This window comes from Pongo abelii, chromosome 18 (assembly GCF_028885655.2).
Source record: "Pongo abelii isolate AG06213 chromosome 18, NHGRI_mPonAbe1-v2.0_pri, whole genome shotgun sequence".
In the NCBI taxonomy this organism is placed as follows: domain Eukaryota; kingdom Metazoa; phylum Chordata; class Mammalia; order Primates; family Hominidae; genus Pongo; species Pongo abelii.
This window is the reverse complement of record NC_072003.2, coordinates 60,734,283-60,806,371: the sequence shown is the minus strand read 5'-3', so window position 1 is coordinate 60,806,371 and position 72,089 is coordinate 60,734,283. Positions and strand designations below refer to the sequence as shown.

The following is a 72,089-nucleotide window of genomic DNA, read 5'->3' as shown; positions in this document are numbered from 1 at the left end:
TGGAGAATGAATATCTTTTCTTTTCTGTACTCCGCATGGGGCCATTTTGGAACCAATAATGCATTTAAGTGTTTGTAATTATTAAGTGTGTCCAGGGACAATTGCTATTTCACACAATTGCTCTCTTTATACTATCTTCTAAATGTTGCTAGTCTCATTCCTTTCATCATTTTTGAAATTGATTCCTAAATTTTACTATGAGGTAATTTAATTAATGATTCCATTGATAACTTTATAGTTGTTAAACATTTTTAAAGCAACCTTTCAGTTTTGGTAGATGGACCCTGGATTTGAACATTTTTGTTAATACTTATGAAATTTATACTCAGAATACAAGAATGATGCTTGGGAGATTTCCTGTTATTGTAAAGTAAATAACATTGAACGAACTCTAAGGATTGATCAAGTGAAACAGTTCTCCAGTGATTAAAGCATCAATGAAGATAATTCTCAATTCCTTCTCTGATGGGTAAAAAAGAGAGCAAAAATAATTACATTAAAAAGAGTGATTCTAACCATTAATTACTTTCCACAACTAAGTAGGTTTATATCTGACGGGGAGGAGACTATCAGCCATTGTTTTCTTTTTAAAGCAGGAATCTGATCATGTAACTCCTTTGCTTAAAATCTTTTAATGACTTGCCATTTCACCAAAGATAATGTTGAAAATACTTACTTACCTTATAAAACTCAGCCTATTCGAACCTCTGCATACCTCTCTACACTGATGCTCTCTCTGCTTTCTAGTTGCAGATTACTTCAGGCCCTATTCACAAGCACACTTCTTCCAGGGAAAGTATTTGGACTCATATTGCCTTTGCTTGGAAAGCACTGGCCTCCTGTTCTCAATAAATTAGTTTATTTATCTTCTCACAGGGAAACCAAACCATTCTTGACCATTCACATAATGCCAGAATTCCTTATTGTAAATCTCAGAGCACTATGCATACCACATGTGTAGTAATTAGAGTTATAACTTTACATTTATATGTGTGACTATTTGATTAAAGTATGCCTCTGCCAATAGATGTGAGCTTAAGTGAAAACAAAGATCATGTCTATTTGTACCCACCAGTGTGTTCCAGTAATTATAAAATGGAACATGGTGTGTTGTTTTTATTCAAAAGATTAATATGTATGTATGAATGAATGAACACATAGTAAGCTTTGGAACTTTCCAAGAATATTGTATAATGAATATAATCTGTTTTAATTGAAGGTTGATGCAACGTGTATGCTTTTGGGACATACGCAATTTTGTTAAGGTTAGCCCTCTCCAATTAAACTGGTCTCATTTATGTAGTGTGCATAAGAACATATGGGACAATTTTGATGATTAAATGAGTTAATTTTGTCATAGTACTTCAATCAAATTTAGCTAATTAATGAAGTGCTGTGAACCAGTGATTTACTGATTCATTAATCTAACAAATATTTATTGAGCACATATTATAGCATAACAGGATCTCTGCTATGGGTTTGAAAGCTGAACTCGTCAGAAGAAGTATTTCCTGCCTTTACAAATGTTTGGATCATATATGAACTGTAATATCACCACCTGCCACTAAAAGACTTAATAAATCCGCAATGAGCCACACTGATATCATAATGCAAACGGTAACACTTTAGATTAATATATATAAAGGGATGTTGCATATTATGCTTGTGTTTAATGTTAAAACTAGTGTCATGTTCTAAGTTTTGGCATTCTGAGCCTTTTTAACTTAAAATACACAAATTTGAGTGTGTTACTCTGACTCCAAAATTTCATCTTTGAATGACTCCTATTAGAAATTTATTTAGAAAGAACAGTGCTTTTCTTTTTTTAAATTTTACTTTAAGTTCTGGGACACGTGCAGAAGAACACGCAGGTTTGTTACATTGGTATACATATGGATGGTAGTTTGCGGCACCTATCAACCCGTCATCTAGGTTTTAAGCCACACACCCATTAGGTATTTGTCCTAATGCTCTCCTGCCCCTTGCCCCAAGGACATGAATGAAGTTGGAAGCCATCATTCTCAGCAAACAAAACAGGAACAGAAAACCAAACACTGCATGTTCTCACTCATAGGTGGGAGTTGAACAATCAGAACACATGGGCACAGGGAGGAGAACGGTGCTTTTCTTACTGTTTCTCTTGATTGAGGAACTATACTTGATTCAGTGATCATTTACTAAAAGAACTGAAAGATTGATGAGTAATGTGAATGATTTCCAACAGGCTACTGAAAAATAGAGTGACCAAGATTTACAGTACACAAATGGCAAACGACACATAGATTGGCAAATGTTCAGCTTGGAATCTAAAGTGGTTTATTTGCCTATAAGACGCTTTGGATAGTAGGAGAGACAGTCTATGTGCTGAGAGGGTCACTGAATTAGTAACTCACTATGCAAGCTAAACATTGTCCCTTTAGATGCAGATTAATTAAATGATTAATACTTCTCATTTCATTTTTGTAGATGTAAAATGATTCTGCCATGAATCTTACACTGTACTTTTGGAACAATATATATCTATATCTAGATCTATATCTAATCTATATAATCTGTGTCTATATCTAATCAGGCAAAGTACAAAGTGATATCTGAGTCTTTGAACATAGCATTTAAAATGAGATCAAGAAAAGGAATACTGGCTATTCAATTAATTGTTCCAGACACTTGATGTATGCAGACCCATTAACAAACATTATAAATGCTTATATTTTTATTTTATTGTTAAGGAAATTAAGACTCAAATATAATAAGTAACTTGCATAAATAGCATGGTTATTAAACTGTAAAACTAATAATTTGTTTATAATCTGCTCCTTTGTATTAGAATGACATTTCCATGGAGGCAGAAACCCTGTTTAAAACACTAGTAAATTGAGGAGGACATCAGTGAGATGTTCTAGTCCTCATTCTCTCACAGAAACTTTTTTTTAATAATTATATGTGGACCAAAATGCCTTTATGAAATATCCATAATCCAGTTAAAAAGTTTCAACATCCCATATGGGTATAAAACTGAAAACAGCAGCATTGATATGAATAAGAATAATAATTTCACTTTACCTGCTTCAGCTCATTCCCCAAGCTGGCAAAACTGAGAGCTGAGAGAGATCACCTTGACCCACGAATTCTCTCCCAGGGGATAAACAGCGTAGAGCATGTGTGCAACATCCACAGCTTTTTGGTGCACCAGATTCCGTCTTGACTCACATGGAGCACTGATGGAGCTGCCAAGTTCCAATTCCTGGGGATAGCTAAGAACAAAGAAGAGAGACAGGTGGCTTGTTCAGGCCTGCATGACTTGATGAGATTGGGAGAAGGTGCATAACTCAAGGCTTTTTCCTGGAAGTGGTGGCAGAGGAAAGGTGCTCTGCAGTGCAATAGACCATCAGGGAGCAAGAGATAATGGGCTCCTGGAAAAAAAAAAAAAAAAGAAAGAAAGAAATCAATAAATATTTCTAACTAGGAATCTACACAGACAAGTTCAGGCAAGATACACCTATAGAACAGAAATGAGAGGCTCTGAAAATTTGTAGATTGATTGGTGAAGGTCTTTTCTGGACAAAGTCAGTTAGTAAAGATTGACAGAAAATTTTTGTAAGAAAAAAATGCACAGATACTGACATGAAGCTACAGAAACACAAAGAATCAGGGAGACATGACTAAATGAAGTGAACAAAATGAATTTCCAATATCTGACCCTAAAGAAAGGGAAATCTATAATTCAACTGATAAAAAGACTTAAACCTGATGAATCACAAGAGAACTCAATTAGACAACTAAACCAAATTAGGAACACTATTCATGAACAAAATGAGAATATCAGCAAAGATATAGAAACTATAGATAAACAGCCAGGCTGGGAATGGTTTCTCATGCCTGTAATCCCAGCATTTTTGGGAAGTCTAGGCCAGGGGATTTGTTAAGACCAGAATTTGGCGAACAGCCAGGGAAACACAGTGAGACCTCTATACCAAAAAAATAAAAAGTACATATATATACATATATAAACACATACACACATATACATATATAATACATATGTATAGTATGTATATTATACAAAATATATGTATAGTATGTGTATTTTATATATTATATATTATATTATGTATATTATATATTATATAATGTTATATATGATATATTTGTGTATCGTATATAATATATATGTTTTAAGAGCCAAACAGAAATTCTGGAGCTAAAGAATGCAATAACTGAACTCTAAAATTTGCTAGACGATTTCAAAAGTACACATGATCAAGAAGAAACAATTAGTGAAGTCAAAGAAAGGCCATTTAAAATTATCCAGTTAGGGATGCAAAAATAAAACAATTTTAAAAAGTAAAAGAAACCTAAGTGATTACGAGATACCACCAAATTAAAAGAAATATGCATTATGGATGTTTCAAAAGGAGAGGATAGAGAAAGATGTAGAAAACATTTTTAAATGATGACTGAAAACTTCTGAAATCTGGAAGGAAAATGGACATCCAGATTCATGAAGCATAAGGGACCTAAATGGGATGAAGATAAATAAATCTACACTGAGAAACATTATAATCAAATTGTCAAATACAAAGACAAAAAGAGAAAAGAAACAACTTGTCATGTACAACCGAGCCCCTACAAAATTCTCAGCTTACTTCTCAGCAGAAACCTTGCAGGACAGAAGAGAGAGGGATGACATATTCAAAGTATAGGAATAAAAAGAAACTATCAACCAAGAATACTACACCAGACAAATCTGTCCTTCAAAAATGAAGGACAGAGAAAGACTTTTTTCTGAAGATGTAGCTCTGTTGTTGGTTGGGTAGGGCACTTTGGCTTTGATTCTAGGTGTGTGCAGTAGTGTGGTCTCTGATTTCTTCCACTGTAAACAGCATCAATGGTGTATGCGGTTTCCTCTGTAGCTTAGGGTGCAGTTTTTAGTGGAGGCTGCAGTAAAACTTTGCTGGGGACAGGGATTTCAGTTGAGACAGTCCTTAGGCTCCAGTGGTAGCCGAAGTGGGCTGAGCATACCTGTCTTTGTGTCCCATGCAGTATATGCTGGCATCAGTGTTAGTGGGTCCAGGTAAGCCAATTCTTGGGCCTCCAGGCATCTTGCTTGTGCCACCAGTGGCAGCAGTAGGTTTGATGAGTTGCTGACTCCTCAGATGACTTGGCAGCTGGTGTGGAGTGGGTGATCATAGTAGCAGTGGTTGAACAATCACCTGGCTCCCAAGCAGTCTACGCTGGTGTTGATGGTGTTTGCATGGGCTGAACAGGCTCATCCCCAGGTCTGCAGGTAGTACATACAGGTGGGTACCAGCTGTCTTGGGAGCTGCAGGTTGGATGAGCTGGTATTTAGGTTCCTGAATTAAGTGCTCAAGTGCCAATTTTGGTGAATAGTTCAAGGCAATCCCCTAACCCTGGGATCGCATACCCAGGCACTGAAGCGGGTATGGAGCTGGACCCCCTATTGTTGCATGCAGGTGTTGGCTGTGGTAGGCAGAGGAAGGTAAATCCCCAAGAATGCTCCAGTGGAAGCAGAAATGGTTGCCCCACGGCACTGCTGCAGGGAGGACAGGAATATTTTCAGTGAGAGAAACCATATACAGGCAGTTGAAGAGCATGTGCTTTAGCCCCAGGTGGTGATTGCAAGTGGGGGAGCATTTCCTCAGGGCTTTTATATATGTGTGGCAGTCCTGTTACTGGGGGCAGTGGGGTGGGTAACTGCCAATGTCTCATGCTTTGACCCTGGTGTCAGCAGCCAGCAAAGGCACCTAGTTGGGGGTGGATAAGGTCACTGAGCTCCAGGGATGTGGATATGCAAGGGTTGTTAGGCTCCAGGGCAAGATATAATCAGGTGGCCAACTGGGATCCCAAAATGACATCTTACTATAGCTGCTTATGATGGGGTAGGGGGACCCATTGTGTTTCCTCTCTGCAGCACCGCCATCATGTGGTCCCCAGGCAGCTGCCTATGCTCATCTCAGGCCCATGTTGGCCAACACATTCGCCAGTGGCTAGGATTCCAACAGTTAACAGTGGGAATGTAAACTGCTGAGGGTCATTCACTTATCCTTACCCCACATTAGGGAGTCTCTCAAGATTCCCAGCCGATTTCAGCTCCTTGAGCAGTTGGCCTGGCTTCCTTCCTTGTCTTAGGTGTTTCCTATCACTTCTCTGTTAAATTACAGCATTCTCTCTTAGGTGATCAGTTTGAATGGTAATTATTTAGTTACTACTTCTGTTCTCTTTTTTGGAGGAGGTACCAGTTGCCTGTAGTCAGCCATCTTGGCTACCTTCTGTTTTTCTTTTTTTTTGTATTTTTAAAAATCGATATATGTGAGTTAAACCAAAGTTGTTTTTCTAATTTCATAATTTGCAACTGTGTGAGCCTACTTGTAAAAAAAAATTGGTCTTTATACCTCTTCCTTATGTTTTTACTTTCTTCCACCTATAGATCTCATTATACTCATGCCAGAGTCACATTGATTTAAAAAATCTAGAAAAAAAGACGAATCTCACTGTGCCTTTCCCAGTGTTTAAGCAATGTTATGTGATAGTGGTTTCTTCCTACTTTCTAAATAGGTCTTTAGAGCATCAAAGTTATAATTATCTGTTCTGTAATGGGCCCTATTGCTGGTCTTTAGACCTATTATATTCATGTGTAATTTGTTTTGCAAGTCAGAAATTTAATAACAAAAAAAGTTAATCTAGATCGGGAAAGTAGGCTGGAGGAGATATAATCAGAAGCAAATCAAGCTAAGGTCCTGTAATAATTAGAGCATTTTTAAACAGTAAGACTATGCAATTAATAGTGGAGATCAATATAAACCAACATGGGTACACTAAGTGAAAGTCACTTTATACTAATTTTGTTAAATCATTTTCTACAGCATTTCTCTAATTAGCTCCTATAAGGATATCACTGGATATTATCAGGTAAGTCAGCTTGCTAAACCCAGGAACAAAGATGATTTGTGAGTTTGGCCTGTGCTGTGTTTGACAGAGTTGGATTAATATGCTTAAGGCAGACAGCAGTCATTTAGTGAATATGGTGAAGGATTATTTGAAACACTATAGGAGTATATCACTTATCTTTTTGTGTTAATACTGTTTAAATAACATGTGGTGTGCTTGCTTCAGCAGCACATGTAGTAAAACTGAATAACTTGTTGAATTTAGATTATCTTGTGTGCCAGGCACTGTACTAGCCATTGGTTGAATGCATGGGCTCAGAATAACGGAAGAAATAGTTTCGCTTAATCAGTGGCATGGTTCACGTTCTGTTCCCAGATCTTTAAGGTTTTTATAGCAATGCCTTAGCTCTCATGGGAGTCAAGACTGAGACCCCAAGGCGGGGCTCCCAATTCCACATTCTTCACCTTTCCAGGGCACTTAATTTTATCTATTTCATATAAAACTTGAAGTTAAATTAGGTGGCCTTAAAATGTTTTTTAAAAAACCGCACGAATAATCAAAATAATTTAGATGTGAAATGTTAATAATGTGAACCCTGGAGGATAAATCGCAATGATGGTTTCATGCATAAAGCAATTTCCTTCCAAATGTTTGTTAAGGTATTTCCATTGTTTTCGATGGAAATTTGGAGGCTCAGAGCCAGTTAATGACTTGACTGAGGGCACGGGTTATATGGCACAGAGAGCCTCAGGGCTCTTACTACTCACCAGGGGAATTTGAAAATTACTAAAAAATCTCTCTTTTGAGATCTACAAGTCTGAACGCCTTTAACAACAACGTCGGCTGAGATCAGATGGTCTTGATGCAAAGTGATTTAAAAGGGCATTTATGCCAATCCATTTTTCAAGTGAATAGTGTGAAGATTAATATAACTTGGAACACCTACAACAAATGTCTGAAGTGATGCTTAATAACATGTGCTTCTGAGTCAGAAGAGCTTGAATTTTGATTTTATTGTTTATAAATTTCATTAATTAAAAAAATTACTTCCCTTCCTGAGCCTCAGTCTCCTCACCTATAATATCTAAGTCATAACTACCTTATAAGGATGTTGCTAATGTTAAAACTTAATTAATAGGTAGCAGATTACTAGACTAGATGTCAGTTTTGTGATATCTACCTCCACTTTTGCTAACAGTTGATAATTTAGAAGCAATGTAGGAGTCTAACAGTACGAAAACATTTATGCATGTCATTATTCATTTTCCATATCGTCAAGATCTATCATGTCATTGTGATAGATATTCTATATCAAAAAATAATTCCCAAAACACAGTTTTATATCCATAATATAAAAAAATAGGCAAAAATTAACCTTGGATCTATGGCCTCTGTTAGAGTCCAGTAACATCAATCTGAGATGGCTCAGATTTTTTTTTATTATACTTTAAGTTCTGGGATACATGTGCAGAACGTCCAGGTTTGTTACACAGGTACACACGTGCTATGGTGGTTTGTGACACCCATCAATCCATCATCTACATTAGGTATTTCGCCTAATGCTGTTCCTCCTCTAGCCCCCTGCCCTCTGACAGGCCCCGGTGTGTGATGTTCTGCTTCCTGTGTCCATGTGTTCTCATTGTTCAACTCCCACTTATGAGTGAGAACATGTGGTGTTTGGTTTTCTGTTCCCGTGTTAGTTTGCTGAGAGTGATGGTTTCCAGTGTCATCCATGTCCCTGCAAAGGACAAGAACTCATCCTTTTTTATGGCTGCATAATATTCCATGGTTTATATGTGCCATATTTTCTTTATCCAGTCTGTTATTGATGGGCATTTGGGTTGATTCCAAGTCTTTGCTATTGTAAATAGTGCCACCATAAACAAACATGTGCATGTGTCTTCATAGTAGAATGATTTATAATCCTTTGGGTATATACCCAGTAATGGGATGGCTGGGTCAAATGGTATTTCTGGTTCTAGAACCATGAGGAATCGCCACACTGTCTTCCACAATGGTTGAACTAATTTACACTCCCACCAACTGTGTAAAAACATTCCTATTTCTCCACATCCTCTCCAGCATCAGTTGTTTCCTGACATTTTAATGATTGCCATTCTAACTGGTGTGAGATGGTATCTCATTGCAGTTTTGATTTGCATTTCTCTAATGACCAGTGATTATGAACTTTTTTTCATATGTTTGTTGGCTGCAAAAATGTCTTCTTTTGAAAAGTGTCTGTTCATATCCTTCACCCACTTTTTGATGGGGTTGTTGGTTTTTTTCCTGTAAATTTGTTAAGTTCTTTGTAGGTTCTGGATATTAGCCCTTTATCAGATGGATAGATTGCAAAAATTTTCTCCCATTCTATAGGCTGCCTGTTCACTCCGATAATAGTTTCTTTTGCTGTGCAGAAGCTCTTTAGTTTAATTAGATCACATTTGTCAATTTTGGCTTTTGTTGTCATTGTTTTTGATGTTTTAGTCATGAAGTCTTTGCCCATGCCTATGTCCTGAATGGTATTACCTAGGTTTTCTTCTAGGGTTTTTATGGTTTTAGGTTTAAGTCTTTAATCCATCTTGAGTTAATTTTGTATAAGGTATGAGGAAGGGATCCAGTTTCAGTTTTTGATGTATGGCTAGCCAGTTTTCCCAACACCATTTATTAAATAGGGAATCCTTTCCCCATTGCTTGTTTTTGTCAGGTTTGTCAAAGATCGGATTGTTGTAGATGTGTGGTGCTATTTCTGAGGCCTCTGTTCTGTTCCACTGGTCTGTATATCTGTTTTGGTACCAGTACCATGCTGTTTTGGTTACTGTAGCCTTGCAGTGTAGTTTGAAGTCAGGTAGCGTGATGTCTCCAGCTTTGTTCCTTTTACTTAGGATTGTCTTGGCTATACAGGCTCTTTTTTTGGATCCATATGAAATTTAAAGTAGTTTTCTTGGCCAGAGCAAATAACAGGATCAAGCCTAGAATCTGCATAGGAAGGCACAATACCAAAATGTGGCTGCACAGAGGATACAATGAGAGGATTTGTGACCATATTTGCAAACAAACCTTCAGTTAGAAAAGTTAATGATAATATTTATTTTACAGAGATTTGAGGATTAAGCAAAATAAATTCATAAAATGATGACAAGGGCAGGACATAACTTGGGGCTAACATTTATTAAACCCTTTTACTTAAGCTAATGTTGATAATGAGACACTGAAAATATTTTAATGAAAAAGAGAAGACAAGTAGGATAGAATTACCTTAACATGTTTAAATAATCACTTACGGCTGGGCATAGTGTCTCACCCCTGTAATCCCAGCACTTTGGGAGGCCGAGGTGGGTGGATCACGAGGTCAGGAGTTTGAGACCAGCTTGTCCAACATAGTGAAACCTTGTCTCTACCAAAAATACAAAAATTAGCCAGTCATGGTGGCATGAGCCTGTAGTCCCAGTTACTCGGGAGGCTAAGGCAGGAGAATAGCTTGAACCTAGGAGGCAGAGGTTGTGGTGAGCTAAGATCACGCCACTGCACTCCGGCCTGGGCAACAGAGCAAGACTCCATCTCAAAATAAATAAATAAATAAATAAATAAATAAATATAAAATCACTTGTAAATGTCATAACCTTCCAATTTTCTAGTTTTGGCACCTGAGAGTATTCAAAATAAAGAAGTGAATTTTCAATCAACATCACAAAATAAAGGCTATATGTATGGAAACATATGTGCTTGCTTTAATATGAATTATCTTATTGTTAAGACTATGGTGAAGGTCTAGAATGGAGACTGAGAACGTATTTAAAAACTCTAGAACTTATTTTCCCTGCTTGGATGTAACTTTGAGACAAATTAGAAAGTGACTTTGTTTACTGAGGACTACAACAAGGAAACCGTATTTGTTCAGAAGGAAGGGGAGATAATTTATAAAAGGAGGAACAGTTAAGACAAGTTGTACCAGACAAATGTGATCTCCTGTCTATTCCTTCTTGATCTATTTTACCCCTCCTCATCTAAGAAGCTACTTGGAAGCAAATGAATGGACTGGAAGTAGAATAAGGACTAATTCCTGATATTACTATCTAAGTGAGTTAGGAAAACAAGAATAATTTCTTATGAAAAAATAGGAAAAATGAGATTATTCCATAAGACTCAGGTGCCTTTTATCTTCAAATTTGGAGAAAAAGCAATAGAAGCGAGGATCTTGCTAGTTACTTAACTATACATGAATAAAGCTAATATGTTTCAATTTTTCTGTCTAGAAACTTGACAGATATGGTCAAATGCCAATATACAGCACTCTTTTCTGAACATGAGGCATCAAATTAAATATAAGTCCCCAGTCTGCAATGATAATATATTAACATCTGACTCAAACCTACAAAAACTGACCCATTGCCATGACTGACCTCATTATGTAATGCAGTTCATATATATGCATATATTAAGTTCTGAATTTTTTATTTTAAGAAGCTTATATGATCAATCCAGTGGTCTGCTTTCTCACGGCACTTTCACAGATTCGCTCTCCTTAAGTTATGTGTCCTAAATTGATGTTTTAAAGTTTTCTTACCTTTTCTAAGGAATTAAATCAATTATCTCTTTTAATGTTAACTGAATGAATTTTCCCTCAACAATGAAATAACTAATCACACAGAACTCCCTTGTAGTCTCCTAATAATGAATCATTTTTATTATGCCCTAGCTCTGTGATGTGTTTTCTTTGAGAAAAAAGAAACAAAACAGTATATGAATTTTGTACTTTGGGCTTGATAGGAAAGCCGTTGGTGGTGGTAGTGAAGGGGATTTGATGCCAGAAACAACTAAAATCATAATGTAGAATTCTTTATTAATTCCTATATGGGAAATAATATTATCTGTATTATTTAGGAATCATAGGTATTGCTATGCATTATACAATACCTAAAAAATATTTCTCTATGCAGAGCTCCATTAAAATTAATGATGCACGAAAGTAGTCTCATAAAATTATGTGCTGATATTCTCCTAAAAAGCAATGGCAATTGTGGTCATGTTTACCAGACAATTTCTAAGATATAATTTAAGATACTATATCTGTGGGGGATTTTTTCAGTGGAGGTCTCTACGCTATACCAGGATGCTAAAATTACTTTTTTTGTATATTAATGTTTCTCTTTATATCAACAAGCACCCTCCTTTTAACATGACATAAATATGACTTACACCAGTCTATAAACTCACAAAATAATTTAAAAGGTACATTTCAAATTGTTAATGAATGCTCGACCCTTACACACAGAATTAGTACAGATCCGAATCAGTGGATAACAACAAAAAAGACGCCTGACACTCCACTCCAGTATGAGATATTTTATCTCTCTTATCTAGAGAAAAATATGAAATAGAATTCTAGTGACTGGCTTATGTCACTAATGCCTCAAGAATTCATGTTTACATTCTCACCATTTATTAAATTTGTGATCTTGTGGAGGGGTAAGAGGGATTAATTCATTGCTGTCCACAGAAATAGATTTTAGTTTTAAATTTCTAATATGAGATTTAGTGATTTATAAACATTTTTTGGAAAAGTGGTCCTCTGGAAGAATCTATAAAGTCATCCTCCAGGACAAAGTGAAAATATGAAGGAGGAAAGGAAACTAATGAAATCATCTCTTCTGATCATTAAACTTAAGAGAAAAAAAAAAGGAAAAAGGAAATGATGCAACAACATCAAAAATGTCTTTCCTACAAACTCTTTAATTTGGTTCGATGTTACACAGTGAAACCCTGTCTCTACTAAAAATACAAAAAAAAAAAAATATATATATTAGCCAGGCGTGGTGGTGGGCGCCTGCAGTCTCAGCTACTCGGGAGGCTGAGGCAAGAGAATGGCGTGAATCCGGGAGGCGGAGCTTGCAGTGAGCCGAGATGGTGCCAATGCACTCCAGCCTGAGCGACAGAGCCAGACTCCGTCTCAAAAAAAAAAAAAAAAAAAAAAAAAAAAAAAAAAAAATTCCATTCCCACCAGATTCTAACGACCGGCTGTGATTAGAACAATTCAAATCAGGACAGCACATTTTATTTACAACTCACTGTGTACCAGTCCACACGTTAGTCAGTGAGAGTAACAAGAAGATGAAGTATTTCCTCCTTCACTAAGTAGCTTACATTCTCATAGGCATGCTTAGAGCAGTGTTCCCAAAGCCTTGTTCCATTGCTATTCCAGGACATGCATGTCTTATATTTGGTGTCACTTGTAATAATAACTGTAACTCAAGAGGGGTTCTAAATACAATCAGCATCCATGAATTCAACCAACCTTGGATCAAAAATATACAAAATGCAAAATAAAAAATGGCAATACAACAATAAAAATAATACCCATAATAATACAGTATAACAATTATTTATATAGCATTCACATTGTATTTAGGTTTTATAAGTAATCTAGAAATAGTTTAAAGCAGGGGTCCCCAATCCCTGGGCCAAGGACCAGTACCCACCTGTTAGGAACCGAGCTACACAGCAGGAGGTAAGGGGCTGGTGAATCAGTGAAGCTTCATCTGTTATTTACAGCCACTCCCCATCACTCACATTACCACCTCCGCTCCACCCTCCTGTCAGATGAGCCTCAGCATTAGATTCTCATAGGAGCACCATCCTATTATGAACTGCACATGTGAGGGATCTAGGTTGCATACCCCTTATGAGAATTTAATGTCTGATGATCTGTCACTGTCTCCCATCCCCCCCAGATGGGACCATCTAATTGCAGGAAAACAAGCTCAGGGTTCCCACTGATTCTACATTATGATGAGTTATATAATTATTTCATTATATTTTAAAATGTAGTAATAATAATAGAAATAAAGCACACAATAAATGTAATGCTCTTGAATCATCCAGAAATCATCTACTGCCACCTGGTCCGTGAAACTGGTCATTGGTGCCAAAAAGGTAGGGGACTGCTGGTTCAAAGTATACAATAGAATGTGCATAGGTTATGTGCAAATACTATGCCATTTTATATAAGGGACTTAAGCATACAAATACACATATTGTTATCTGCAGGTAACCGTAGAAATAGAACCCAGTGAATATAGAGAAACAACTGTATTCTGATTACACTTCGTGGATTTCAGATAAGTCTAGGTGGTGACTAAGAAAGGCATTCAGATAAATGAATACTAATCAATTTTCTTTTGTTCCTCTACCATAAAAGGGAGATAATTACTACCTCATAATGTTACTTATGTGATCGATATTAACATATACTATGGACCAAGCACTATGCTAGGTTCTAGAATGCACTAGTTATATAAAAGTAATATGGTTTCTGCCTCTCAAGATTATACTTACAGAGTATCCCTTGGTAAGTGGCAAATATTTTAGACACAAATAGACTTTGCTTCTTTTGTCTGCTTCTTCTTTTTTTTTTTTTTTTTTTTTTTTTTTTATTTTTTTTATTTTTTTTATTTTTTTTTTTTTTTCTTTTATTGTAATTATTATTATTATTATTATTATTATACTTTAGGTTTTATGGTACATGTGCCCAATGTGCAGGTAAGTTACATATGTATACATGTGCCATGCTGGTGCCCTGCACCCACCAACTCGTCATCTAGCATTAGGTATATCTCCCAATGTTATCCCTCCCCCCTCCCCCCAACCCACAACAGTCCCTGAAGTGTGATGTTCCCCTTCCTGTGTCCATGTGTTCTCATTGTTCAATTCCCACCTATGAGTGAGAATATGCGGTGTTTGGTTTTTTGTTCTTGCGATAGTTTACTGAGAATGATGATTTCCAATTTCATCCATGTCCCTACAAAGGACATGAACTCATCATTTCTTATGGCTGCATAGTATTCCATGGTGTAGATGTGCCACATTTTCTTAATCCAGTCTATCATTGTTGGACATTTGGGTTGGTTCCAAGTCTTTGCTATTGTGAATAATGCGGCAATAAACATACGTGTGCATGTGTCTTTATAGCAGCATGATTTATAGTCCTTTGGGTATATACCCAGTAATGGGATGGCTGGGTCGAATGGAATTTCTAGCTCTAGATCCCTGAGGAATCGCCACACTGACTTCCACAAGGGTTGAACTAGTTTACAGTCCCACCAACAGTGTAAAAGTGTTCCTATTTCTCCACATCCTCTCCAGCACCTGTTGTTTCCTGACTTTTTAATGATCGCCATTCTAACTGGTGTGAGATGGTATCTCATTGTGGTTTTGATTTGCATTTCTCTGATGGCCAGTGATGGTGAGCATTTTTTCATGTGTCTTTTGGCTGCATAAATGTCTTCTTTTGAGAAGTGTCTGTTCATGTCCTTCGCCCACTTTTTGATGGGGTTGTTTGTTTTTTTCTTGTAAATTTGTTGGAGTTCATTGTAGATTCTGGATATTAGCCCTTTGTCAGATGAGTAGGTTGCGAAAATTTTCTCCCATTTTGTAGGTTGCCTGTTCACTCTGATGGTAGTTTCCTTTGCTGTGCAGAAGCTCTTTAGTTTAATTAGATCCCATTTGTCAATTTTGGCTTTTGTTGCCATTGCTTTTGGTGTTTTAGACATGAAGTCCTTGCCCATGCCTATGTCCTGAATGGTATTGCCTAGGTTTTCTTCTAGGGTTTTTATGGTTTTGGGTCTAACATTTAAGTCTTTAATCCATCTTGAATTGATTTTTGTATAAGGTGTAAGGAAGGGATCCAGTTTCAGCTTTCTACATATGGCTAGCCAGTTTTCCCAGCACCATTTATTAAATAGGGAATCCTTTCCCCATTTCTTGTTTTTCTCAGGTTTGTCAAAGATCAGATGGTTGTAGATATGTGGCATTATTTCTGACGGCTCTGTTCTGTTCCATTGATCTATATCTCTGTTTTGGTACCAGTACCATGCTGTTTTGGTTACTGTAGCCTTGTAGTATAGTTTGAAGTCAGGTAGCGTGATGCCTCCAGCTTTGTTCTTTTGGCTTAGGATTGACTTGGCGATGCGGGCTCTTTTTTGGTTCCATATGAACTTTAAAGTAGTTTTTTCCAATTCTGTGAAGAAAGTCATTGGTAGCTTGATGGGGATGGCATTGAATCTGTAAATTACCTTGGGAAGGATGGCCATTTTCATGATATTGATTCTTCCTACCCATGAGCATGGAATGTTCTTCCATTTGTTTGCATCCTCTTTTATTTCCTTGAGCAGTGGTTTGTAGTTCTCCTTGAAGAGGTCTTTCACATCCCTTGTAAGTTGGATTCCTAGGTATTTTATTCTCTTTGAAGCAATTGTGAATGGGAGTTCACTCATGATTTGGCTCTCTGTTTGTCTGTTATTGATGTATAAGAATGCTTGTGATTTTTGCACATTGATTTTGTATCCTGAGACTTTGCTGAAGTTGCTTATCAGCTTAAGGAGATTTTGGGCTGAGACAATGGGGTTTTCTAGATACACTATCATGTCATCTGCAAACAGGGACAATTTGACTTCCTCTTTTCCTAATTGAATACCCTTGATTTCCTTCTCCTGCCTAATTGCCCTGGCCAGAACTTCCAACACTATGTTGAATAGAAGTGGCGAGAGAGGGCATCCCTGTCTTGTGCCAGTTTTCAAAGGGAATGCTTTCAGTTTTTGCCCATTCAGTATGATATTGGCTGTGGGTTTGTCATAAATAGCTCTTATTATTTTGAGATACGTGCCATCAATTCCTAATTTATTGAGAGTTTTTAGCATGAAGGGTTGTTGAATTTTGTCAAAGGCCTTTTCTGCATCTATTGAGATAATCATGTGGTTTTTGTCTTTGGTTCTGTTTATATGCTGGATTACATTTATTGATTTGCGTATATTGAACCAGCCTTGCATCCCAGGGATGAAGCCCACTTGATCATGGTGGATAAGCTTTTTGATGTGCTGCTGGATTCTGTTTGCCAGTATTTTATTGAGGATTTTTGCATCAATGTTCATCAAGGATATTGGTCTAAAATTCTCTTTTTTTGTTGTGTCTCTGCCAGGCTTTGGTATCAGGATGATGCTGGCCTCATAAAATGAGTTAGGGAGGATTCCCTCTTTTTCTATTGATTGGAATAGTTTCAGAAGGAATGGTACCAGCTCCTCCTTGTACCTCTGGTAGAATTCGGCTGTGAACCCATCTGGTCCTGGACTTTTTTTGGTTGGTAAGCTATTGATTATTGCCATAATTTCAGCTCCTGTTATTGGTCTATTCAGAGATTGAACTTCTTCTTGGTTTAGTCTTGGGAGGGTGTATGTGTTGAGGAATTTATCCATTTCTTCTAGATTTTCTAGTTTATTTGCATAGAGGTGTTTGTAATATTCTCTGATGGTAGTTTGTATTTCTGTGGGATCGGTGGTGATATCCCCTTTATCATTTTTTATTGCATCTATTTGATTCTTCTCTCTTTTTTTCTTTATTAATCTTGCTAGCGGTCTATCAATTTTGTTGATCCTTTCAAAAAACCAGCTCCTGGATTCATTTATTTTTTGAAGGGTTTTTTGTGTCTCTATTTCCTTCAGTTCTGCTCTGATTTTAGTTATTTCTTGCCTTCTGCTAGCTTTTGAATGTGTTTGCTCTTGCTTTTCTAGTTCTTTTAATTGTGATGTTAGGGTGTCAATTTTGGATCTTTCCTGCTTTCTCTTGTGGGCATTTAGTGCTATAAATTTCCCTCTACACACTGCTTTGAATGCATCCCAGAGATTCTGGTATGTTGTGTCTTGGTTCTCGTTGGTTTCAAAGAACATCTTTATTTCTGCCTTCATTTCGTTATGTACCCAGTAGTCATTCAGGAGCAGGTTGTTCAGTTTCCACGTAGTTGAGCGGTTTTGAGTGAGATTCTTAATCCTGAGTTCTAGCTTGATTGCACTGTGATCTGAGAGACAGTTTGTTACAATTTCTGTTCTTTTACATTTATTGAGGAGAGCTTTACTTCCAAGGATATGGTCAATTTTGGAATAGGTGTGGTGTGGTGCTGAAAAAAATGTATATTCTGTTGATTTGGGGTGGAGAGTTCTGTAGATGTCTATTAGGTCTGCTTGGTGCAGAGCTGAGTTCAATTCCTGGGTATCCTTGTTGACTTTCTGTCTCGTTGATCTGTCTAATGTTGACAGTGGGGTGTTAAAGTCTCCCATTATTAATGTGTGGGAGTCTAAGTCTCTTTGTAGGTCACTCAGGACTTGCTTTATGAATCTGGGTGCTCCTGTATTGGGTGCATATATATTTAGGATAGTTAGCTCTTCTTGTTGAATTAATCCCTTTACCATTATGTAATGGCCTTCTTTGTCTCTTTTGATCTTTGTTGGTTTAAAGTCTGTTTTATCAGAGACTAGGATTGCAACCCCTGCCTTTTTTTGTTTTCCATTTGCTTGGTAGATCTTCCTCCATCCTTTTATTTTGAACCTATGTGTGTCTCTGCACGTGAGATGGGTTTCCTGAATACAGCACACTGATGGGTCTTGAGTCTTTATCCAATTTGCCAGTCTGTGTCTTTTAATTGGAGCATTTAGTCCATTTACATTTAAAGTTAATATTGTTATGTGTGAATTTGATCCTGTCATTATGATGTTAGCTCGATGTTTTGCTCGTTAGTTGATGCAGTCTCTTCCTAGTCTCAATGGTCTTTACATTTCGGTATGATTTTGCAGTGGCTGGTACCGGTTGTGCCTTTCCATGTTTAGCGCTTCCTTCAAGAGCTCTTTTAGGGCAGGCCTGGTGGTGACAAAATCTCTCAGCATTTGCTTGTCTGTAAAGTATTTTATTTCTCCTTCACTTATGAAGCTTAGTTTGGCAGGATATGAAATTCTGGGTTGAAAATTCTTTTCTTTAAGAATGTTGAATATTGGCCCCCACTCTCTTCTGGCTTGTAGGGTTTCTGCCGAGAGATCCGCTGTTAGTCTGATGGGCTTCCCTTTGATGGTAACCCGTCCTTTCTCTCTGGCTGCCCTTAACATTTTTTCCTTCATTTCAACTTTGGTGAATCTGACAATTATGTGTCTTGGAGTTGCTCTTCTCGAAGAGTATCTTTGTGGCGTTCTCTGTATTTCCTGAATCTGAATGTTGGCCTGCCTTGCTAGATTGGGGAAGTTCTCCTGGATAATATCCTGCAGAGTGTTTTCCAACTTGTTTCCATTCTCCCCATCACTTTCAGGTACACCAATCAGACGTAGATTTGGTCTTTTCACATAATCCCACATTTCTTGGAGGCTTTGCTCGTTTCTTTTTGTTCTTTTTTCTCTAAACTTCCCTTCTCGCTTCATTTCATTCATTTCATCTTCCAGGGCTGATACCCTTTCTTCCATTTGATCGCATCGGCTCCTGAGGCTTCTGCATTCTTCACGTAGTTCTCGAGCCTTGGTTTTCAGCTCCATCAGCTCCTTTAAGCACTTCTCTGTATTGGTTATTCTAGTTATACATTCTTCTAAATTTTTTTCAAAGTTTTCAACTTCTTTGCCTTTGGATTGAATATCCTCCCGTAGCTCGGAGTAATTTGATCGTCTGAAGCCTTCTTCTCTCAGCTCGTCAAAGTCATTCTCCGTCCAGCTTTGTTCCGTTGCTGGTGAGGAACTGCGTTCCTTTGGAGGAGGAGAGGTACTCTGGTTTTTAGAGTTTCCAGTTTTTCTGCTCTGTTTTTTCCCCATCTTTGTGGTTTTATCTACTTTTGGTCTTTGATGATGGTGATGTACAGATGGGTTTTTGGTGTGGATGTCCTTTCTGTTAGTTTTCCTTCTAACAGACAGAACCCTCAGCTGCAGGTCTGTTGGAGTACCTGGCCGGCCGTGTGAGGTGTCAGTCTGCCCCTGCTGGGGAGTGCCTCCCAGTTAGGCTGCTCAGGGGTCAGGGGTCAGGGACCCACTTGAGGAGGCAGTCAGCCCGTTCTCAGATCTCCAGCTGCGTGCTGGGAGAACCACTGCTCTCCTCACAGCTGTCAGACAGGGACATTTAAGTCTGCAGAGGTTACTGCTGTCTTTTTGTTTGTCTGTGCCCTGCCCCCAGAGGTGGAGCCTACAGAGGCAGGCAGGCCTCCTTGAGCTGTGGTGGGCTCCACCCAGTTCAAGCTTCCAGGCTGCTTTGTTTACCTAAGCGAGCCTGGGCAATGGCGGGCGCCCCTCCCCCAGCCTCGCTGCCGACTTGCTGCTTGATCTCAGACTGCTGTGCTAGCAATCAGCAAGACTCCGTGGGCGTAGGACCCTCTGAGCCAGGTGCGGGCTATACTCTCCTGGGGCACCGTTTCCTAAGCCCGTCGGAAAAGCACAGTATTCGGGTGGGAGTGGCCCGATTTTCCAGGTGCCGTCTGTCACCCCTGGAAGGGGAACTCCCTGACCCCTTGCGCTTCCCGAGTGAGGCAATGCCTCGCCCCTGCTTCGGCTGGCGCACGGTGCGCTCACCCACTGACCTGCGCCCACTGTCTGGCACTCCCTAGTGAGATGAACACGGTACCTCAGATGGAAATGCAGAAATCACCCGTCTTCTGCGTCGCTCGCGCTGGGAGCTGTAGACCGGAGCTGTTCCTATTCGGCCATCTTGGCTCCTCCCCCTCTCTTGTCTGCTTCTTCTTAGAGAATAGGGGCTTCACCTGAATTAAAAAAAATTGTATGCCTCATTCTCCTTGTAGATACTTAGAGAATAACTTATTATATATTATATATGCTAGTCTTCTTTATATAATCCTTTCTCCCTTGCCCCATATTCCTTTTGACTTTTGGAATAATAAAAATTGATTTATGTCAAGTGGACCAGACCTCTAGTGTGGGCTTGGAATCAGAGAATAAATTTGTCATCTACTCTTTCCATGTAGCACAGGCCAGCTTGAAGCTTGCTGACCCCTGGCCTTCCTCTAGCTACTCATGTGAAGCTAGGAAGAGACATGGAAAAGGAACTGGTGAGACAGGGTAGAGTCAGGTCAAATGCAAGAGCATGTCATTCTGTTCAACTCTTATCATCTTATTGTGGTATTCTGGCCATTATCATCCTGTTTTGACCCAGCAACAGTATGCCACTGGCCCTGATCACCAGCTGCCTCAGCCTTTAAAAGCCCGGGCCTGACACCTTGCTCCCTATCACAAATATTTAGGAAGTAGAGACTAATATAAATTATCTTCAGAGGAAATTTCAACCTTCCCACCTTAAGAGTCTAGTCTTCTCATACACATAGAGATCCTCAGCCAATAGATGCTGAAATCACATTCTTCATCTCCAAAATCCTTGCTGTCTGGGCTCAGAAATCTAATTTTAAAGTGACTTAAGGGATTTTGATAATGAGTTGAGATTTGTTACTATATTTTTAATTAAAAAATAATGTCAAAGGATTTATGCTGAGTGAAAGAAGCCAATCTAAATAGGTTACATAATGGAGAATATATACATATATATATATATTCCACTCATTTACAAAATTACTTAGGCCAGCATCTTTTTTAACTGCTTCCTTTAGTGAGGTTTCTCATGTATTTTTAGTTCAATTAGATATTTTTGTTAAATTTTGCATTTTATTCTGCAGTTCTCTAACCTTGTAAATAATTTTTTTTAATTTGTATATATCAATGATCACGCTTTGTGATGTTAAGTTCTACAGGTTTTGATGAAAGCATATATATTTTCATCTTGAAATAACAAAATTACAGCCATGGAGAAGCAATGAATGATTTCCAGGGGTTGTGAATGTGGGAGGGGAGTGGGTGTGCCTAAAAAAGGGTAGCAGAAGGCTGGTGAGTGTGATGGAAGAGTTGCGTGTCTGGATTGTGCTCGTAGTTGCAGGAATCAACACATGCAATCAAATTCTGTAGAAATACACACCCAAACATGCAAGTGCATGTAAAACTGTTGAAATCTGAATAAATTCTTTGGATTATAAGAGTATAAAATTCCTGGTTTAGATATTCTACTATACCATTGCAAGATGTGTCCCCTAGGCAAAGGGTACCTAAGACCTCTCTGTATATTTTCTCAAATCTTTCTGTGAATCAATAGTTACTTCAAAGTAAAAAAAAAAAAAAAAAAAAAAAAGAAGACATAAATTACCAATTTTAAAAAGAGAGAAACAACAAAGAACTAACCAAAAATAAATTCTACTTGTTATTGGTAATTTCTTTGACTAGGTGACCAACTTAAATGATGACTACATACAATGTCCATATTTGACATAAACTAAATTATTTTATATATATATATATATATATATATATATATATATATATACACACACACACATATACCTATTCAGGCTATAATTTTGAAATTCCACAGTGCTGTTGACATATAGTAGAATTCATTTATTCAAGTCACAGTCTGTTAATAACTATTCAACTCGTACTAATGCTACAGAATAAAACTCTATGGAAATAAAAGTATGCAATTTATGACCCAGTCTTAGACAGACGGTCTGAATGATTATTCCCAAAAGGTTTAGCTCTCTGACAAGATCAATGGCTTTAGCAAATATATGTGGTGTTTCACACCTAACTCAGCTCTACTGTGCAGAAATTATAATGGAAAAACCATCCAATATTGAATATATCCCATGCTTGCCCCCATGATAAATGGATCTCAACGTTCAGTGATGGGGGTCTCTTCTCTGAATTCAGGAGGATAAAGAAAACTTAATTAATGGCACAAGAGTTGTGAAAATATTGCTGTGTGACAGGAAGCACATGGAGTTTTCAACTGTGCAACCAAAGAACTGGCAGAATTTTCCCACGCCCACTGCCAGCAGTTCTTTTCCTCTGTTCCTCCAGATTTTGCCAACTGGAAAGTGCAGGCTATGCTGTCCTTCTGCTTTCCCCAAGCGGTGAAACTGGCTGTGCTGTTAGCCACCCATACAAATTCACACAAATGAACCTCGCCTGGGTTCCAAGGGATTAATAATTCAGTGTGTTGAAAATGGTTAAAAGGAATATATAGAACTGAATCAATAGAAACTTTTTATTAATTTACTTGAACACCTTTCACTTGGTGGTTTTCTCACCTGGAAAGCCAACCTACTCAGCTGCCCTAAAGAAGAGTTTCATGATAGTAGCAGCTTTACTACTTGGTGTTAAATTTATCAATCATTTCTCTCATAGTATGTTAATTTTCCTTCAATATTCCATGCAGTGGTTTACCTCTTTCTTCTTGAAATGGTTTCTTATCTCTGCTTAGTGGCACAAGACTTCCTGGAATACATCTACTTTCATGAACTCTCTTAATCTCTCTCCCTGTCTTTATAAAATTGTTTTATTTTATAACACTTTTAGATTTACAGAAAGATTATGATAAGAGTTCCCATGTGCTTACAGTTCCCAGTTCCAACTGTAAGCAATATTTGCAATAATATACCACATTTGTCACAATTAATGAGTCAACATTAATGCATTATTATCAAATACTTCTTTCAGATCTACAAATTTTTACCCAATTTCCTTTTTTTGTTCCAGGATCTTACCCAGAATATGACATTAAATTTAGTTATCAAGTCTTCTTAGGCTTCTCTTGGATGTGACAGTTTCATAGATTTCTCTTGTTTTTGAAAACTTTGACAGTTTTAAGGAGTACTGATTAGGTATTTTTAATAACAGAAAGCGCCTTAATTGAAATTTGTCAGACGTTTTCCTCATGATGACACAGCGGTTATGGGTTTTGGGGAGGAAAACCAAAATAGTAATGTACATTCTCTTCACATCATGTCAGGGATACATTCTACCGCTTATCACTATTAATATTAGTGTTAACCTTGATCACCTGATTGAGGTAGTGCTGATCACATTTCTCCCCTGTAAAGTTAATCTCTTCCCCCCACTTTTCTATATTATACTCTTCAGAATAAATGTACTACGCACAGTCCGAACTGAAGGAGTAGAAATTGTGTTCCACCTCTCCAGTGTTAGCACATCTGCATACGTTGTTTGAAATTATTTTTCACAGGAGATTTTTCTCTTCTCCTCTATATTTTTATTCAATCTCTTATTTGTATTAGTGTGTTCTAAAGATTTTTTTTACATATATATAGACACATATGTTTACATATATACCTTTTATACTTTTATATGTTTGTTATAGATATTTAATACTTTAAATTATCTTGTATATTTTTGGGTTACAATCCAATAGCAATTTATATATTTTTATATATATATATATATTTTTTTTTTCTCAAATTGTTCCAGGTTTGGCTGTTGAGAGCTCTTTCAGTTGGCTCCTGTGTTCCTTTGACAAAACCCCATCATTGTTGGCATTTTGGAGTACTTCTTTCCTTCCGGCACTACAAGAACCTCCAGTCTCATTTGTATATTTCTGGCCCCAGACCTAAAGTAAGACATCTTTTCAAAAAGATTTAGTTTCTTTATGCAATAATGGTATCAGAAAACAAGTTCTGTGTGCTAGGTGTACTCATGCTACTGGGGCGTTATTATTTGTAGTCCTTCTCAGCTGACAGAGGAAGGAAATATATGTGTTAGTACTGATCTGATCGATACACTTATGTATAAATAGTTCTCCATGTAACCATCTGTATCTATAAGCTAAGCATGATGTCTCTAACTGTAACTCATTATAACATGGACCATGCCAGACTCCATTTCTTGCATATTTTCAACGTTGTAGTCCAACAGTAAAAAAACTTGGCTCCCACCGTCAGACATTAATTTACTTAATTGTTCAATTATAGCATATATGTATAGTGATTTCAGAATCGTTAACCCCTACTCCAATGGAAACAGCTATATCAACTCAAGTACAATGTTTTTGCACAGTTCTTCAGTTCCTTTGGCTTTAGTCTTACAGATCCCACTCACATAAAAAATCACTTAGGCCAGCACCTTTTCCAACCACTCACTTTAGTGAGGTTTCACATACATATTTCATTCAAGTAGACATTTTTGTCACATTCTGCATTTTACCTTACAATCCTCTGCCCACCTAAATGTTTTTTTTTGTTGTTTTTTTTGTTTTTTTTGTTTTTTTGACAGAGTCTTGCTCTGTCTCCCAGGCTGGAGTGTAGTGCGTGATCTCAGCTCACAGCAAGCTCTGCCTCCTGGGTTCATGCCATTCTTCTGCCTCAGCCTCCCAAGTGGCTGGAACTACAGGCACCCACCACCACGCCTGGCTAATTTTTTTGTATTTTTAGTAGAGACGGGGTTTCACTGTGTTAGCCAGGATGGTCTCGATCTCCTGACCTCGTGATCCGCCTGCGTTGGCCTCCCAAAGTGCTAGGATTACAGGCGTGAGCCACCGCGCCCGGCCTAAATGATTTTTTAAACTGTGTAGACATCGATGATCACCTTGTGTGATGTAAAGTTCTGTACCTTTTGATAAAAGCATTGTATCATGTTTTATTATTACAGTATCATATAAAATAGTTTCACCACACTACTAATCCCTTGTGCTTCACAAATTCAAAACCCTGCCCAAACCCCTGGCAAACGGTCCTATGTTTACTGTCTCTAAAGTGCTACTTTTTCTTGAATGTCATACAAATAGAATTTTACAGTGAATAGCCTGTCCAAACTGGCTTCTTTCAAAATAGCAATATGCAATTAAAATTCATCCACATTTTTGTAAGTTTTGATAACTCATTGCTTTTCATCATTGAGTGTTATCTTATTATAAAAATGCACCAAAAGTTGTTTATTTATTCACCTATTGGAAAATATCTTACTGCTTACAGTTTTTGGTGATTAGAGGAAAATATCCTATAAATATTTATAAGAAAGTTTTATGTGAACGTAACTTTTCAAATAACAGGGACAAAGATCTATGAGTGTGATTAATGGACTGTACAGAAAACCATACTTAATTTTGCAGGAAACTGTGAAACTATGCCCACAGTTGCCATGCCACTTTGCATTCTTACCATCAATGAGTGAGAGTTCCTATTGTTCGTATCCTCAAAAGCATGAGTACTGCCATTTGAATAAAGATAGCCATTCTAGTAAGTGTGCCGTAACGTCATTTTTAAAAATTTGCATTTCTCTGATGAACTATGATGTTGAAAGTCTTTTCATATGCTTATTTGCCATCTTTATATTTTCTTTGTTGAAGTGTTTCTTCAGATGTTTCCCAACTTTTAACTTAGGTGTTTGTTTTCTTATTGTTGAGTATTAAAAGTTCATTGTATTCATTTGAGCCCTTAACATTTTAAACATAGATATTTAAAATTTCGTCTCTGATATCTGCAACAACCGTATTATATCTGTGTATGGTTCTGTTGACGGCTTTGTCTCTTCAGACTGTTTTCTCTTGCCCTTGGCATGAATATTTTTTTGTTGAAAACTGCCATATTATATGCAGTAATAGGAACTGAGGAACACAGGCTTCTAGTATTTTTATCTTCATCTAGCTAAGAGTTGAGACAAGTATGACATTTGCTATAACTGTAGGCTCCAAAGCCTTCACATTCCTCTAATGATGTTTTTTGTTTCCTATTTGCTCTGCGCTTTCCTAAACACCCCTACTCAGAGAAAAATCAATTTCTTGCAGCTTTTTCATCTGCAATCCACTCTTAATGTACTGGGTCTCTGTTGTTGTGGTTGTAAGGTGACAAAGATGGGAAACATTATGTAATTGTCAAATTAAATCTCCATCTTTTAGTAGAACTGTCTTTCAGCTGTGACCTTAGCAAGTATCTCAACAATGATACAATTTGTTTTCTCCCATTCACTCCCTGGCTGTGGTGTTTCCCATTTTCTCTGTTGATGTTCTTACCCCTGTTGACTATGTTTTTCTTTTATCTCTTTGGTAAGATAGAAAAGGTAGTGGGTGATGAAATAGAAAAATTGAATTTCCTCTATCTTGGATAAGGTTGTGACAAAAGTACCTCCTGACCTCCTGGGCAATAGACCTTTAATATAAAGAAAGATCTGGGCGTATTCATAATTTCTCTTCCTCTTCCCACCCTCCACTCCTCCACCTCTCATTGTTGAAACCATGAAGGGGACCTTTCTCAGGTTTTTCACTGTGAGAAGCTGTTGAGGGTCCTGGAGGTAAAATCTACAGAAGGGTGGAAGTCAAGAATGTTGCCTCAGGAGGTTCTCACCCACAGGCTAATCCACACTCACCCTACAGAAATTCATCAAAATTTCCATTAAATTATACCTACCAGTTTATGGCTTCAGGGAGCTCTGCCCAAAGTAAGCAGATTTCAACTTTTTCTCTGGATCCACCTCTATCTCCAGATTTAGGGTTGGCAATTTGCCTTGCAACCTCAGATCTCTGAAGGGTACAAGAAAATTTGTTGATTTTTAGTTTATCCACGTTCCTCTTGTAAAGTTAGGAGTAATACCTACTGAGTTCTTGGTAGTTCTTGTTGAAGCTGAAACTAGAATCCTAGTTATAGTCTGGCTTTTCTACTCTACTCTGTAGAGTAGGTTATCATGCATCCTATCCATTCTAATAGCTTTACTTAACTAAACTGCCCAAGTGACTCCTCAATCTATATCTTTATTATTTTTCCACCACGTGTTCCAGTTTCTGATTATCTGTTTAAAGGTTACACATAAATGAAATCCTACAGATGTTTTTAAGTCTAATGTCAAAACTAGGTTAATCTCTTTGACTTCTTAAAATTATTGTTCTTTCCAACTTTATAATTTGTATTAAACAGAATGTATTTTGCTCCTGTGAGCTATGTTCTGATCTTCAGCATCATCATTGGATATGTGTCACAACATGGAGAAATGGCCCGATTTACAAACAAGTCATGTAAACCCGTATCATTGTTGCTACGATAATCTGCAGGTTATTATGGGTCCCCTATTTCTATTTCGAACTTTCTATTTTAACCACCCATGATCTTTAGTTTTTAACTTAGAATAGCCCCTAATTAGCCCTTCTGTCACTTCTATTTCTGTGGCTTTCATTGTCTCTTTATTCCAATCTGTTTTCAGACAACTTGTGTGTCTATGGAGACCACCAATGATTTAAAGTAGAAGAGTGAGTTGTCAGATTGAAAGTCGAAGAGTGAGTGGTCACAGCTTTGCAGTCAAAACTAGCATTTCATTATTCAGAGTTTCAATTTTTAAAGAAAATCTCCCTTCCCTTTGCTGCCCTTCAAGGATCTCATAACCCTAGGCACTTGATTCATATAAAACAAATGCTTTGATTATTCCCTTCTTTCCATCCTCCATCTCTTTTTATGTCTTTGCCTTTCACTTCATCTACATCAATTTCCCACCCATAGGCACAAACCCTACCTTTCTTTATGAGCAAGTTCAAATGGCTACCTACATGAGGACATTTCTGAGCATCCATTGAAGGAAATAATTTCTACCTCTTCAGATTTGTATATGTCTTAAAGCACATATTACTTTGTAAACATTTCAGTTACTAATCTTTCTTCTCCTTAGGAAGTAGGGCTTAGATGTTTCAGAGATCTGTGTGATACAAAGATCTGTCTCATATACTTGTAGCATCTTGAGTGCTAGCAAAGTTCCTTGCACATTACATATACTCAAAACAATTTTGAAGGATATATAAGTTGTAGAGTAAAATTTCACTTTTTCAAATTTAAAACTAAATTTGAAATCATATATGACAATCATTAAATACTGCATTTGAAATAAAGAAGCAATAATGAGAACAGAAACAAAATAAAACAAAACCCAGAGGATCTTCAATTGCCAAATTGCCTTCTAAATGTGCTAGTGGTGACCACGTGTCTTCATACAAAATCAAATGTTTGAGGATCTACATTTGTAGCAGCAGTGTTGCAGAAGAGAAAGAAAAAATATGTATTATTCCTGGAAATATATATATATATATATCCATAAACTGCAAAGATATCTTTTAAAATCTTCAAATACCCTCTCTTGTTATGAAAAATACATGCAATTCTAGGGAATTCTTGGAGGACAGCAGCAATCTTGCAAATATCCTACTATGACTAAGACAATGGTCTGTGATTTTCTCATTAACTTGCCTCAACAACATTAACTTTAGGAGGGAATATCAGTGAGGTGAGGACTCTTCCTTGCGCATTCTTCGACACAGAAGTCATAAACATTCGTGACAATATTCTCAAATAAATTTAAGAAGCTGCAGAGCCTTAATGTAGAGTCAGTTTTGAGTTATATTTATTCAAGTGAGGTTAACAAAACATGAAGATACTCATGGGTTTATTAAATGAGCACTTATAAGTAAGGCAACTGATTATTTTCAGTGAACTAGTCCATAGCTTTGAGGTTAGCACATGTCTTAAAACTTTTTATCCTGGTAAAATAAAATGGACTAATGAAATATAGTTAAGGAATAGAAATGGCATCATCTATACAAACTACTCTTTTTTAATGGAATTCTTCACATATAATTTAGTCCTAAAATTGTACAAAAGATAATTAGCTTGTCAAATGAATAAATGATTTTTTTCTAAAAGAAATACGTCCATATCAAAAAATTTTCATGTTTAAAAAATAGTATCTGAAAAATACGACCTTAATATTAAAAATTTAGGCAATCTTTCATAGAACAGAACCTTATAAAAGTTATATATGAAGGGCTCTCAAGGTACATCAGAATTATCTGAAGCGAGAAGTTGTGGGAACTATGGTATAAGTGGTTACAAGAGTAAACAAAGTTGAATATTCCTGTCCCCATGACTTAGGTATAAAAGATGACTTCTAGCTCAATGCAGGGAGTATCAAAGCCTGCCAAGGCGAATGCAGATATATGAGGTATTGTGAAATTGCACTCATATATTTTTCCATGCCTGTGATTATTTGCTGATTTACTGTAGTCAAACTCCAGTGCTCATTCATTTAATCACAAGTCCCTTCACAACATAATTTAAGGTGATCACTCATGAGAATCTGGGTTGTGCCAGGAGCCTGAGGAACCACAGTGAGTTAGTGCTCTTGCAGATTCCTTGAGGAGCAATGAATTTTACTCCTCAAATGGGTCCAACATAAAAATGAGGGTGGTAGCCATGCGTGCTTGCAGGTTTCCAAACACCGAGACACATTTTGGCAGAATAGATAGGATTTATTCTCAAGATGCTCCTGGAACTAGACTCAGCAGGTTCAATGAAAACCAAGACTAGAAAGGTTCTGTGGCCAGATTATTATCAGAGGCTATCCTTCTGCCATGTCAAGTGGCTTCATGCATCATATTCATCTGTACACAACCATGTTTTAAGAAGTATTTAAAATAGATTCACATTCCGAAAGAAAAACCCCAACTACCTGTGAGTTTAAATGGGAAACTCATCATATAAACTCAAAACAATTTTGAAGAATATATAAATTGTAGAATAAATTGTAGAATAAAGTGAGTGCCATTACACTCCAGCCTGGGCAACAAGAACGAAACTCCATCTCAAAACAAACAAAAGAAAGAAAGAAAAACAATACCCAAGAAGAAAGAATGAAATATGCTTAAAAAAAAAAAAAGAAATATGCTTAGGAAATACAGAACATTATTTGGGACTGTGTAAGAGTAAGTAAAATAAGCCACAACTTATTTTCTCCAGCTTAGTGGGCCATCAACTCATTAAATGAGATAAGATATGCAAAATTACTTAGTGCTCAATAATTGTTATTATTATATGATAACCTCCATATTTCTATCTTTTGCAAACATGTTTAATCATTCTGATTTCCTTGCACATAGCATAAAACATATACTCCTCAACTGTGGTTGAGCTCTGGCTGCCTCTTCACCATCATGCAGCTCCCTTCTCTTTCTGTCTTCTTGCTTTCATATTGCATTTCTTTATATCTCTACAACACATTCACTTCTTCCTGATTCAGCATCTTCACATTTCCTCTCCCTAGAGCAAGCCATCACCCCAGTTGTTTTCTTTGCTTAGTTAACTGCTATTTATACCTCCAATCTCAATTCATAGGCCTCTTTCTTCAGGAAGTTTTCCCTGAATCTCAAAATTTTACCACATGCTTTATGCACTTCTTCACGTCAACATTTCAGTAATTATGAAATAAGTAATTATTACATTATTATATATGTTTTTTTCCTTGCTAGCTCTGTAAGAAAAGATAAAATTGTGTTTTGTTTGTCACTATATTTTTAGAGTCATCATAATAACTGACAGAGTGGTTGCTTTGTAAACATTTGTTGCATTAATGAATGACTAAAAATAGAGGTAGGTTAACTAGTTAGCAAGAGTGCTCTAAAATAATTCTAAGCCCTGACTAGAGAGATCTAACCTCATAAATTCTCAAGGCCATTAGAGAGTTCTAAAGGCAATATTAAAAAACAAACACCGTCTATTTTGATAGAACAATTTCCCACTGTGACAATATTTAAGAGATGTTTTTGCATGGTAAATCCACTCAGAAGCTTTCATTTTAGCTCCATTGAAAATAATCTTGGTTCCCTGATAGGTACTTTTTCTAGCATTTTCAATGTTTGGCACCTTAACGGGCATCTGCCTGTATTTTGTCAGCTCTGCTTGTCAATTTGCAGACCAATTTTTGATATATTCCATACATTTTACCTCCATTAACATTTTTCAAGTGAATGGTCTCCTTCTTATTTGCGATGACTTTGACTTCTCATTTACTCTTTCAATTTTCTTGCATAAACACTCAGAGAAATATATATTTTCTATTTGACAATATATTTTATCCATTTAGATAAAAATACCTTTCTATGTCTCCCAAAGAAAGCACCACATTTCTTTTTATTCTGCTTTCGATTTTTTTTGTAATCTGAAATATTTTTTGCCAAAAGCACTACAAAGATCAATTTATTTTGCTTAGGGAGTGGCAAAGACATTCTTAACCCTTCTGTGGTCTGTCTTTGCTGAAATTTAACTGGACAACTTTTTTCATTTTAAGTTAGAAAGGTTGTGTTTGCCCTATGTGGGGGAACTATCCTAAAGCAATGCAATCCAGTTCACAAATTTTAGTTTCATTTTCCCAACATAAGAGTGAATAGTCAGGATCTACATGTAAAATGTATATATTTGAAAGTGGGAAAACAGTTGAAAAATTACCTGGAAACCAGATTGTGTGGACATAGCCTCAGGCTTCTACAAGTTGTCTTCACTGTACTGACTGGATTCTGTGTGTAATTATGAAGAAAATTTTAATAGTGTTTTCCCTTGGCCATGTTCACTGGGAAACATTATTTCCTTGATGACTCTGGGTTTTTGGAATGAATTCATGTCAAGTTATCTTGTTGGCTGCTGACTAGTATAAAAAGCTTTGCAGAAAATTATTAAGGTACTTTAGGACAAAGTTAATATATTTTCATTACAGATGATATCAAAAAATAAATATACCTTTATTTAAAAATATAAAACAAAAAGGGAAAATAGAAATCACTCATAATCCATGAATCTGTCAATACTAATTACATCAAAATAACTATTTTTCTAAAGAATAAAGTAAATTTCCCTTCTCTTTTCTCTCACAGACCATAGCATATATGTGGCTTTATAATTTCTTTTTTTATATAATTTTATCTTGTGAGCCTTTCCCTATATGAAATATCTTACAGAATTATGAAATAAAAATATGTTGATGTGCCCCAAAATATCTTCAAGTTTAATGTCCCTATCCCTTACCTACCTCTGCATTATTTTCATTTAACATAATTATTTATTAAATTTAGGAGATTTTCCCTCATTATCTTTATATTCACTAGAATCCTATGAAACAAAAAGGGCTCCTTATTATCAGCATTTTTCTCCACAATTATTGAAATAAATGGCATACAAACGGTAATTTGCAGACATTGCAGAATAAGTTTCTGTAAAAGCAAAGACTAACTTTCAACATTTGTCAAGTGAGGAGGGTTTCAGCATATAATAAATACATGTAGTTACAGCTTTATAATTTTCAAGAACATTTCTACATGTTTAAACAAGCATTGCTCATATAAGTGACACAAATTTCTAAATTTCTTAGTGCCTCTGTATAAAAAAGTAGCAGATTAAATTAATTTTAATAATATTTTAACTTAATGCACTAACATTTCTGTTATTTCAGCATGTAGTTAACATCAAAAAATATTAATGAAACCTTTGTACTAAGTCTTTGAATACTGTTGTGTATTTTACCTTTATAACACATCTCAAATTGAGCTAGCTACAATTCAAGTGCTCAATAGCCACATGTCGCTAGTGGCTACCATATTAGACAGCGTACATATAAATTTGCTTGTGTGGAAAAAACAATTTAATGGAAAAAACCTGCTTCTATTTCAAAAGTGAAATTTGAAGTTCGAGAAATCAAACATTTTCTGATGTTTTCAGTTTTCTTCTAGGAAATCCTTCTTTCTTAATATCTAATTTTAATTGTCATCTATAGCAAATGAAAGCAACACTCTAAGCCCAGTTTCATAATATTTGATAAAAGTAATTTATCTTTAATATATAAAAATCTGATGTAGTTTTTTGGTTGCTTATAGTATTACTCTTTAGATATTTATAATATTTCATAGTTATTAATAATGTAGATCGCTGCCTGATTTAGCAAATATTTTGTCTTAGTAAAACCATACAGCTCTGTGGAAGGCCAAAATAAAATCCCAAAATGTTAAGTTCAAAGACAATCTAGAATCGCCATGGAATTAAAAAAGATATGTTTAGATCTTCAATAAAAACTAGCCTGTCAGAAACAAATATCACTAAATATCAGTGGTTGTCTATGATTATTTTGTTAGGACTTGAAAAATTAAAGATTGGAAATGAAGGAAGGGGAAAGGTGATGCTTCTTTTTTAAATGGGGGAGAAAGAAAATATTTGAAAACGATTCTAAAAATAGTAAACTATATGTTATTTTGTACTTATTGACTTCAATAGCTTGACACACACTTATCTAATTCTTAAATTTTCTTTATCAATCTTCTTATTTATAAATTATGGTTGCTTCTGTCTCAGGAAAGTTTGTGAAACTTAGTATGTCTAATGACACATTTATGCTTGTTACAAAACTATCTACATTTCTCTGAGCTTATTTCCTTCTCTATGAAGTAGGATGATCATATTCTTGAATTCATCATTTTTTAATGTACATAACCTGAATCTTTACTTCTTTACTAAGTGTCTATTAGCATCTTGATTAAGGATTAAAACTAAATTAAAAATGTCCCACTTGTAGCCCCTTTTTACCTTTTATTGTTTCATCAAATTTATGAGACATTTGCCATTATCTCTATCTCCACTTGAATTTAACTAAAAGGGAAATAATGACACTTTCTCCTGATACAGTGCAAGGTGCTATTTGGTATGAGGATTTAATGAGAAGGTGCAATAGAAAACTCTTCTAGACATGCATAATGTTGTGCAAAGGTGAGATTTATCTTTGTAAAAAATATGTTCTGCCATTTGAATACCAAGAAAAAGCATCTACCCTTCTGCCTTTGTCCTCAGTTTGCTTTCCATTGGGTGTTGTGAACTAGGAAGCAATGCATATATTTCACCCAAAGAGAACAGTGAGAAAGTGATTCCATATTCCCTGGATGAGTTTTACACTTTACAGTAGCTGACACTAAACAACTTGGCTGTACCACATGTCTTCTCAAACTGATCAGCATTCAGGTCTGATTATTCAAAAATATTCTTAGGTTGCCAAAATACCATGTCACTTTATGTCTTTCTGGGAAATAAAAATGTATGCAAGAAATTTTACATTTTTAAAGTAGAAGTGAAATTCCTTTTAGACAGCTACACGGGCCAGTCTCAAGAGAGAGTTTTCAGCTTGGAAATGATGGCTCACCCATGTTCTTTACTGAAGTTGCGTCTATTTGCAAAGCCTTTTTTTTTTTTTCATACTGTCTCAGTGTGCAGAAAAAACAGTGGGAACCCGAACACTCAACTGTATATGTTTACAGTATCCAATCAATTTGCATTATTAAAGATTTAAAACTAGCAAATTAATTTGTGAGGTGACTCGTTTCAGTGAAAGTCTGTAAACATTCTCTGGAGAGCTATTGTGAAATCACTGAATACAAGGACTATATTTAGAATGTGTGTTGAGTCTCTGAATGCTCAACAGCAGTAATAGGTCTATTTCTGAAGTAAGGACTGCCTCCTTGTGGAATTCCACTGGGAAGAGACATGAAAAGGTCCCTGAATAATAATGCCATATCTCAATGGTAGGTCAAAGAGTGGCTCTAACATGGTCTTCATGGTTAAAGGTCTCTCCATTTATTCTTTCAATAAATATTTACTGTGCATCTATTATGTGCCTACCTATCTTCTATGTTCTGGGAAAACAACAAAATCAAAATATATTATGTCCTTTTCCCTATAGAATTTATGTTCCAAGAAGTATGCAAATAAAGAAAATAATTTTCAAGAGTGAGAATTGCAAAGAAAGAAATAAACCAGGTGATGCAATAGAGTAGTAAGAGAGACTTTACATTTTTGATCGAGTTGTCAATTAAAGCTGTCCTGAGAAGATCTGAATGTTGTAAAGAAACCAGGCAACCAAATGAGAAGCTCCTGGGAAGAATGTTACCATCAGGCCACCCACGAATTAACTGAGGTGAGAAAGCAGTTTGTGTATTTGATGATCAGATGATAGACAGTCATTTTAGTCATGGCTTAGAGTTTGAATTTTAAATAAAAATTCAAGAGAAGGTGATTAAACATTATTTTCAGAAAAATTGATTTTATTAATATCCTTCTATCTGCTATGTGTTGAATGGTTTATGGAAAGGCAAGGGTAGGAGGGAAAGATCAATAAGGTGACTATTATAGGGGTTCAGATTGGTGACAGGGGTCGTGTGGACTGGAATAGTAGCAATGAAAGTGGAGAAGAAGGCCGGGCATGGTGGGTCATGCCTGTAATCCTAGCACTTTGGGAGGCTGAGGCAGGCGGATCACCTGAGGTCAGGAGTTCGAAACCAACCTGGCCAACATGGTGAAACCCTAACTCTACTAAAAATACAAAAATTAGCTGGATGCGGTGCTTGCACCTGTAATCCCAGCTACTCAGGAGGCTGAAGCAGGAGTATCTCTTGAATCCGGGAGGCAGAGTTTGCATTGAGCTGAGATCGCACCATTGCACTCCAACCTGGGCAACAGAGTGAGACTCCGTCTCAAGAAAGAAAGAAAGAGAGAAAGAAAGAAAGAACGAGAAAGAAAGAAAGAGAGAAAGAGAAAGAAAGAAAGAGAGAAAGAGAGAAAGAAAAGAAAGAGAGAAAGAGAGAAAGAAAAGAAAGAGAGAAAGAGAAAGAAAGAGGAGAAGAACAGATTATTTCAAAATATGGTTTAGGAATAGGATGTGGGGAGGTGAAGAAAGGAAGAAATAAGAGTAATTATCAGGTATTATGACTTGAGTAATTCAGTAAGTGGTGATAGCATTTATTAAGTAAGGACTGAGGGAAGAAGATACTTGAAGAACAAAAATCAAATACTTCTTTATGTTCCACTTCCTACTGGATAGCTACATTTAGAGCTCAGGAAAGTAAGAAAGAAAGTATGCAGAAATACAAGAGTTGGACATGAGTCTTGTTCATTAGAGAACAATGTGTTTTTGGTAATCAGTGTTATCTGACTGCTGCTAGCAGCATGGGTAGAATTCAGTATATGAGTTCTGAGTGACTGAAAACAAAGGCTGAACTATTTATGAGCAATAAAAGCTTTTAGTGCAGTATGAGTCTGGTACTTTCCTGAGCACTGTACTTAAAATGAGATAGTATCTCTCCTTCCAAACAATGTATCTACTAAAATCTACATGCAGGCAGGGACCACATTTCTATTATATACTGATGACATGCCAAAATCTGGCTCAGGACCTGAGACATCAGAGTTACTCAGCAGGTATTCAGGGAATAAATTATGTGAACATGGGCCAAGCTCAGACAGTGATGTTTGTATCATAGTTTTTCCTTTTCCTGGAGAAAAATGTTGGCTCGAAATGCAGTGAAACTAACTTAAGTATTTGTCATCCTCCTTTTCATCTTATGTCTAAGATTATTTGAAGGAACACCGAAGAATCTGTAAAATAAATAAATAAGAAGGCTACTGCTGGCCGCCAACTAGTATTGCCAAAAGCTATTCTCCTGGCCTGGTGAGCTTCACATTTCCTGAACACTGCTAGGATAAGAACAGCTGGTTAGATTTGTGCTTTCTTCAGTATGCCTCTCTTCAAAAGAAGAACTCCCAGATATTGTTGGTTTCTGCCAAGAGACCCCTGGATATTTCAGTTTTCTCATTGTGATTGGTCTTTAGAAAACAAAGTTAAAGATGGGTTTTTTGTTTGTTTGTTTTTGTTTTTTGCTTTTATACTGGTTCCCTCAAAACAATGTTCGCTTAATGCAATGGCACTGACTAGTTTCAGAGAACATTGGAAAGTCTCTTTTCATTCTAGTTTATGGGCTTGTTTTATATGTATATTATCATACTGCATTTTTCAGCAAAACAAAAGCATCCCCCGAATTGATCAACAGTCACATTATTCACCCATATGCAGATGGTTTTTTGCTCTTTCCAAAGATTATGAAGTTAACTACTCTTCATTAGAGAGGGTGTTTATTTTAAAAGGTCATAGACTCAAAAGACAGCTGCACAGATCCCTAACATGTGCAATTTGTTCACCTATAAAGGGGTGAGGTTTGCACACCATGGATGTTCAATAGTCATTCAGCATTAATGTAAATTTCCAGAGCCCCTAAGAACTTACCTTGGGCCATCAACTGTGTCTGCCCTTAACTATCACCTAGAAGAGACTGAAATTTTTCAGAAGCAGTCTCAAACATCTTTTGAGAGAAATATTGAAATAAGTATGCATCAACTAGTGAGATTACTTGAGGTAATGAGCAGACTTTGAATATACTCATTCTGGAGTTTTATTTTTTAAGGGCGCTTATTTTGTTATTCATTTATTTTTTCACTTAAAATATTTATTGTGTTCTTAGTAAATGCAGGCACTAAGCAAGGAGAATCTTGAGAACTCCAATATTTACAGCACCTTCTTTGCCGCAACTCCCACTCTGAATATAATAGAATATGCTCATTATTCCCCCTTCCTTAAAAGAACAAGTTGTGTTTCTATTATTACTATTAGCAGTAGAGGCTTACATAAAGAGTGCGTTAAAAATCACACCCAAATACAACTGCTGACAGTCTGTGACAATCTAATTGCATTTCTGCCATCCAGAGAAGCTATTTGTTGTCACTTATAATGATGCCATAAATTAACAATCAACTGGAAAGAGACAGTTTTAAATACAACCTCTTCACAATTTAAAGCAGGTCTTTGGTACTAAACACGTTATCAGGATCGCTAAGTTTTCCCAGAAAGCAAATGTATTTCTCCTTCTCACTTTATACCACATGCTATGAACAAGAGGGGAATTGCAAGGCAACCTGGGCTCCGCAGAAGCACCCACAGTGGGAAAGTGGTGGGTGGCATGATTTGCACTCTCTCGGTGTTGCTGATCACCCGCTCTGTATCTGAAGTGGAAGAGGAAGCCTGGGAAGAGTTATAAAAGGAGCAACTCAAAAATTATTCTTTTGCACCTTTTAAGTAATGTGCTACGTGGCTGTGGTTAAGAACATGGACTTCTGAAGGTGTGTCAGTTTGACTCCAACCTGTCACTTTCTAGAGCTACATGGTTCAATTGGAAAATCAGTAGTCATGTGTGGATATTTAAATTTAAATTAATTAAAATTAAACAAAATTTATAAGAGTGAGTTTCACAGTCATGCTCATTATATTTCCAGCGCTCAGATACAGAACATTTCCATCATCACAAAGTTCCATTGAACAACGCTGTTCTGCCGTAATCATTTTCATTTCCATGGCTAACATTCTACCTAGTTCAACCCATCTTCATTACCCACATTTGCTAGATTGGTCATCTCTCTTCTTCTACATTTGCCTTTGTATAATTTCTACGTAACTCAGAAGCCGTTGTCGTCATTTTGAAACTTAAATCAAAGGCAAGGTGGGAGGATCACTTGAGGCCAAGAATTGGAAGCTGCAGTGAGCCATGATCATCCTACTGTACTCTAGCCTGGATGGCAAAGTGAGACAAGAAAAAAAGAAAGAAGAAAAGGAAGAAAGGAAGAAAGGAAGAGGAAAGAAAGAAAGAAAGAAAGGGAGGGAGGGAGGCAAGGAAGGAAGGAAGGAAGGAAGGATAGAAGGAAGGAAGGAAGGAAGACATTTAAATCTGACCATGGTATCTTCCCCTACAGTTTCTCTTTATGTTCGAGTAAAATCCAGGTTCATTACTATGGTCTCCAAACTTCATATATATGAGTCATAACATCATATTCTATCATTCCACATCTCGCTCTCACTGCCTCTTCCCCTTTACTACTTTCAAGTCACCGTGGCTTCATTCTGGTCTTTGAATGCTGCAAGGATGGCCTTCCTTTGGAAGTTTTGGCCTATATATTTTCATCACTGGAAATCTTCTTCCCCTTTAACATCACAGGACTTACTTCTGTTCAATCAAATTTCAAATTAAGTTTAATTTCTCCTGGAAGACCTTGAATGACCGCTTGCTTATATTCTATCATTTCAATTTCTTTTTATAGAGTTTACCATTACCATTAATTTTGATTTCTCACTTTTTTTGTTTATTGTTTGCCTTTATCCACTGTAATATGATCTCTGTAATTGCAGGGGTCTTGTATCTTTTGTTTTATGTTGAACCCTCAGTGACTAGCAAATTGTTTGACACAGATTGAGTGTTCAGTAAATAATTTGAAATGGCATAATACAACAGGTAAAATTGAGTGTGTTATTGTACTTCCCAGAGCCACTGTAAATTTTAGATTGATTAGCTTATTTAATCTTCACACTTTCTCTCTGAAGAATGTACTAATAATACCTTTATTTTCCAGATGAAGAAAGTGCTTAAGCAACATTTAGCGCCATTTATACTTCTAATAAATGGCAGTGCATAATGATTTTTCTAAACCCGCTAGCCAATGTTGCTTTTGGAAACTGTGAAACATAAAATGTGGCAATTGTTAAAGAATCAGAAATGACATGAACATTAGAAGTAACCTTATTAACATCTCCTTCATCTCCTTGCAGTGAATTGCCCATACTTGGCTTCTGCCTTATATGTTCCATACAAAATTATATCTACATGGTTCCTGCTGTCACATACCTGCCTCAGGTAAGATCTGGGTTCAACAGTCCAAGCCCAGCTACATTAATATTGAAGCCTATTCACAAGAGAAAGTTAAATGTTGAGGTTCAAATCAAAATGTCAAGTAAACAATTCTACAGGGATAACAACATGAAGTGAGAAATTGGACTAAATTATCTAAGACTCTTTCCTTGTAAATTTTTAATTCTACCTGATTTTACAGAAGTACTCTGCTCATGTTAAGTACGTTACTTCAACTCTCTGAGCTACTGAACACTTCATGTGCATTAGTTTATATGCACAACTATGAGGTAACTAAGCTGAATACATAAACCCCAAGACACATCTAAGTATTTACAATAGCAAAAATACCCTATGCTTGACTATTTACATAAATGAGACAGCAAGGAGACCCAAGAAAGTCTTACTAAGGATAAAACATAAATATATTGAGGATTAATAGTCTATAGATCTAATTTTCATCTACATAATACAAAGGCCCACTCATCCAAATCGCTAAATGTTGATTTTATGCATGGACGGGGTTGATCTGGACACTGCTTAATTTGGCTAAACAAGCCATCCTTCCCCAAGAAGTGTACAATCTTAAAGGGAAATGACAAATCCATTGGTCCATCCAAATGTAACTAGAAAGATGTTGGAATTGACTATATTTCAGGGAAGCTAAAGATGGATCGGTATGGCTAGTTGAACACAGATTTCAGTTCTGATACTTTCTTTCCTAGAAGAGTATTGACTATATAAGATCACCATGATAATGCCTCAAACTTTGTGACAGATATAAGGCCCAGAGACAGGCAGCCATCAAGGATGGTGAGAAACACAATCAGGAAAAGGAATTAAGGAACTGTTGGCTGTCTCCTTATAAAAATATATAAATGAGTCAAATGATCATAGATGAATGGAACATTATATCCAGAAGAGCCTTTGTGTACCAGTAAACCAATTTCTATTTAAGACTGTCAGAAAGCAGAAGTGACTGCTCCAAAAATATTAGGTGGTGAATCTTCAACCAGATCCATGTCTCACGAATGCTAGTCCAGAGGTTTTTTTGTTTAGTATTATTCTTATTAAACATAGCCATTGTAAAATTGAAACAAACCTACATGAGGCCGGGTGCAATGGGTCATGCCTGTAATCCCAACACTTTGAGAGGTCGAGGTAGGCGTATAACTTGAGGTCAGGAGTTCGAGACTAGCCTGACCAACATGGCGAAACCCCGACTCTACTAAAAATACAAAAAATTAGCTGGGCATGGTGGCACACGCATGTAATCCCAGCTACTCGGGAGGCTGAGGCAGGAGAATCACTTGAACTCCGGAGGTAGAGGTTGCAGTGAGCCAAGACTGTGCCACTGCAATCCAGCCTGGGGGACAGAGTGAGATTCTGTCTAAAACCAAAGAAGAAAGAAAGAGAGAAAAAGAAAGAGAGAGAGAGAAAGAAAGAAAGAGAGAGAGAGAGAAAGAGAGAAAGAAAGAGAGAAGAAAGAGAAAGAGAGAGAGAAAAAGCGAAAGAAAGAGAGAAGAAAGAAAGAGAGAAAGTAAAAAGAAAGAAATCTACATGGGATAGAATTCAAATGCAGAAAAGAATTCTATTTTTTCAGTGAGGCATCAGAATTTTAAAGAAAATAACTACCTAATTACTAAAGCAGGTCACTAAAGGAAGGTGAAAAAAATGACCATGATGACACATTTTCTTGGGATGACATTTATACCATCCTGAATAGAGTGAAGAAACTGGACTTTATTTCATTTCTTTTCATTTCTAGAATCGCTCTTCTTGGTGCTGCACTCTTGTGATTCTATATTTGGCCTAACGGCCTGATGTCTCTCCCCACAGACATACCCTTAATCCCACAATCTGCTCATCATTTCCCAAATATATCATAGCCTTTTCCATTTCACTGTTTTGATCAGGCAAAGCCTACTGTTTGGATTTTTCATTCTAATATTTATGGTTACCGTGAGCCTTGAAGGTAAGTAGGATTTCAACATTTTGAGAACTGCAAGAGAGGGGTATTTTGTGTCCCACAACATTAAAATTAGTCACCCTTCCTCTATTTACACAGCAGTATGTTGACAGTTCTGTTGTTGTATTTCATTAACTGACTCAATGGTTATTGACTGTCTACTATGCAGTAGGTTAATATGTTAGTAAGCCTTATTGTACCAGTAAATAACCTATTTTACCCATAGGAGCTTATGGGCCTCTTAAGGTCATGGGGCACATCTTACTTATATTTGCATTGCCCACAGCTTCTAATATCATTCAATAAACATATTAGAAACTTAAAGTTTATTGAATAGACAAAGCATGATCCATCACTTCAAAATGATTCTTGAGCTTGAAGGAACCCAAGGGTACCTCTTGACAAGAAACGAACAGCTTAAATTTACTACCAACTATGACCAAAACATGCTTCATTTTCAGAAATATTGAATCCGTGTCACACATTTTGGAAAATCTCAGGCATCGGGAAAGTGACTCACTGTCTGACATCTCCCCTGGAGGTTTAAGCAAAGGCAAATTGATCTGAGTACCTGGCCCGATCTGAGCATTCCTGCAGGGGAGGGGGAATGGAGGTCTTTGGGAAGATTTTGAGCAGCATGAGAGTCTCCTCAGGAAGGGAGACAGGGAGGGATAGTGTTTGCAAAGTAGTTTATGGATGGATGGGCAGCCAAATGGCTTGATGGCATAAGAGGAAATAGTTCTTAAGGCCACCCTCCCTGCAAAATACACTTTCCCATCCATATGACAGGACTGGGCTACTTTCCAGTAGTTTGGTTTACCAGACTGTATGCCTGCTGATGCATGAATGACAAAGATAAAGCTAAGACTGAAATTATATTAATATATACATTTAGTTACACATATAGTTGTAGGTTGGTATAGCTATATCTATATATATGGATATAGATAATATCGGTATTGACTAGTTCTCTGTAGACAAGTCATCAGCGTACATTGGAGCATACATGAATCATTTGTGGTTTTCAACATGGATATCATAAAAAAAACTGACATTTAAAGTTCATAAAATGAACACTGTAAGGAAGCGTCTTTTAAGATTATCATGAAAATTCTTGGAACTTGTAACAGGCATCCACTGAGGTGAGTTTAATTGTCTTTTTTCATTTCTCTCCCCAGATGATGTTTGAAACAAAGTAAGTCCTCTAAAAAAATTTTGTCATCTTCAGGTGTTTCAAACTTTTTTAGAGAATGAAAATTATACCTTATACTGATCTTTACCCTTTATTATAAAAATGTAGTATATTCTCTTATATGGAAGAGTTGAGTGGCATGTGGCCACTCAACCTCTTAGTGAATGCAAGACACACAGACCTACGCACTTATACAGACACACAAACACACACACACACACATAAATATACACATACCATGCACACCATATTTTTAGGTATTTTGTCAATTTTATTTGAGGTATTCGCTATATATATGTATCATATACATATTATATTTAAGTTTTTATATTTATTTTAAATATTTATTATATGTAATATACCTAATACATTTTAAACATATATTATTTCAAAAATATTTTTAAACAATTTATTTCATTTGCCAAAATATATCTCTAGGTAACCTATGCTTATTTACCTTAATAATTCACTCTCTAATTTCACTTAAAATACGTTAATTTTATCTTTCACAAGATAACACATAAAATGTAATAGACACCTCCTAACTCTTCCTCAAATTATGTTTCTTCTTGTCTCTGGATTACACTCCAGTGTACTATGAAAGGAAAGTTCATCAAATACTATGTAAAACTATAAAAAATTGCAAATATTTGACCATTTTTATTACTTTCAAAGACAAAAATTTCCTGTGGTTCAACCTAACACTTACAATATGTGTAACCATCTATTACATTCAAATATTCAAGTCCGACTAAATACACTATTGACCCGTAGATGCTCATTTTTTGGTGTGAAAGGTGGCTTCGAGCTGATATATTACCATTGAATGGGCTTAGAAGAACAGTAATATAACATTTACAAGGTATGTAATTAGCAATGAGAAAAGAGTTGCTTACTCTTTCAGGCTTGGGAAGGCACTTTTAAAATGCTTAATAGTAATATCAAAATGGGGTTTTGAACAAGAATACAAGTTTACCAAAGAGAAAAAGAATAAATGACATTCTACCCAAGGTAAACAACATATGCAAACAAATTAGGGCATAAGGTAGCAAGGTGAATTTAGAAGATTAAAACCAGTTTCCTTTTGCTGTTGCATAAATAGGCAAGAGTGTGAGGGTGTGTGTGTTTGTGTGTGTGTGTGTGTTCAATTTAGAATCATAAAACATGAAGCTAGAGAGATAGTCTAGGATGAGATTTGGAATATTTTTCATATCATACAAAAGATTTTATCTAGTGTCTCAGAATGGTCTAATTGGCAGCTTTATGGAGGCTAAAGATTGAGTTAGAGGAAAAGGGAATCATTAGAGAATTTTCCATATAGTTTATACTATTATGATTTCTTTCTTGCTGAAGTAGCACAGAAGAAGAAAAGAGAAAGTAATGGGTTTAAGTAACATATGCAACATAAAGTCAACAGAATTTGCTAATTGATTGGATGCCAGGAAAAAAATGAAAGAGTAGTCCTAGGTAGCTCCACACACTGGTTTGAGTGACACATAAAAATGGTGTTGCCTTGGGTACAAAAAAAAAAAAAAAAAAAAATAGAAAGAATGAATAAGACCTACCATAGGGTGACTATAGTCAATAGTCAATTGTATATTTTAAAATAATTTTAAGAATGTAATTGGATTGTTTGAACTCAAAGGATAAATCTTCAGGGGATAGATACTTCATTCTCTGTGATGAGCTTATTTCACACTGCATGCCAGTATCATGCCTGTAACATGTCATATACCCTCAAAAATTTTAAAAATAATTTAAAAATAATTTTTTAAAAAATAGTGGTGCCAAGCCAGGCATGGTGGCTGATGCCTATAATCTCAGCACTTTGGGAGGCTGAGGCAGGAGGATTGCCTGAGTCCAGTAGTTCAAGACCAGTCTAAGCAATATGGTGATACCCCATCCCTATTAAAAAAAAAAGTAAAAAAAACAACAACAACAACAACATGGTGATACCCCATATCTGTTAAAAAAAAGTAAAGAAAAAATGGTGCTGCCATTTCTTGAAATAAAGAACACCATGGTTATAAAGAAGCAAGCATATTAGATGTTATCCAGCCCTTCAGCCTCAGCATCCTGGGACACTCAGGATTTCTGTGTAAATAGAAACAAGCATTAAATGTCAAAATCATTATTGTTGTGACAATCCTCATTCTTTTCATCCTTAAACTTGTGCATTAGAATAACACTGATTTTGTGTTCTTATCATCATTTAAGATAAAAATAATGGTTTTTTTTTGGATGTAGAGAATGAGTGGATTCATTAAGGCTGTTAGATGAATTACTGAATATTCAAAGAAATGTGTTGCAAAAATATTTCAGGATCAAGGAACATTGAGATTTAAGGGCAAAAAGATGAACAAAAGTAATATTCAAAAGTCACCTACTATAAATCTAAAACTTTCTGTAGAAAACTTACATAAACTCAAAAAAGTTAAAATAACTGTAGCTATTTTCTATATTAAAGCTGTAAGAATCTTTTGCAAACTGCTTTTAGATTTCAATTGACATTTATTGAAATATCTTATATATTAAGGCACCTTGTATCATGGTTGACAGTCTCTAAATTAGACCAATAATTTCCATCTCTACGACGCTCATGGTCTTATATTTCTCCTGCCCTCAAGTGGGGCCTGGACTTAGTGACACTTGTGATGAATAGAATGTTCTCACTAATAAGTGTAAGCTGAACAATGAGAACACATGGACACATGCCAGAGAACAAAACACACTGGGGCTTGTTGCTGGGGAGAAGGAGAGGGAGGGCATCTGGAAGAATAGCTAATGGATGCTGGGCTTAATAGCTTGGTGATGGGTTGATCTGTGCAGCAAACCACCATGGAACACATTTACCTATGTAACAAACCTGCACATCCTGCACGTGTACCCTGGCACTTAAAATAAAAGCTGAAAAAAAATATGGCAGAAGTGATTTTTGAGACTGGATTATATAAAGACTTTTGCTTCTGTCTAGTTTACTCTATGCCTCCATTCTTTCTCACTCTCTGGGTCCTCCTTTTTCTCTTGCATGGTTCACTGTGGCTGACTCCAGCTGCCCTGTTGTCAGTAGCTTTATGGAAAAACATAATGGGAAACTGGGGCCTCCTTCTAAGAGTCAGCAAGGAAAGTTTCTTGCCAACAGTCATGTGGCTGGGCTTGGGAGCAGATCATCTAGCCCCAGTCTCTAGCTTTGGGTAACTGCTTAACTGTAACCTCATGAGAGAGTCTAAGCTAGAAGAAACTAGCTAAGCCACCCCTAGACTTCTGAACCTCAAAAACTATGTAAGACAATAAACGTTTATAGTTTTAAGCTGCTAATACTGGAACAACTTATTATACATCAATAATTTCTTTTTTTTTTTTTTTTTTGAGACAGAGTCTTGCTCTGTCACCAGGCTGGAGTGCAGTGGCATGACCTCAGCTCACTGCAACCTCTGACTCCCTGGTTCAAGTGATTCTACTGCCTCAACCTTCCTAATAACTGAGATTATAGGCGCACACCACCATGCCCAGCTAATTTTTGTATTTTTAGTAGAGATGGGGTTTCATCATTTTGGCCAGGATCATCTCAATCTCCTGACATCGTGATCTGCCCACCTTGGCCTCCCAAAGTGCTGGGATTACAGACGTGAGTCACTGAACCCGGCCAATAAATTTTTAATACACATGCATTAGCTTACTTTATCCTTATAAATGTTTCTTATAGATATGAAGATTAAGATTTACAGAAGAATTTACTGAGACTTATAGAGGCAAAACTGTTACTAAGATGTGAACTCTGTTCAGTCTGGCTCCTTCCTAATTCCTTCCATTATACCTCAATGTTTTCTGGGAATTTAAGGCTCTCTAGGACTAATTGTGGTAATTTGCGTGTTTATGTAACACCTACTTCCTTGGTTTTATTTCTGACATTTTCTGATCACTCTTGCACAGACAATCCAGTTAAGAGTATGATGCAGCTGTTTCAAGCAATCTGTTGCTTTGGCTGCAGCTGGGAACAACTAACTTTCCCAGCAAGCTCTGATTAGCATTTTGATCCTGACAAATGCTTTCTTCTCTGAATGCCACGGCAGGAGTGATTGTTGTCACCACCACACCTTAGTCTTCTATTGTACCCAGATTCTGTGGTTTGCCTCTGCTTACTAAAAACACAATCCACTGCTGATACACTCTAAATGTGAGCCATTTCTCCTGATTTTTAGACATATGAACCCTTTGAGGGAGAAGTAATCCCATGCAAATCAGGCTAGATACAGATTTAGAAAATATCTGGGATTGAAATGAAGGCATAGGAGTGGAACAGGCATTTTTGAGTTCCTTTTATGTATTGGGTACTTATGATACATTAGCTTATTTAATATGTACCTAACAAAGTTTGAGGGTGCGTGACTGCTATTGGTGGAGAGGGTTGAGAAAAATTAGTGGAAGTGCTGTGATTCTAAGGCTGCCTTTTAAAGTGAATCCTCTTCTCATTAAGTACTAAATCATAGCATTTATTGAGCACTCACTATGTCCAGAATACTTTATCTTCAGTCCTCACATCAACTCTTCAAGATAACATGTATAGTTTCTCAGTTTGCAAAATAGGATGAGGACTTAGAAAAGTGTCCCATAATAATAGGTAATCAGTAGTAAATTTAGAGCCTGCAAAATATTTGTCTGTTTTTCTCCTGATTCCAAACATAGAACCCTGTTCACTATATTCACCGGCTATTATTAGTAGTATTTATAATCAGAAAAGGTAAAGTCAGAATGGAGAATTTAATAAAAAAGGAATGAAACAAGAAAGAAAATATTCTAATAAAGTTAAAGGATGGATAGATGAAAGAGAAAGAGAGGAAGAAAGAAAGAGAAAAAAATTGAGAGAACAAAGAGAGAAAGAAAAAGAAAGAAAGAAGAGAGAACAAAGAGAAAGGAAAGAAAGAAAGAAGAAAGAAAGAAAGAAAGAGAGAAAGAAAGAAGAAAGAAAGAGAAAGAAAGAAGAGAGAAGAAAGAGAAAGGAAAGAAAGAAAGAACAAAGAGAAAGAGAAAGGAAAGAAAAAGAAAGAAAGAGAGAGAAAGAAAAGAACAATGAAAGAAGGAGAGAGAAAGAGAGAAAAGGAAGGAAGGAAAAAAGGAAGGAAGGCATGAAAGAAGAAGAAATGATATAAGTAAATAAATTAAATGTTCATGAGTGAATTTAACAAAGAAGTTCCAGAAAGTACAGAAACAGAACCTTGCTCTATAAAGGCACAGGTAGTAATAATCACAGTTGTAACTGTTCACTACGTACCAGACACTTTGCCCTTAGGGTTGTTGCAAAGACTGTAAGAGACAATCTGTACTAAGTGTTGTCTCTATGGCTGTTTTATATATGAAACATCTAACACTTAGAGAAGCTAAATAGCTTGCCAAAGGCACACAATGAGAAGTCAGAGGGACACAAACGGCAAGTATTCTGACTCCACAGCCATAATCATAATCACTGAACAAATACGGCTTATGTTTTAAGGATACAATGGTTTCAATCTTTACATTAAAGCAAGTGATATAGGAAAAGGTGAGGAACTTTTATTAAAAATGAAGAAGAAGCCTTTATTATGTAATCAAAGTCATGTTCTATGAACAGTACTTTTGAATGTTTTACTGAAAATGAACTCTTTTTTTTTTCTTCAAATAAAACATGGTGGTAAAATTACGATTAATATGACATGCCATTACAAAAGGAGCTTTTTTCATGTAGCTCAGGATGTAATATTTTATTTTAGGTGTAACTGGAATCTCCTAAAATGTCAGTAAACTGTATTATAATAAATAAGTACATAAAATAAAATTAAAAATAATAAATAAATACAAGAAATAATGATGGGTTCAAGGTAATTGTGGGTTTTCCCCTAGATTCCAACTCTTTTACTCACATTGCATGCTAAGCCAATCAAATATATTAGTTTGGCAATGTACATAGAGCATACACAGGCAGGATAATTAGAGATAAAAAAATGTAGTCTGGTCATGTCTTGGAGAGACCATTTTGAAAAGAGGCCATTTTTCAATACACAGGCAGGATAACTAGAGATGAAAAATGTAATCTGAGCATGTCTTAGGGAGACCATTTTGAAAAGATGTCACCACGCTGAATCTTTAATTCTGCACTGGATAAAGACAATATTGGTTAGACAATCATACCAATGGTTTCTGCTTTGCTAATTATCCAAATCACAGACATTGATATAACCTTGAGGCTGGGAGTGGGTAGGACTTAAGATCACAATTTTAAGCCAATGTGGCATGACAGAAAGTATGCTGGGATTGAAATAAAAACATGATTATGAATTTTATAACTCTAATTTAACTATGTATAGGGCCACCACGTGAAATATAGGAATCCCAGTTAAATATTGGATATTTTTGTTTGTTTGTTTCAGTCATAACAAAATATCAATATGGTATGGAACACACATACGCTAAATTATTATTAATTGTTTATCTTAAATTCAAATTTAAATGGGCATCCTCTGCTTTTATTTGCTAAATGTGAGTTTGGGAAAGTTCCCGGACCCAGATGTTTTCAAGTGAATAATGTAGATAAATAATAATTTTTTGCCTACCTAACAAATTGTTGGCAGGATTAAGTTAGAAAACAAATGTAAAAGCCTATCAATTTCAGCCATTTGTGTCAGGGGCTATGTCGACAACTTCTGAACTTATTTAAATAAATTTATTATCCCATTTTGTTAAATAATACCTTAAATAATCCTTACCCTTAACTATGGCATTATTTGTCCAGCTGATATAATTTTCCACTTAATTTAGATAAATATTTCTACATTGTTCACTTACATATTATTATTAGATGCACCTAAATGGGTAAAAATTGGATTAGAAGGATACTCACACTTTATGGATGACAAATACGAATGGGTCTAAGTGGTAGAGGAGGGTCTCAAAGTACTTCTCCCTCTTAGAATAATTTATTGCATGAGCATGGTGACTCACGCCTGTAATCCCAGCACTTTGGGAGGCCGAGGCGGGTGGATCACCTGAGATCAGGAGTTTGAGACCAGCCTGATCAATACGGTGAAACCCCATCGCTACTAAAAATACAAAAATTACCCAGGCATGGTGGCAGGCACCTGTAATCCCAGCTACTCAGGAGGCTGGCACAGGAGAATTGCTTGAACTCGGGAGGCAGAGATTGCAGTGAGCCAAGATTTGGTCACTGCACTCCAGACTGGGCAACAGAGTGAGACTCCGTCTTAAAAAAAAAAAAAAAAAGTTTCTTGCACAAAGGAGGTAGTTTGTAGGGGTTTGTCTTGTGATATTCATATCAGTGAAAAAACAAATGCATCAATAAGAGATGCAGGAAGAGATATCTGCTCAATGATGTAGATACTAACAGTTAACCAGTAAATTCAAACCCATAGACGAAGTAAAAATTTGTGGTTCCCAATCCTGATATACAGAATTAGCTCATTGTTTCTATTAAAACCTGGACAATAAAAAATAACTGTGAAGGAGGGAGTTATTTAATCTGAGACCCTGAGTCATCTACACTTAAAAATGATAATGAAACCTAGCAAACTGCTTACACATCTAGATGAGGGGGTACAAACTCAATGGAATTTTGTATGGTGATACAATTGGTTCATATTTACATAAATAGAATCAATAGATGGTGCAGATGTCAGCAAAATACTAAATAGTCTTTGACATGCATTTCTATTTCAGTTCTCATTGGAATCCTGGGTCTCTTTCCAATTCCAATTTCTAATGGTCAGAGTGAAATCCTGTAAAATTATATCAATCTGAACCATTTTGCATAAATTTTAGATTAAATTCTAAAGATTTCTCATGAAAAAAAATGCTGGTCAATAGACATTTTGAATATGGAAAAGCTGTAAGAGCCAGATTGGTAATAACTGTTTAAGTTAGTTTTCCAGTGGACCTTGCAGAAATGTAAATAATCAAATTTTATTGTTCTTTGATGAGTGGCTGCAGGTCTCAAACTTGCTTGTCAGCTGAAATTTGTTTTCCAAGTAGGGCAAAAGACCAAAAAAAGTGTTATTCTTTGCTGTAAACATTTGAACATTTTTAAGCATATTTGTAAAACTACAGAGCTAATTCAATAATTTATTGAAATTATCATAAAAGTTCAGCAAATCATGCATTGCTTTCAGATTCTGATATATGCTAGATTTCCTGTTTTTACGAGTCAGCAGCTTTATAACTATAACCATTTGAATTTCAAATGATAAATTTATATCTAGCGTAGCCCTAGAATGCATAAAAAATAAGAGGGCACCCTTTAGAGAAATTTAAAAAGAATTGTGCATTTCATAATTTGATATATGTAACATAATCCATTATACTCCAGGGCTTATATTGTGCCAGCAAATGTAAAAGTGAATGGAGACTCTTGCCTGTGCCCAGCACAAGGCGTTACAATGGACATGTTTCCTCGAGTTATGAACCACTGGCTCCCTGGCATACAACGCTGTCTAGCTCTATGTGAAGGGGTGCGTATGTAACACACTGAAGGGCTCTGTGGGCTTAATTACTATGCTAGAGTTTGGCAGAATGAGAAAGAAGAGATGCCAAGCAAAGTGAGAAAACTCTGTAGCCATCTCCACAGGGCTAGAGAATTCATGGAAATATTTATTCCACAGCCCAGGCATGAAGCTGTATTTTCTGTTCTTTGGAATTCCTTTTTTCCAAATGTTTTTTTTCCCCCTCAAACCCATTACCTACTCATATACATTTTTCCTAAAAATAATTATACATTCAATTCAAAGGAATTTCCCTTGAATTTTCCCTGCTGAGGTCCGATAACAAAGGTTTAAACAGATACTGTTAACGTGATTGCTTTTCAGCTCTGCTAAGTATTGCAATTCTTGACAGCAGAGGCTAATTCTCATTATCGTCATATCTCAAGGACTTTTCCAATCACTCGGAAAATAGCAAGGGTCAATAAACGCAGGACAGCTGTTTATGTGAATTTGAATCCCAGTTACCTATAAACTCTGTGTGTGGTCATTAACCTAAACCCCCTTTGTTTCCATATCCTGGTGTGTAAGAAATATGTTTACAATGAGATGTTGTGAGGATTAGAAAAAAAATATGATGATGCAAGCATCTGGTACTTTGATCAAAGGTAAGTGCTCATATAGGTTGGTGCCCCATTTCCATTCCCTGCCTCTTTTTTCACTTCTCACAAAAGCTATTGTTGTAATTATCATGCTGTTTTTAAGACTCTAGCTGTACATCACAATAAGCCAAAATTTCATGCCTTGAGAGTTTGGGACTTTTAATTTTAGGCCATTAGTTCATGAAGGGATCTTGGATTGAGTTACAGAATCCCTAATTCTTTTATACATAATGAATGTGAAGCCCAGATGGATGAAGAAATCTAAGGATACACATACGTCCTATATAACTTTGTAAAGTCATGTGTATATGAGAAAGGCATGCATATGTGTGAATGCATTTGTATACACTTCCTACATTTACAAAACTTGCAATAATTTTGTTATGTATATATAAAGAGAAGCCCTTTGTCAACTCATATTCTATATTTCATTATTAATCAATCACGTGAAACATTCTACTTAACTAATCTCTGTTTTAATGCCAAAGACTGCAGTCAAACGAGTTAGATAACACTTACAAAATGCTTAATAATTAATTGGCATCTAATAGTGAATTGCTGCATTGAGTCTTTGCTTTTCTTCTTTCCTTGTTAAAAAGCAGCAAAATGAACAAAAATTATACATTCTAAGAAAACACACATAAAAGTCTTCAGAAATGGCTGCACCTATAACTAAACTGAATTGGAAAGCTAGGGTAGACCCTGACATTTTGTCTGTGCAGGCACCAGTAATTTAGAATCTATATGAGGTTGAAGCACCACACAGTCTGTTCAGGGTTAAGGCAGCCTGTGTGAGGAGGCATATTTCTCTCTACTTCTGTTTTGTTGTGGTGGTTGCTTTACTCTACTTTCCTTAGGTTGGAACCCACTCACCCCTCCGTAAAATTAAAAAGAAATACACCAAGCATAATCATTAACATGGAAAGGAATATTTTCCTAAATTCTGGAGAATTGAGTGAGGAGGAGAGAATCACAGTGTCTACGGATACTGGAGAGAAAGAAGTGTTTCCACCTCAGCGCAAGCACAAAGTTGATGAAGATAAATTGTTGAAGAGTAGCCAAATATAGACAGGTTGCTGTGATGGCATTCAAATCTAAGTACTCACCATTTGCCACCCCCAGAATGTGCCAAAAATTTCATCTCCTCCTCCACAAAGTTTTTTTTTTTTTTTCCCCCATATGCAGCTTAGGTTGCATAAGGTGAGATGATCAGCATTTGAAACTATCAACAACTTTTAAAAATGCAACAAAAAGACATTAGGTTTACCTGGGAGGAGTCTTGCTTCACCGTTTGGAAGCGTAAATAGGTCTAGCTGATTTAGATCAGCTGATATCTCCCCCTAAAAACCCCCTAAAAAAAAAAGCCTCTGATACCAATGTGCTCATGCCTTTAGGCAAACACACTAAGCACATTTGGGAATCCGCGGCCAGGGCCTCCCCATCTGCTGTGGCAGTCACTGGCTAGCTTGAAGAGCCCACTGCCTCTTGGGCATCTCATGGGGCTGTCTGCTGGAGACCTTCATTCCAGAACTGTCAGCTGGTGAGGCGCTCTGCGGCCACCTTTGACCTCTGTCCCTAATCCCCTCTGACACATTCCAGGCTGTCGCACCGGATCATCCTCTCCGGTTCATTGCACAGTATCCAAGCCAACAATCGGCATGTCTTCTTTCCCATCTGTGTGTTCTAGTTTAGGCCGGGTCAGGAGAGATGTCACTGTTTCTCTTCCTCACTCCTGACAGCTTTCCGATGTTCAGCATTTAACTTTTTAAAAACTAACTTGCAAAGACCTGAAGTTAAGTGACAAACATATTAGGAAATTCAGCATTGCGAGAATATTTGTGTGTGTTTATTGATTTAGAAGGACACTGGAATACCCTTTTAAATACAACCTCCCTCTATTTCATCTACCCGCCTTTTCCACCTTCCTGAGCATTACAAATTGTTGTTGCTATTACCATTATCTATTCTTCAAGCCTCATTTCCAATGCCACCTGCTTTGAAAAGCTTTCCCCAATTGCCCCATAACAAGTGAAGATCAATCACTCCTATGTCATCGCAAAACATTTTAGCTCTATATATCTCCTTTATGTCATTCTTGCAAGTAAATACAAGGATTTACTACTCACAGTAATCTCTGTTTTAGATACATCATCTCATACGGGTTGCGTATTAGTAAACAAATAGTCTGACTGAATTCTTAGGTGTAGGGACTCATATGATAATACACAGTTAAGACAGATGAGTGTAAGGAAATAAAGCAGCTATAAAAAGAGAATGATTAGAGAAAATAATCAAGAAAAGTTACATGAATAGAGGGCAGTAATTACAAGCACAAACAAGCCCAAGTTTCAATCCCCTTTCCAATAGTTACTAAATACTGAATCTTGAGCAGAGTGTTCAGTATATTTGGGCCCCATCTATACTCATCATCAAAATGGTAATAAGAGTATTACCATTTTGCACCAGCATGCCCATTGTGGGGATTAATTGCCATAATTAAATGAGATCACGAATGTCACGCATTTAGCACCACAGATAAGACTTAAATAGTGCATGCTTCACCCATGCTGGGCAAAGAGAATCACACCAAAATACAAGTTGAAATGAAGACTATCAATAATTTTGGTGCAAAATAGCCATAGCCACGTTGACAAAATCAATAGCACTGCCACCTGCAAGTCCAAAATGGATAAAATTAAGTAGCCAAATAAATTAATAGTAATGAAATAACCTTCCCTTTCAAACTTCAGTGGCTCCATCTTTTATGTTATTACCCTGAACGAAAGACCTCACCTCCATACCACATGAGTGTGTGTGTGTGTGTGTGTGTGTGTGTGTGTGTGCATGTGCAGTGCTAAGGGGGTAGTAAAAATGGGGAGGTGGTGGAATGTGCTGTACATGATGCTGTTACAAATGTAGCATGAAGAGATTTTCTACCATTTTATTAGCTTTCTTTCTTATAATTTGGAATTATTTGCCTGATAAACAGCTACGTTTTCTTTCAAGCCTATTTTCAGATGAAGAAGAAGCTGGTGAAATTGTAATATCTTGTTGGCAGAAAAGAAGGTAATCCTCAAAGCCACTCAGTTTCCCAGAACAAATTGGATTCACAATGTTAGGACTGGGAGGGGAGAAAAAATTCTGACTTTATTATGATCCGGGTTTTTTTCTCAGATGTGGTGGCCAAGGAAATATGGGTCAAGTATCTGGTCTATTTTTTCAAGAAATTCTGACAAATAGGTTTATTTCTTTTTGCAAAATGATGATCTCAGCAGAAGAAAAGTGGAATTCCCTCTCTTCTTTCTTTCTTTTTTATTCTATTCAATGTGATTCAATGCAGGGATTTTAAACCTATCTGTATTCAACCCAATTTTTGTAATAAAACCTAATAGTACAAGGGGAAATATGTTTGCGAGAAGCATTTTGTGAGTTTAAAGACTGAATAACCCACAACATTAAAAAGGAGAAAGTGGGGCTCAAGAGGCCAACTCTGGCATCAAATAAATGGGCATCCTTTGTATCTAGCTGTCTCTTCTGACTAAGTCATCCAAAGTCTTGGTATCACAGTATTCGTACCTGTAAAAAGGGACTAGTAACACCACGTAAAGTTGGTCTGAGGTTTTGGTGGTATAATATAGTATGATATCTGGTTCTGCCTCAGAACTAAACATGTTTTAATGTCTTGAATTTTTTTTATCTTGATGCTTCCTATCAGAATCAGTGCCAAACACCCATTTTGTTGGTAAGCTGAGGCCCAGAAATGCAATAGTAAGAAGAGCAAGAAAGAGTGTGAAACAATGAGTCAGAAAACCTAGCATTCCAACAGAGGAAAACAGGTTGGTATCATCTGTTGCATATTACAAAGAAGTGGAACTGGACAGTGATTTTAAGGCAGAAAACTACATAACATCTGGAGACATTTTCTAGGAAAGGTAAACAGTTGGTAAAACAGACTGAAATGAGAGCTTGGTATCATGAAGATGGAGACTAGTATAGTTAAAACTTTGAGATGGAGAACAACATTGACTCCAGCAAAAAAGCCACAGTTTTAAAAGCAGCTACAGTGGGAATAACCACCTGATAAGTTTTAGGGTCATGTACTGTTAGTTTGTAAGATCCATCTGTGTTCTACACAGGCCAAATACGCATGATGAATAGACGTGGCAGGAGTCTTCAAGTTTTCTTTCTTTCTTTTTTTCTTTTTGTGTGTGTGAGGCTCTAATCTCTGCAGTCCTTCCAGAAATTCATGTTTGCTTTTGCTTTAATATTAAGATGGGGAAAAGATAGTTCTAGAGACTTCAACTTGCCCTTTCCTACTATAAAATCTTGCATTTCAGAGACATCAATGTGGAGAATTAGCCAGTTGTATTTCAACTATGCATTTCAGAACTGAGGAAACCTCAAGTTTTTTCATATATGAATAGGCAAAATTATACAATTATTTTGATAGGTATGCTGCTGTCCCATGAGTCATACTTTGTGTACAAACCCTTAGGACCTGATAGAAGTTAAGCCTATTTATATGTTTGGAAGCGAGGAGAGGTGGTAAGCACTGATTTTGAGGAGGAGCCAGGGTCCCCTGCAGGAAAATTACCTCATTTCTTTAGAAAATGGTGTACTAAATTTCTTAGACAGGGGAACACTAACCAAAACTTTGGGGGCAAAGTCCTTAGTTTCTTTAAAATTTTACATCATTCCCCATCCCAGTGTTGAAGGTATCAGACTGTAACAATCAATGCCATAACCTTAACATGAGACTCCATAATATTGTAATTTTAATTTATCTTGTAAATTTGGTCCTCAAAGATTACAATTTGAGTTTAATTTCCTGAAATTATAAACCATTTTCTATAGAAGATAAGAATTGCATTTAGGGCAAACAGAAAAAATTTTTTCCTTATTTAGATATTGACCTGGCAATTTAAAACCCTGAGCTTACCATTTTCTTCTTTCAAGTTTTATAAGCACACATAGAGACAATCAACCAACCCTATTATACTATTTGTTTCCACTAAAGTATGCTATTGGCATTCAAATGCAGGTGACTACAGATGGCAATTTAATTACCTGTTTTTCCACCACATTCTATGTAATACCAGTGTCCAATATTCTATTGGCTTCAGGGTAATCAATGCTTTTATATTTAGTCAGATTAGAGAAACAACTTAAGATATATTTTCACTTCTCTAGTCTGAACTATTTCTAGGAGCAGAGTCACTATGAGTATTATGGAATATGTTTTATTATCACAAAAATCAAATATTTTACAACTGGGAAAGGAACTGGAGAAATGAAAGTTCAAAAAGGTAATTAGATGATCAGAGAGACAGTCATTGGCTATGTTCAGTTTCTGAGGTGGGACAGCAAAAGGAAAGCTTGTTGGAAGATCACTGGGAATTTTTTGGTTCTGCATAACTACTACTTCTGTGAGTCTACGGACAAGCACATAGTGGTTGTCCTGAAGCCTGTTCTGCAACAGGATCATCAGTCAGGAAAAAGTCAAAAGAAAGGAGAGCAAGAATAATCTGGAACTTTTTGGCCACCTCTAGATCTGTCCATCATTGCATCTGACTATAACGAATTTCAGAAAATAATGGCCTTTGTTTCATTTTAGCATTCAAAATGGTATGTACCTTTCTAAAATAAAAGGAATCAGAGATTCTTAGAAAAAAGACTGACTCTGGAATGGGAACTGGAAAGATACAAGCATGACAAACCTGCAACATCTTGGACTACTAGAAAACAAAGAGGTGACGAAATAACAAAAAAAAAAAAAAAAAAACAACAAAAGAAAGATGGGACCTTGTCAAAAGGAGAGAGAAACCAGACAAAAGAGTCACCATTGGTGAATTGTGGGGCAAAATATTGAATTTTAACCCAAAAATAGAATATTCATGAGTCCCTGCTGATACAAATAAATGATTGAACAAATAAATAAATTAGTGAGAAAGAAAAAGTCTTTTTTACAGAAAAATTCCAAATAATATATGTAGATTCTTCCTGTTTTGTTAAGCAGAGCTTAGTTTACTTCCTCTTGAGTGTGGGTTGGGATAGGTGACTCTCATGCAAAGAATAGAGTATGAAAAGGGAAAAAAAATATGTATTAGTGTAAAAAACTTTCAAATGCTGTTTTAAACAAGTGACATAGTTTCAAAATATCAATAATAAGTCATATGGATACCCCTTGCTATGATATAATAAAAGGGCACCTTGCCTCTATGTTTTTCCCCCCCAAAAAACTATAACCCAAGTCAAATAATAAGAAAACATCAACTCAGTTTGGGGGATATTCTACAAAACACCAGACTACTACTCCACAAAACTATTAAGTTCATAAAAAACAAGAAAAATTGAGAAACTGTTACAGATCAGAGGAGTCTAAGGAGATATGCCCACTAAATGTAATATGTAATATGGTATCTTGGATGGGAAATTGGAACAGGAAAACAAACAGACCCCCTCTCTATAGGTTAGTTAATGATATTGTACCAAATAGTTAATAGTATTGTACCAAATATTCATTCTTAGATTTGACATATGTACCATGGCTTTATAAGATGATAACACTAGGAAAAGCCAGCCGAGGGACATATGGTGACCCTCTATAGTACCTTTGTAGCTTTTCTACAATTCTAAAATTATTCTAAAATAAAAAGTTTTAAAAAATGAGGAAATCCTTTTTATAAGTTTCTGTTCTTCCCAGCCTTAACCTGAAACCACATAGGGAAGGTGATTCTGAGTTGACAGTTCTAGTAAACCAAGTTGATAAGGAATGAAGACCACAATCATACAACCAAAGGTAGAGGCATTTAAATTTAATCTTCTTTTACTGTCTTATGTAGTTTAGCTACTCAAAGACCTCATTGTGTCACTTTGGAATGATACCAAGTTCCAAGTAACTTTATCCCCAATATGCTGTATGAACATGATGTTACTTATTCTTTCTTTGTTATAGTCTTATTTTCAAGAGTGAAGCTCTGAGTCAATCAAATTTTTTATTCTTTCAACCAGTATTTACATTGTTCACAATTTAAATATGAACTAAAAAGGAAACAATTGTCTTAAGGATTCTTAATTACAGATGTTGGAAAAAATACAGAAAATATACATGTGGAACTAATACAAAAGTCCTGTTTTTGAGAAAAAAATAGAAATGAAACAATTTCTGGGGATCCTTGAGAAAAAGGGAAATTAATTGTCAATCTAAAGTTTGTTTACATTTTAATAAAAATACATTGAGAATTAAGAGACGCTCAATATCCGCATATTTTCTTCCATGTTGCTATTTAGGAAGGCCATTCCTAAACATGTGGTTTTAACTTATTATTTATTTTGAAAAAATTATAAGGAAATTGTTACTAGAGAAAAGTTAAAATAATAGTACAATGACTATCTTTACACCCTTCACCTAGTTATGCCAATTAAAATTTTACTATATTGTCATTGTATCCCTGTTTTCTCTTTCTATCCACATTTGTTCATTACTATATCCCCAGCAAATAAAGTAACAGTGGCTGGCACATGGCTTATGTAGCGGAAAACATAAAAGACTGCTCTGTCAACAGTGGCATTTTTGGCACACTAGAAGGTTCTGATTGATCACAATAACTTCAATTTGTACAATTTTCAAAGTTTATGTTGAACAATATAATATAATACATAGTTAGAAATGGGTCTGGTTATTCGCTTAATTTTTTTCTTGGATCTTGACATAGTCCCTCATACATATTAATGATAATTTATGTATTCCTTGAATGAAGTTTACTGTGCATTCTATCACCCAACTACTTTTTGAGATTTTCATTACATACTCTCTCCAATTCAATGGAGTTCAAATTTGACCAAATTACCTCAAATATCATCAGAGATTATTAAAGAGAAATTATATGCATATTTTTATTTATACTCATGTTAATATTTATTTGCTACTCTATTTAAGAGTAAATTTTAGGCATTCATTATTTCTCAAGTGAAATAAATTGTAATTGTAATTTCATTGAAAACCAGGGCTAGATGAAACTTTATAGGAAATAAATTGTGTTTTTGGTTCAGATAATGTTCATAGCATCACAAGTAAATATCATCCAACTTCCATTTAAATACCCTCCAGATATATGAAACTCACTAAGTCTTGATTAATCTCTCATTTCATCTGCCTGTGATTCTACATGTCATAATTATTTAGAAACAACTTCATATTTATGTTTTGCTTTTGTTTCCCATTGTTAACTCTGCAATATAATTACAAATTATTGATATATTTCCATCCATGTGTTTTTCTACATCTTCAGAAAATGGTGGGCCTTTTTGTTCTTGTCTCTATTGTCTAAGTTCTAAGTAGAATTAATTCATTTTTCTATTTAAACTGTTATATACAGACAACATGTTTATTGTACTTATGCCAAGGTAGACTCTCCATATGCCATCTGAGTTCTCATTGGTACTTGCTCTACTGTCTTGGGATAAAGAGAAAAGCAAAAACAGACAAACTTAACTTTCTTAACCAAGACAATCTTTCAGATGTTTGGAAACAACTGTTTCCCCATTTATGTTCTCTTTTCATCTAATTACTACAAAAATTCATTTTCTAACACTTGACTTAATCTCCTTAACATCTTGGATGTATTTTTTTAAGCCTTCAAGACTATCCTGCTGCTATCCACTCATATCATTCAAAGATGCTAATCAAAACACTGAGATAAAACAAAACAAACTAAACTAAACCTTGCATTTTTATAGACGTTGTCATTTTTTTCCCTAGGGATTAATCACCTCTACTTTACAGAATGGGAGACATATTAATAAGATATTAGATGTTTTAAAATATTAGACAATACTCTAGAAACATCCATGAAGTTAAATATTGGTTTGCGAAGTATCTGTCCATTCCCTGGAAATGATCTTAGTGATCACACATTCCAATTCCCCATCTTAACAAGAAAGATTCCGAGATCTATCCTAAAAAGATGATATAAATTTCCAGAGTCGAAAATGTAGCAATGCATAAAAAATAAATCCTTGACTAGTAGAATTCTTTTTTAAACAATCTCAGATGATTTTGAAGTAATTGGTTGAATTTGAACCCTTTTGAATTGGAGAGAGTATGTAATGAAAATCTCAAAAAGTAGTTGGGTAATAGAATGCACAATAAACTCGATTCAAGTAATACATAAATTATCATTAATGAGCATGAGGGACTATGTTGAGATTCAAGAAAAAAAAAATAAGCAAAGAGCCAGACCGATTTCTAACCGTGTATTGTGTTATACTACTCAACATGAACTTTGAAAAATGTAGAAATTGGGATTATTGTGACCAATTGGAACCTTCTAGTATGGCATATAGATGCTATTGTTCACAGATCGTTCTTTTATTTTTCATTAAATAAGCCATGTCTGGGCATCATTACTTTTTGTGCTAGGGATATTATAATGAACAAACGTGAATTCCTGCTCTTGTGGACTTTATAGTCCAGTGAGGGGTGGCACACAAGTGACAAATAGACATGCCAAATTTGTAGTATGTGCTATGATCAGAGAAAAATAAAGCAAGTTGGAGGGATGGGAATGGTAGAAATGAGACCCCTCTTTTTTGGACTCCCTCTCATTGATAAGGTAATATTTGAGTAGAGATAGGAAGCAATTGAGGGAATAAGAAAAAAACAGCATCAATGAATGTCCTGATGCTGGAAATTGCCTACAATGGTCCAGGAACAGTGAACACATGAGCACCAGGAGTAGATAAAATAAAAGGGAGAGTTGGTAGGACACGAGCTCAAACATGTGATGGATCTGAAGTTGCAGAGAATGTTAGCAGTGGCCACCTCATGAAGAGCCTTAAAAATTAAAGCACTTGCTCTTAATGATATGGAAGGTCATTGAGGAGTTTTGAATAGAGGAATGATGTTTGATTTACATCAATATCGTCATGACTGCTTTGTAGGGATAGACGGTATTTAGAAATGCTGCAATAATAAAGCATTCAATATTGTTTTGCTGTGTGACACGGAACAAATTAGCATGTCCACATTTCAGCAGCCATATCTGTAAAATGGAGATATTGACACTGTAAGAAAACTGACCAGAGTGTTGTAAAAACTGCTTGCATAATGCATGTGATCTCATAGTTTAAACTATAGCTTAAATTTGGGAACGAAGGCGAGGACAAAGGCCTAATTGAGCTGAAAAGGAAAACAGTCCCATAAAGGCTGTAACCTCCACTGGAAGCCTATGTGTATTTTTAGTTCTTAAAATTACTATTATTTTGGGGAAAAAACTCATAAGTAAATGGATATCTAGTTAGGGCAACACTTCCAAGCTAGTCTCAAGTGTTTATACATTTAATATTTATTTAACAAGCCATCTATAGCTAGTTAATTAGATAGCATGCTTAATATCTCATTTTCCTTAGTTGTGTGGGTAACTGCTAATTAAATTCCTGAGCATTTCTCACAAGTGTAATGTAATAATAAGAACATCGTCACACACTTATTGGTTCTGCAGATTTGAATTAATTACATTGCAAGTAGATTTATCTGTCATATATTTATACCTCAATAGGTGCTCTTCCCTGACAATCATAGGGGATTTAATTTCCATACCATCACCTTATTAATTCTAAATTAAATATGTTTAGTAGGAGTTTAATACTTGTTGAAGCTCCAGTTAGTGATATTTCTTCTACACATCTGGATTTTGAATTTTAGTGCCTGAAATTCATGTTGCCTTACGCTGCTAAGAAAAGAATAGGGGCAATTAATGAGGCAATAAGAAAGACTACAAAATTTAATTTGGAGACAAGCCAAGGAGTCTGGTACTAAGCAGTGCGTCTTCAGAATCTTGGGGGGCATAGCTGGCCATTTGGTCGACCATTTTTTTTCTTCTTACCTCTGGCTATAAGTCTTTTTAAAAAAAATACTGTATATATGTTATAAATATATATATATATGTATATATATTCACTCTCACACTTTTTCTCTATTCCCACTGATGTCCCTGCCTTCATTCCAAGCCCCATCATCTCTCCCCTGAACCATTTTAATAGGCTTTTTCTTGTGTATCTCATATCAAGTCTAGTCTTCTTCTGTCCATTTCCCATACAGCCACTAGAATGATCTTCCACGTATGGAATAATGAACTTGTCACTCTTCCCCTGGAATGCCTTATCCCCAGAATATTTTCCAAATGCTTTACCAATGAATGTTACATCTTGCTCAAAACTGCAATCTCATTCTTCATTTTGTTCCCATCACTTTCAAAACATAACTCTTATGTTATAACTTATCCACCAATGCTTCCGTGTGTCTGCTTACACCTCCCCTCCCTATCCAGGCTAATACTAACCCATGTCTCAAAACTCAGATGTATGTTGATTGAATGAAGAAAAGACATTTGTGTTGACCTTGATTTACCTAATGCCAACTGTATGGGTAATGCCAAGTCTATCTGTGTGGATTTTTGTTTGTTTGTTTGTTTTTTAATGTGTGCTGTTTCCTTGTTGCCTAATTGGTCACTCCCCTTAAACTCAGAAATTGCCATATGAAAGTTTAATACATTTATTTAATAATAATTTACTAAATATCTATGGATTACTATGAAATATGCATGCCAGGTGCTGGAGAAAACATGCATCATGTTTTAGAAAGGAAACAATGCCCAACTCCACATCCAAGAATGATGATAAGGTTAATTCCACACAGACCTCAGGGTAGTGGCCAAGAGTAAAGACTCTAGGATCTTACTCCTGAAAAGAAGCTTTAATTCTTCATCAGAAGTGAAAGCAGAGGAGCACTTAGGGGCACTGTGAGGAACAAATAAAACAATTCAGGTAAAGCACCTGGATGATCTGTTTACACAAGCTATTTTGAAAGTGCCAGACTCAATCATCTGATGAGTTTAGAAAGTATTATATTGTAATTAATTTAAATAGGTGCACATGTCAAGATTCATATATATTAGTTTTCATTATGATGAACACTTTGCTAATATTGTAGATACAGAAACAAAGGCTCAATGACTTCTTCCAAAGCAAATAGTGTATAACAAAGATAAAATGCATGTCCTTTTATTTATTTATCAATAAATAATAAATGCATAGGATAAGTAAATAAATAAAAATATGAATAATTGAGAGCCTGCAGTTTCATTAATAAATCATATATTTTTCCCAGGTTGACAAAACATTTATTTTTCATTTGACTATATTGATGATTCTCATATTCTGAAAATTTTGGAGAAAATTACAGTTAGATATTTCAAAAAGAATAACTGCAAAACAAATGATAATTATTTACAAGAATGTATATAAGTGTGGCTAATTTATGAATTTTTGCAAAAATTCAGAGAATTAGAGGAGCGAAGAGCCAGGAGAGAGAAAAGAGGCAAGATTTGTTTTAGATGAGTTTTCTCAATACTGTACCTAGCCCTTTGTAATCTTACAATAACTTTCTCAAGGATTAATATGTTTAACACTAAGACTTGGTAGGAAAAGTAAGGACTTGGACTGCAATGAATAAGGAAACAGAAACAGACAGTGGGGAAGCAACTCACCAAAAGTCACAGACATAGTGGCAGAACTGGAACTACAACTGTATTTCTTTTACTTAAAATGGGGCTCTTTTCCCTTCACCATTGCTGGGCCTTTCCTCCCTCTTCCCTCCCAAGCTCTTTGGAAAGTGTCTATTTTGGCCATCTGCTGAGTTTGAGAAATATTTTGTTTCCACAAATTTAAATAGTTTAAGTAGTAAGACTCTGTTGTCTTAGCTTTAATAAAGAAATTATTCAGACTTTAACAAAAACAATATTTATACTTTAAAAAGTAGGCAACAGGTGCTTTATTGTCCATTACACAAGGACTGTTTGTGTGCTCGGCTGACAAATTTGTCATTGGGAGAGGCAATTCTGGCACTGGTGTGTGGAATTACAGTGTTTAACTTGTGCCTCCATAACTTAAAGTCTCTTTAAGATCAGGAAGAGTCCTCTTCTCCTGGATGCTCTGTTTCTTTCAATTATTGCAGAGCTTCAGTCTCTTCTCAGTTTAGTCTTTCTCTGATGTCTTATTTAGCTTCCTGGATTCAGGCTAATATTTGTATTCTCTCTCTCCAACACCCATTTTTTGGTTCATTCGGCCATTCCCCACCTCTAAATCGTAGCTGGCTCACAGTATTTCCTATGAGCCTATCCTTACCTCCTCTCTGCTGCAGCTTCTGCTGTCTCTAAATTCCCTGTCCCTCCTAGTCAATCTTTATTCCTGTACTTCTTTGATGAGGCAAGATGTATCCATATGGGATATGTTAATTGCTTAGGATATTGAGAATGGGGTGAGTGGGAGGAATATGTTTTTTGGCCTTGTCAGTCCTGTGATTATAATCAATGGAATGTTAGAGATACCAATCACATCCTTGATGTTGTAATCCATTTAGAACTTCTTTTATTCTTCTTCATATATCCTACACTCCAAGTAATCTGAATTCGCATCTGCGTTTTCAGTCAGTGGTTCTCAACCTTTAAAATGCATCAAATTAGAATGGCAATCATTAAAAAGTCAGGAAACAACAGGTGCTGGAGAGGATGTGGAGAAATAGGAACACTTTTACACTGTTGGTGGGACTGTAAACTAGTTCAACCATTGTGGAAGTCAGTGTGGCGATTCCTCAGGGATCTAGAACTAGAAATACCATTTGACCCAGCCATCCCATTACTGGGTATATACCCAAAGGACTATGAATCATGCTGCTATAAAGACACATGCACACATATGTTTATTGCAGCACTATTCACAATAGCAAAGACTTGGAACCAACCCAAATGTCCAACAATGATAGACTGGATTAAGAAAATGTGGCACATATATACACCATGGAATACTATGCAGCCATAAAAAATGATGCGTTCATGTCCTTTGTAGGGACATGGATGAAATTGGAAATCATCATTCTCAGTAAACTATCGCAAGGACAAAAAACCAAACACCACATGTTCTCACTCATAGATGGGAATTGAACAATGAGAACACATGGACACAGGAAGGGGAATATCACACTCTGGGGACTGCTGTGGGGTGGGGGAAGGGGGGAGGGATAGCATTAGGAGATGTACCTAATGCTAAATGGTGAGTTAATGGGTGCAGCACACCAGCATGGCACATGTATGCATATGTAACTAACCTGCACATTGTGCACATGTACCCTGAAACTTAAAGTATAATAATAACAAAAAAAAAAAAAGAAAAGAAAAAAAAATTTTAAATGCATCAAAATCACCTGGTGGGTTTGCTAAAACACAGATTGCTGGGCCCTACCCCCAGATCTTCTCCTTCAGTACACTTGGGTGGGACCTCAGACTTTGTATTTCTAACAAATTTCCAGAAGATGCTGATGCTGCTGGTCCAGAGGACTGCACTTTGAGAAACACCATTTTGACCTGTATTGCCTCTGTGACTTATGCTTACCATCTGAAATACCTTTGAATTCCATCTGAACACTTTCAAACAAACACATCAACTGACACACATTAAAATGCTTTCTTCACTCATCTATCTAGTATTTATTGACATCTTACTCTGTATCAGACACTGAGTTTGGTCTATGGCCTCAGGGAGACTAGATTACCAACCAAGCCATTCTTAAATCCCTTCAGCTAGAAAGGATTGACATCTTTCTCATAACAAGACGACTGTCCCCTGTTACCTCGCAACTCAAAGAGTTGTCCTTGTATCAGAAAGATTGGCATCGCCTTGAACTTGACAGAAATTCAGAGTCTCAGACCCCAACTTAGACCTACAAAAGCAGAATCTGCATTTTATCAGTAACCTAGTTGATTCATATGCAGATTAGAATTTGAGAAGTATTACTTTCCTATACTGTCAACTTCTTCAGGTAAAAATGTAACTATGAATCTCCAAAAATGCTTATCAAGTGTCTGGCTTATGATGGAAGGGGAAGGAGTAAAGGAGCAGGCAAACAATCACTGCCATTTTGTCCAGATATACTTAGTGTATGCAAAGCTTTATTTAACACAGTGCTTGAAGCGAGCTCATTTAATCTTTACAACAGAAAATAACTAATGACTACTTATTGTTTCATATTAAATTGATTTCTCTTGAGTTTGTCACGGGATAAAAGCAAACTGCAAGCAAACCATTAAAATTGCAAAGAAGGCAGAAAATATCTAAAATCCTTATGCAGAAGACATGGTTTTGAAACTCATACTTGATTCTCTTAAGAAGCATAGTGATTATGCATAATAATGGCCATTGTATATTTAGCAGTGTGTTAAACAGGTGTTTTATTTGATAGGTATTTACTGTTAGTGTATTGAGAGCAATGTTATTATTTGTGCTACTTGTTTAATAATCAAAGTGAAATGACAAACTCAAGATCTTGCTCAAGATTGGAAAGCTAAATGATAAAATGGTCAAAATCTGAATGCATCAAAGGAAATTTCATTAGTTTGGCAGATCAATAGTTGGTGTTAAGAAACCTCTCGAAAATGTATGGCAAAAAGTAATATCTTTTCATCACTCATAGTGAGGTCTCATCTGACATCCCTATAACAAAAGACAGATTAGCAAGAGAAAAGCACAGAAAATCATTTAACAATGTTTTATATGATGCAGGAGCTTTCAGAGACAAAGACCTGAAGACCCAGAGAAAAATGTGTTTTTATGCTAATTATGAAGAAAGAAGTGAATAATTGTGGAGAAACATGATTGGACAAAAAGGATATGATCCCATGGTAATAAACTAGGGAGAACTTAGCAAGGACTGTTTTTTTCAGATTCTTCTTGGCTTCTTTGTGCATTCCTTTCCTCCAGGTATAGGTAAAAACACCTGAAGTTCTTCAAAGGTGAAGGGAAAAGGTCAGAGAGTGACCTTTCTATGTTTTATGGCTTGCATTGGGAGAGGAATTCTAGTTTTTATGACCTACCTTCGTAGGAGGAATTCTGGTTTCTATGGCTAGATTTGGAGGAGAAAGAGCAGCAGGAGACAGAAAGGCAGGAGGAAGTCAGAGAAACCTTCTTGTTTCTGAGGCCCCCCGTCTCCTTCAGCTCAAAATAATCTGCAGTAACAGTTTCTGAGATCCAAAAAGAGCCATCTGATTTTTAATATTTTATGAGATAAACTTTTATACAAAACTTTGATTGTAGACTATATTCCAAAAAATTGTATTGGCCTTCTTGGGAATAACATTAATAAAACATATGTAAGTCATAACTGTGTCTTCAGTATCCCCCAGCTCAATGGTTAGCAGTTCTTAATGGGAATGGGAGGCTGGTATTTGCACCACCACCGCAAGAGGCATATGACGATGTCTGGAAACATTTTTGGTTGTTACAACTGAGAGTGAAGTTGTACTGGCATTTAGTAGATAGAAACCAAGAATATTGCTAAAGTATCCTACAATGCACAGGACAACCTTCCCCAGCCACAATTATCTGGCCCATAATGTCAGTGGTTCTGAGTCTGAGATACTCTGATCTAATTTAAAACATTCTACAGCCGGGTACGATGCTTCACACCTGTAATCCCAGCACTTTGAGAGGCCGAGGCGGGTGGATCACCTGAGGTCAGGAGTTCAAGACCAGCCTGGCCAACATGGTGATACCCTGTCTCTACTAAAAATACAGAAATTAGCCTGGCATGGTGGTGCACGCCTGTAATCCCCAGCTACTCGGGAGGCTAAGGCAGCAGAATCACCTGAACCTAGGAGGCGGAGGTTGCAGTGAGCCAAGATCATGCTACTACGCTCCAGCCTGGGCAACATAGCAGGACTCCATCTCAAAAAAAAAAAAAAAAATTCCACTGAATATAATATAAATTAAATTAAATAATTGGAGTGCAGAAATATGTTTCAGAAAAAAGTATGACATACAAATAAATTAATAGTTAAAGAGTTTGACTGATTTGATCAAAGACACACAGGTAAGTTCTAGAGTAATCACTTGAGCCCACTTTCTAGCTTAACAACTTACATTTTATCCATGATGCAGCACACACACACACACACACAACTTCTGACTGATAGTAATATTTTTTCATTGTGATATATGACTTCTCTTAAACAAAAAAGCAGGTGACTTCTGGAATCAAATGATTTGAGTGTTAATCTTGACTCAGCTACTTAGTAGTTTTGTGACTTTGGACAAGTTATCTAAGTTTTTCTCCCTCTCCTTGCCCTTCTCTTCTTTTCTTCTTTTTGTCATGGAATCATTATCTATTAAATGAAAATAATAATATTCAGTCCTGAGAACATCACTGCAAATCATACCGTAGTTTCTGGCACATAAAATAACGAACATTTACTGAGTGCTTACCTTATGCCATTTAGTGTGGCCTGTGTATTGAACACGCCTTATTCTTGGCCCACATCCTCTCAGTGAGCCTTTTAATTCCAGTCTTGGCTACAGCCAGCTGCATGTAGCAGCCTGAAAGTTCAAAAGATTTAAACAACCATTGGACAGCCTTTGAATTATAGGGAGTAGCAGCTAGTGGGTAAAATTATTAGTCAGTCTCTTGAGCAGACAGTTGGAAGCATATTCTGCTCAGATCCAAAGAGTTTCAATCTCAAAATTGAGTCCTATTTTCCCATAGTGTGGACCAACTTAATAAAACATCTTTGGATTAGATTTTCCTTCTTTGTTATCTCATTCTTTTCCTCCCCTATTGTTCCTTGGAACCACTTCTCAGATAAAATCTACCTGTACAAAGACCATTACCTCAAGAATACTTTGTGGAAAATTAAACAAACAAAACAAACACTAAAACAAATCAAGAAAACAAAGCTTTACCATTGTCTTTTCACCATATTAGAATTCAACCCAGTGAAGTGTCTTAAACAACCAACTACCAGAAAAATGCTGTGACATTGCTGATGGCAATGGTACAATGCCTCATGCTTACATTATGAGGTCTTTTATGCTTTCCTAATGAAAGAAAACTGAGAGACTCAAGGTATGGGTACTGGTAAAATCCCCTATGTTAAGTGTCACACAAAACTGAAAACACATGTGCACACACACACACACACAACTAGTAAGCCAGTTGTTAAAAAAAAAAGGAAAAAAAATTTCCCATGTTTCAGTCCCATCCGTGTAATTATTTGTGTATTTTCTATCTTACATTATGATTAGAGTGCACTATTTGTCCATATGCTGAAAGGCTGGCATTAAAAATATAAGTTTCTTCTTGAGTAGATTGAAATGTAGTATCTTTTTTTTTTTCTATTGAGATGAGGGTCTCCCTCTGTCCCCAAAGCTGGAGTGCAGTGGCGCGATCTTGGCTCACTGCAAGCTCCGCTTCCCGGGTTCAGGCCATTCTCCTGCCTCAGCCTCCTGAGCAGCTGGGACTACAGGCACCCGCGACCACGCCTCGCTAATTTTTTGTATTTTTAGTAGAGACGTAGAGACGGGGTTTCACCGTGTTAGCCAGGATGGTCTTCAACTCCTGACCTCGTGATCCGCCGTTCTCGGCCTGCCAAAGTGCTGGGATTACAGGCGTGAGCCACTGCGCTCGGCCGCATTTTTTTTTTTTAATTGAGGAGGAGTCTCGCTCTGTCACCCAGGCTGGAGTGCAGTGGCACAATCTCAGTTCAATGTAACCTCAGCCTCCTGGGTTCAAGCGATTCTCCTGCCTCAGCCTCTTGAGTAGCTGGGATTATAGGCACGCACCACCATGCCCAGCTAACTTTTGTATTTTTAGTAGAGACAGGTTTTACCATGTTGGCCAGGCTGATCTTGTACTCCTGACCTCAGGTGATCCACCCTCCTCGGCCTCCCAAAGTGCTGGGATTACAGACGTGAGCCACCATGCTCAGCCGAAATGTAGGATTAAGCCATGAAGCAACCATTAAGACATGAAGGAGTCATTAAGTTATCGGGCTAAAAAAGGATGAGAATATAGCATCATTAAGTCACGAAGGAAGCATTAAGACATGAAGAAACCCAGATTTAGTTTATGTTCACCAACTTTTGGGAAGTTCAGAGGTCACTGGGAACAATCTTCTGTTCAGATCCAGGCGTACATTCTAAAATCAGCATGGCCAGACCATCTATCCTATGCCTGGAAAGAGGTAGTAGTTCAATGTCAAATAAGATAAATTGTATTATGTATTATGCTTAGGTTATTGGGCTCAAAAAGGCAAGAATGGGTTTCTCCCTAGATACAGAATATTGTAGAGAGAATAAAAATACACAATGACAACAAAATTCATACCTACCTAGAAGCCAAAGTGTGGTTTTGAAAGTGTGATTTAAAATATTTTGGGAAATGATTTATTATTATAACACATTTTAGAAATTATAATAAAAATCAAAAAGCTTGGTTTAATTAGGAAACATTTTGAATTATGAACACAAAGGAGACATGTACCTAAAGCAAAACCCACATGGTTCTTCACTGATCATTAATAAGTATTTGGAAATTAAAATTCAGCTGTGTCCAAGCTTAATTGTTTTTGGAAGATATCTGACTTTTGCAAAATTGAAGAAAGAAACCTGTAAAATAAAGTTTAAAAGTTAATGAATGCCTAAATTGGAAGAAATCTTAGCATTTGTCTTGCTTATTTGTCTGATTTCACTTTACAGGTAAGAAAATTAGTCTAACAAACAACAGAGTGATTTTCTTGAGGACGTTAACAGATTGGATCTAGAACCCAGGTCTTCAGAGTCCTACCTCAGTGTCCTTTCTGCTATAAATGCAGATAGATTGAATTAACCCAAGACTCTGAGTAGGTATTTTTTTCATCACCTTCCTCTCCTTCACCACCTCCACTCCATTATCACCTCTCCAACTCCCCATCCCAGCCTTTCTGGCTATTCCTGCTGCCTTCTATTGCTGTGTGAAACTCTTGCTTAAAGCCCAAGTACAAGTCCCCTTACGGGAAATTGCAGAACTGAATGTTTCAGATGCCTGGAGGATATATTTG

At 36.3% G+C, this 72,089-nt stretch overlaps 1 long non-coding RNA gene across 2 annotated transcripts; it reads left to right on the top strand.

Annotated features, from left to right (window-relative positions):
• Window positions 1-14,006: 14,006 nt before the first annotated feature.
• On the top strand, window positions 14,007-68,190 carry LOC134760445 (uncharacterized). 2 transcript variants are annotated; one of them, XR_010137881.1, is made up of 9 exons: window positions 14,027-14,254; window positions 24,018-24,161; window positions 35,061-35,294; window positions 39,804-39,888; window positions 41,799-41,857; window positions 43,030-43,046; window positions 55,174-55,233; window positions 55,883-56,003; window positions 67,783-68,190. It is a non-coding gene; the product is annotated as an uncharacterized LOC134760445 (long non-coding RNA). The 2 variants fall into 2 exon arrangements; XR_010137882.1 differs by lacking the exon at window positions 43,030-43,046 and having other exon boundaries at window positions 14,007-14,254; window positions 55,157-55,233.
• The last annotated feature ends 3,899 nt before the right edge of the window (window positions 68,191-72,089 follow it).